Source organism: Solanum pennellii, chromosome 9 (genome assembly GCF_001406875.1).
Source record: "Solanum pennellii chromosome 9, SPENNV200".
Taxonomy (NCBI): Eukaryota; Viridiplantae; Streptophyta; class Magnoliopsida; order Solanales; family Solanaceae; genus Solanum; species Solanum pennellii.
Window position 1 is genome coordinate 79,919,614 of NC_028645.1, and position 69,266 is coordinate 79,988,879.

At 31.1% G+C, this 69,266-nt stretch overlaps 11 protein-coding genes and 1 non-coding gene across 12 annotated transcripts in view; 5 read left to right on the forward strand and 7 right to left on the reverse strand.

Annotated features, from left to right (window-relative positions):
• Nucleotides 1–1,342: 1,342 nt before the first annotated feature.
• LOC107030616 (heat stress transcription factor A-6b-like) lies at nt 1,343–3,846 on the forward strand. The gene is made up of 2 exons (XM_015231881.2): nt 1,343–1,978; nt 2,777–3,846. Exons 1-2 carry the CDS (start codon nt 1,691–1,693, stop codon nt 3,557–3,559), a joined length of 1,071 nt encoding a protein of 356 aa, XP_015087367.1. The 5' UTR covers nt 1,343–1,690; the 3' UTR covers nt 3,560–3,846.
• An 11,125-nt stretch (nt 3,847–14,971) lies between these two features.
• On the forward strand, nt 14,972–24,833 carry LOC107031238 (dymeclin). Its single transcript, XM_015232529.2, has 18 exons — nt 14,972–15,405; nt 17,989–18,228; nt 18,967–19,030; nt 19,112–19,241; nt 19,369–19,513; nt 19,850–20,089; nt 20,183–20,267; nt 21,080–21,182; nt 21,645–21,770; nt 21,841–21,954; nt 22,399–22,517; nt 22,606–22,693; nt 22,801–22,893; nt 22,984–23,073; nt 23,213–23,332; nt 23,414–23,505; nt 23,732–23,789; nt 24,461–24,833. The coding sequence occupies exons 1-18, from the start codon at nt 15,213–15,215 to the stop codon at nt 24,536–24,538; spliced, it is 2,178 nt and encodes a 725-aa protein (XP_015088015.1). The 5' UTR covers nt 14,972–15,212; the 3' UTR covers nt 24,539–24,833.
• Nucleotides 24,834–25,076: 243 nt separating this feature from the next.
• Nucleotides 25,077–26,122, reverse strand: LOC107031239 (early light-induced protein 1, chloroplastic-like). Its single transcript, XM_015232530.2, has 3 exons — nt 25,865–26,122; nt 25,663–25,737; nt 25,077–25,486 (listed from the first exon to the last, which is right to left on the reverse strand). The coding sequence occupies exons 1-3, from the start codon at nt 26,012–26,014 to the stop codon at nt 25,130–25,132; spliced, it is 582 nt and encodes a 193-aa protein (XP_015088016.1). The 5' UTR covers nt 26,015–26,122; the 3' UTR covers nt 25,077–25,129.
• Nucleotides 26,123–26,749: 627 nt separating this feature from the next.
• TRNAG-CCC lies at nt 26,750–26,820 on the reverse strand. Its single transcript has one exon. It is a non-coding gene; the product is annotated as a tRNA-Gly (tRNA).
• Nucleotides 26,821–27,149: 329 nt separating this feature from the next.
• On the reverse strand, nt 27,150–28,735 carry LOC107031240 (early light-induced protein, chloroplastic-like). Its single transcript, XM_015232531.2, has 2 exons — nt 28,511–28,735; nt 27,150–27,793 (listed from the first exon to the last, which is right to left on the reverse strand). Exons 1-2 carry the CDS (start codon nt 28,658–28,660, stop codon nt 27,428–27,430), a joined length of 516 nt encoding a protein of 171 aa, XP_015088017.1. The 5' UTR covers nt 28,661–28,735; the 3' UTR covers nt 27,150–27,427.
• A 2,775-nt stretch (nt 28,736–31,510) lies between these two features.
• LOC107029381 (probable histone H2AXb) lies at nt 31,511–32,424 on the reverse strand. The gene is made up of 2 exons (XM_015230780.2): nt 32,120–32,424; nt 31,511–31,889 (listed from the first exon to the last, which is right to left on the reverse strand). Exons 1-2 carry the CDS (start codon nt 32,324–32,326, stop codon nt 31,668–31,670), a joined length of 429 nt encoding a protein of 142 aa, XP_015086266.1. The 5' UTR covers nt 32,327–32,424; the 3' UTR covers nt 31,511–31,667.
• Nucleotides 32,425–33,437: 1,013 nt separating this feature from the next.
• LOC107029607 (perakine reductase-like) lies at nt 33,438–36,810 on the reverse strand. Its single transcript, XM_015231039.2, has 7 exons — nt 36,670–36,810; nt 35,409–35,579; nt 35,054–35,257; nt 34,789–34,961; nt 34,612–34,708; nt 34,003–34,156; nt 33,438–33,819 (listed from the first exon to the last, which is right to left on the reverse strand). The coding sequence occupies exons 1-7, from the start codon at nt 36,727–36,729 to the stop codon at nt 33,620–33,622; spliced, it is 1,059 nt and encodes a 352-aa protein (XP_015086525.1). The 5' UTR covers nt 36,730–36,810; the 3' UTR covers nt 33,438–33,619.
• An 884-nt stretch (nt 36,811–37,694) lies between these two features.
• On the reverse strand, nt 37,695–41,559 carry LOC107031655 (perakine reductase-like). The gene is made up of 7 exons (XM_015233097.2): nt 41,403–41,559; nt 39,931–40,101; nt 39,558–39,770; nt 39,293–39,465; nt 39,058–39,154; nt 38,409–38,562; nt 37,695–38,190 (listed from the first exon to the last, which is right to left on the reverse strand). Exons 1-7 carry the CDS (start codon nt 41,460–41,462, stop codon nt 38,018–38,020), a joined length of 1,041 nt encoding a protein of 346 aa, XP_015088583.1. The 5' UTR covers nt 41,463–41,559; the 3' UTR covers nt 37,695–38,017.
• A 4,949-nt stretch (nt 41,560–46,508) lies between these two features.
• LOC114078595 (mediator of RNA polymerase II transcription subunit 32-like) lies at nt 46,509–48,077 on the reverse strand. Its single transcript, XM_027919466.1, has 2 exons — nt 48,034–48,077; nt 46,509–46,964 (listed from the first exon to the last, which is right to left on the reverse strand). Exon 2 carries the CDS (start codon nt 46,955–46,957, stop codon nt 46,670–46,672), a length of 288 nt encoding a protein of 95 aa, XP_027775267.1. The 5' UTR covers nt 46,958–46,964; nt 48,034–48,077; the 3' UTR covers nt 46,509–46,669.
• A 5,185-nt stretch (nt 48,078–53,262) lies between these two features.
• LOC107031509 (cyprosin-like) lies at nt 53,263–57,711 on the forward strand. Its single transcript, XM_015232915.2, has 14 exons — nt 53,263–53,376; nt 53,879–54,234; nt 54,315–54,375; nt 54,481–54,575; nt 54,652–54,764; nt 54,846–55,014; nt 55,125–55,164; nt 55,239–55,303; nt 55,389–55,502; nt 55,580–55,638; nt 55,714–55,864; nt 55,961–56,077; nt 57,017–57,102; nt 57,292–57,711. The coding sequence occupies exons 2-14, from the start codon at nt 53,899–53,901 to the stop codon at nt 57,374–57,376; spliced, it is 1,491 nt and encodes a 496-aa protein (XP_015088401.1). The 5' UTR covers nt 53,263–53,376; nt 53,879–53,898; the 3' UTR covers nt 57,377–57,711.
• Nucleotides 57,712–59,803: 2,092 nt separating this feature from the next.
• On the forward strand, nt 59,804–64,636 carry LOC107029283 (transmembrane emp24 domain-containing protein p24beta3-like). Its single transcript, XM_015230666.2, has 4 exons — nt 59,804–60,200; nt 63,137–63,323; nt 63,639–63,746; nt 64,289–64,636. The coding sequence occupies exons 1-4, from the start codon at nt 59,973–59,975 to the stop codon at nt 64,420–64,422; spliced, it is 657 nt and encodes a 218-aa protein (XP_015086152.1). The 5' UTR covers nt 59,804–59,972; the 3' UTR covers nt 64,423–64,636.
• Nucleotides 64,637–68,053: 3,417 nt separating this feature from the next.
• LOC107031049 (stem-specific protein TSJT1-like) overlaps nt 68,054–69,266 on the forward strand; it is a 3,300-nt gene continuing 2,087 nt past the window's right edge. Inside the window, exon 1 of the mRNA XM_015232247.2 lies at nt 68,054–68,321. Within this exon, the coding sequence (XP_015087733.1) occupies nt 68,119–68,321 (203 nt within the window). The 5' untranslated portion in view covers nt 68,054–68,118. The remainder of the gene's footprint in view (nt 68,322–69,266) is intronic.

Genomic DNA, 69,266 nt, shown 5'->3' on the forward strand with positions numbered 1-69,266 from the left:
AAAAAACAAGGAAAAAGATATATGTAATAATATCAAAAGAGAACAAAATTTCCAGTTAAATGTTTTTTTTTCTGGGTCCAGATGAATAACTAGCTCCAGAAATCTCTGGAATTTTATACACTGTTTGGCAAAAAAAGAATTAAAAAATAGTGATAAAGTAATAAAGAAATGTTTTAATTGGGTGTATTTATAAAGGTTACATCAATGAATTTATATTATTATGTCCTCCAATATTGCCTTCTTATTTATTGAAAATATATATGTCAGAGTTTTTCCTATTAATTTATTTTGGATTAAAATGAAGTAAGTTACCTAAACTCAAAAACACGCTTGAATACCAATAAATATTACACCTCAAATTAAATAAGTTTGACGTTTTTTTATTTCTGTTTGACTGCTCGAAATATATATTTTTTTAAATAACATTGTTAATTAAAAATTAGAAAAATAATACTTTAAGTAAAAATATATCGAATTTTATAAATGACATTTCAATTTCACATCGTCTCTTCTCGATCACTCCCCCTTCCTCTCTCTGGACCACCCCTTGCAAAGGCGGATCCATATATATATATATATATATATATATATATATTGAGAAACTTGCATAAACTAAATATAATTAATAGTTGTAATGGTGTACTTTGTACCGTAGGTACATGTTAAGACATCCATCCACGCGACCAGGGTTCTATCCTAGCTAAAACTTCTTTTTTTAGCTTAATATTGGTGCACGATTTACATCTGTATTGACCATCCCATGCCACCTCACGCTATATTTATGCTATTTTTGAGATTATAATATAGATATTCATGAGACAAAAATATTTTATTTACTTATCAAAAATCGTAAATAAAATTTTAAAAATTACTATATTATTTTAAAGAAAATATTTTCGTCCGTGTCAAACACATAATAACCATATAATTTAGTGTAATGGTTAATTTTGTAAATAGTGAATTTTGTAAAGAAGCAAGGTTGATTTGGAAAAGTAATTTTATATGCAAAGTGCTTCACAAAGAAGAAACCATTATAAGTTACAATTTCCTCCTGTCAAGAATTATTAAATACTAGACTTTTAAGAAATTTTTGGATGTTGTGAGTATAATATAGTACAACTTTTGACCAAAAATAGAAAGATGCAAACTAATTATAAAGAAATTTAGATTAGTACAAATTTTTTATTTTTATCTACCATTTTAGGTTCAATGAACAAATAAAACTCTCCTCCTACCAAGACCTTCCCAAAAGGGTTACTCCATATTAAAATTAAAAAAAGCTAAAAGGGACTAAAAATATCTAAGGACCATACCATAAACTATTATTATTATTTTCAAAACCTATATTCATCAAACTATGACCTAACATCTCTCTCTTCTCTCTCACTCTTGACCTCCATTAATACAACATATTAATATTCCATCTCCTTCTCATCCAAATCTAAATCCAAATCTAATTTTACAAACTCTTTTTACCTCTCCTATATCCTCCATTTTCTTGGAAAATTATTTCTTTTTCTCATTTTCATCTAAATCTTGATTCTCCTCACTCCCAAACCCTAAAAATCCCAAAGATGTTGTAACTAGCTAGCAACACCCTCTTTGAACTTCAAAACATATTAATTAAACATATTTTCCTTTATTCAAGATTTAACTTTCTAGTATTACCCTTTGTTAGATCAAGATTTATATGGATCCTAATTTTGGTGTCCCAATAAAAGAAGAGTTCCCTAGATCTAATGAACCTACTATGTGGATTCCTCAACCAATGGAGGGGCTTCATGAGAATGGACCTCCACCATTTCTTACAAAGACTTATGAATTTGTGGATGATCAAAACACCAATAGTGTTGTTTCTTGGAGTATAGGTAATAATAGTTTCATTGTTTGGGATCCTCAAACTTTTGCCATGAATCTTCTTCCAAGGTACTTCAAGCATAGCAATTTCTCAAGCTTTGTCAGACAGCTCAATACTTATGTAAGCATTATTTTATCTTCTTATTATAACCAACTCAAAAATAGTATATATGAGCTAGCACACAAAATACTTATATATATAGAGAGAGGGAACAAGAAAGAGAAAGGCTTGATGTGTTCTACATAATGATATATACTATATAATTGTTGATATATATAGTGCTCTAGAATTTTCTCATGTTTGTGAAGCTTCTAGTGAATATTTTGAATTTTGAAATTGCAACTTGCACTAGATTCATTTTTTCCTTTATTGGCAAGTTGCACTAGATTTGTTTCTTTTGCTTAAAGAATATATACATTGTGGAGAAATAATAAATTAAATTTGAAAAATGGAAAGACATAGAAGTTTAGAGAACTTATACACATGTATCTACAACTCCATCACTAATCAAGGAAGTGAAATCTTCACTTGTAAAACAAAAAAAAAATGTACATTTTCTTATGTATAGTTAACATTACCAAAAAACTCATGAGCCAATTCCAATTACCTTCTGTCCAGTAACAACATTTCATTAGTGTATGTAGTTTCTCCTAACAATATTTCTTGTAGAATGTACAAAGACAATTTTATTATGAGTACAACTATTATATATATACCCCGACAATTTATGTAAAAGACATTTTATACTATCATGTCAAATAAAAGATAACGATAGTAACAAGTCAATTAATATAAAATTACCTCAACTATGATCAGTATATATAAGTTAAATCCTATTATGATTGCTCTTTATGATCCTTTTTTTTTGCTTTTTCTTCCAATAGATAAATATTTTTAGCAATGTGAATTATCATGTAGGGATTTAGGAAGGTTAATCCAGACCATTGGGAGTTTGCTCATGAAGGTTTCTTGAGAGGGCAAAGGCATCTCTTGAAAACAATTAGGAGGAGAAAAACAAGTAATTTCCATCCTGGACAAGGTTCAAATCAAGGTATAGACTCTTATATTGAATTGGGAAAGCTTGAGATAGATGGACAAATTGATCGATTAAGGCGCGAGAAGAAAGATTTGATGATGGAATTGGTGGAGCTTAAACAACATCAACAGACTACAAAATCACACATCAAATCAATGGAAGAAAAGCTTAAGAGGACAGAAGCAAAGCAACAACAAATGATGAATTTCTTGGCTAAAGCAATGCAAAATCCAAGGTTTTTGGAGCAAATGATGCAACAAAAGGAGAGAAGGAAGGAACTTGAAGAAGAAATTAGGAATAAGAGAAGGAGACAAATTGATCATCATCAAGGTCCTAGTAACATTGTTGGAGAATTAGACCATAGTTTTAATATTAGTGATGGAAATTTTAATATAAAGATGGAACCTCATGAATATTATTATGGTGAAATGAATGGATTTGATAATCTTGAATTGGAGACATCACTTGGTATGAGCATGCAAGGAGGACCAAGTGAGAACACAATCAATTTTGAAGATAAATCTATTGATCATGAAGGATTTTGGGAGGGTTTGTTGAATGAAAGTATTGAAGATGAGATCAATTTACTAGAAGGAGAAAATGAGGAAGATCATGTGGATGTTTTGGCTCATCAGCTTGGATTTTTGGGTTCTACACCAAAGTAAAAAAGATCACTTTACTATTAGTTTTCCATTCTTTTCCTTTGTATGATTTGGATTTTAGTTCTACTACGAGAAGAAAGTCTAGTGTGCAAAGTATCTTGCGTTCCACAATCTTTGGGATTTACCTAATATGGAAAGACAAGTTATTAGATGCTAATTACTTGGGAGGATGACAATTCTTTTGCAAAAGAAAGCAACATACTCCACAAGTTAATTTAGCTTTGATTTTATGATTCTCAAGTGTTTTATGTTCCTTTAACTCTTGGAAGGTCAACTTTCTTTCTTCATTATTGAATGTACTTTGTCCATTGTTATTTTGCTCCCTTATTTTTCTATTTAAACACTTATATATATATATATATATATATATATATAGTAACAAGTATTCCATAAAATTAATTGAGATGGTAAGCTAGCTAGTTTAAACATCACAATTAAAAAGAAAGGGACTAATTTGATAGCTCATGTCATGCATGGTGGTCAAGCCTAAATAGATTTTCTTTTTTTTTATTTTCCATTCGATGTCTGATATTCATATTGGAGCCCGACTAAATCCAGATCAATTCACGCGGGAAGTCCTAAAGGCGACTTTGTACTCAAATAAACTCGTACACAAGACCTTAAATTAAAAACGATGAAATACTTACCATTTCACATAATTTCTGAGTTACATGATATATGATATATTGATTTCTAATAAATTGAGAGATATTTATCAATGAAAAGGTAGAAAGGGGAGATTTTGTTTGTACCTAATGAAGCTCAAAAATTAAATCTTTGATTCTTTTGAATAATAATAATTTAGGGATTATAAAATTAGAGTAAAAGCATAGATTTTGTTTGATTGTTGGCAAGCATGTCTCAATTTTCATTGACAGATACCATATTTTTACTAATTTATTTTTGGTGTGTCCACAGAGGCGGACCGACCTTTCTTATTTCTTTTTCACACGACACATCAATAAAAATAACCTAATTCCTAACTCTTAAATCTTTTTTATGCACAAAATATATTTTTTTCTATTTTAAAATAAGTGTATTTTTAATTATTTTCTTAATTTTGTTTAAAAGAGAAGTGATATTTCATAATATAATCAAGAAGATATTAATAATATTATTCCAATTTTTACATAACTATCAAAGGATTACATTTTTTTTAAAGATATTTATTGAAGTGAAAAGAGTATTTTTGTCACATATTAGTTGTGTTATGCACCATTCAATCGTTACGGAATTAACAATATATAATCATTGCCTCGAGATTTAAAATTGCTTAAGAAGAAAAACAAAATGTCATATGGAAGAAGATAAATCGTGTAAATAGGTCTAGATCAAGTTGGTAGCAAACCTAAACAATTACAATTAAAAAAAAAAGTGATAATATAGTTACCCTAACTCCCTAAGTACACACAATTTTTCTTTTATTCAAATAGGAATACTATAAAAAGGAAAATCAAATTGTTATCGACTTTTACTATCGAATCTCGTATATGCTTCTTCAAATTAGTGTTTAAACTATGAATGCTAGAGATATTTTAATCAAATATTTCACCTAAATTAAGTAAATATTGAAGTATCGAAAACATATTTAAATTACTCGTAATTTTAAAATATTGGATGGAACATAATATAATTCGGCGCTTACATATGATTTTAATTGATCGAATATTAGGTACAGCTATAGTATAGTCTGTACAAATTGAAGGCCGAAATGCACTTCTGCGCCGACCTACCATATATATGTAAGTCTTAAAGAATGTGCCTTACGTTCACTATATTTTTGGAAAAAAAAAAATTCAGTTTTAAGTTCTTTTATTATCACTATCCTCGGTTAATTTTATGAATTTTTTTTAAAATTTTTTATTTTTATGCATTAGATTAATATATTAGCATATCAGATTAATGTATCTTTGCACATCAGATTAATGCATATTGTGCATTAGATTAGTGTATCATATATAAAATGTATATTAAATTAGTGTATTATGTAATATATTTACTTAAAGATTAATATATTTCAAAGTGTCAAATTAATGTATCAGCGCTTATATTATTGTACCAGTTTGATAGATTTCTGTAATTATAAATTTATTAAGTGACCAATAATAATTTTATCTTAAAAGTATGTGATTTTTGTCCTTTGACCTCGTTTTTACACTTTGTTACTTTCCTTTCACGAATTACTGTATTTATCTAAGTGCTTTAAAATAATAAAAAAAATCATAAAGTTGAAGATTCATCTATAAATGTAATATTTAATGATATATTTTTATTCATAATAATAAAAATTTAAATTTAACTATTATAAAATTTGAATACGCGATTATTAGTTAAAAATTCAAATACTCTATCAAGTCTACGATGCAATAGTATGTAAGTTTGAATAAATGAAAAAAATAAGATGTATTGAATGATTTCAGAAAAGAATTATATGCTTACATACACATAAAAGGTCCTTGTTTTCGGCTTTTCCTCGGCATTGTAAATATTACTTCCTCCGATATAATTTATATGAATTAATTTAATTTAATATATATATAAAAATAAAAGATACATTTTTAAAATTTGTGATTTAAAATAAGGTATGTATATTTATATAGTTAGAAATCATTTTATTAAGACTAAAATAAGTATATTTAAAATGGGATAAGGGTCTAAAATATCATTAAATAATGGAAATGATACAAAACTATCCTCGATCCACCTATTGCTTCATAATGCCTTTTTCATCCACCTTTAGATTTAAAAATGATCAGTTATTTAATAATTTTAAATTTAAACTATTTAGATTTTTTTTTTAAATACGGGGTGTTAAATTATTGATTAAAATTTGATTTTTAATATCATTTATAAACCAACCCACTACCCACCCATTACTAATTAAACGCGCCCAATTAATAAACCAATTCTAATATCAAAATCGTCCTAAACACTACTAAGACATGGCGAAATCGCAGATTCTTGAAAATAATGTCCAAATTATTCGAGTCCGAATTGAAGCCCCAGTGAGATTTAGGTTTAGCCTCTTATTTAGGAGGATAATTTCAAATAGGATTTTCTTTCGAACTTGATTCAAAATTTATGATCAAAGGTAAAGAAGTAGTAACCCCGAATTAATTCGTGCACTTTTTTAAATATAGTTTTATAAATATATATGATTTATTTTAAATATTAAAATTATAATATATTATTTTTTAAAAAAGTTATCTATTATGTAACATTACATAATGGAGATGAAGGAATAATTAAGATGAACGTAGTCAGATTTTTAAGTTTATCGGTAATTATTATTTATACACTTGAATTATAATATGTTTTGATTGACTACTTGAATGTATGATAACTTCTATAATCATTTTCGCCTCAAAATTTTTTGAACACTCATTGGCAGTAGATTTACTATTGTTGCATTAGTAAAGGGGCGGATTTATTAATTGGGCGGGTTTAATTAGTAATGAGTGGATAATAGATTGATTTATAAATTATATTAATAAGTTAAGTTATAAAAAATATTTGAGAGCCATGTATTTAAAAAAATATTTAAATTATTTAAATTTAAAACCGTTAAATAAGTGGTCATTTTTTAACACAAAGGTGGATGACAAGGGTATTTTGAATAATTTGGTGCGAAGGGTAGGGTGATTTTGTACCATTTCTAATACTTCAAAGTATTTTAGACTCTTTTTCCATTTTTAAATTAATGTGTTATTTAACGTAAAAATATATTATTTTTTAAACCGATGAGGAAAAAAGCATAGGAGTACTATAATTAATTAATGCAATTGAAAATAAAATGTGAAATGCCGATTGACGTTAGTTGGTTATGACCTATAATCGAGTAAAAACTGACAGGTTAAATTCCTTGTATAAATAGCAACTTTATGTGTTTTTATTTATTTTTCTAACGTGTGCTTTAAAACTGATCGATGTTGTAGATCTTCGAAAAAGTAAATTAAAAAGTATAAATATAACTAGAATTTTTTAAAAATATAATGGTGCAAAATTAACCAACAGATATTCATCGATTTTCTATTTCAAAATAATTATTACGGAAAAGGGCCTAAAATACCCTCGAAGTATTGAAAATGGTACACAATTACGCTCCATCCACCTATTGGCCCCCAAATACCCTTCATATCCACCTTTGGGTCCAAATTTACCCCTTCATTAACAGACCAAAATTAAAAATAATTAAATAATAATTTTTAATGACGTGGCACTCAATCATTGGTTGTAATTTAATTATTTAAAATAATTTTAAACCCACTCATTACCCACCCATTTTAACTAAACCCACCCATTACCCACCCAGATATTGATGAACAACCAGTCGTTCTAAAGAGGTCGGGGAGAGCTTCTATGTGTCCCATTGCACACAGGATTCTTCCTACACCTGCTCCACGCCGTAACTCTCTAATTCCCATACGCACTCTATCAGCTGTACCCAAGTTGCCTACTCCACTTTTTCCATTGAGATCAATTCAATCAGAGGAGATGGAAGATGCTGACCGAGTTGATTCAAAATGCTTACCTGAACCAACTCCACAGGATAGTCCTAAAGAGCTTAAGACAGCCAGTAAGAAGCTCAACAGTGTCTTGCGACGAAGTCTTCAGAAGAAAATGCAGTTCAAGCCAGTATAAACAGTAGTATATTGACTTAAAAGTAATGGGTGGGTTTAGTGGTAATGGGTGGGTTTAAAATTATTTTAAATAATTAAATTACAACCAATAGTTGAGTGTCACGTCATTAAAAATTAATATTTAATTATTTTTAATTTTGGTCTGTTAATGAAGGGGTAAATTTGGACCCAAAGGTGGATGTGAAGAGTATTTGGGGGCCAATAGGTGGATGGAGGGTAATTGTGTATCATTTTCAATACTTCAAGGGTATTTTAGGCCCTTTTCCGTAATAATTATTGTAGTTTCAAGGTATTCTATGCGAATAATAGGTTATATAATTTCTTCAATTATTTCAAATAAATAAAATATTAAATAAATAAATAATTCTTTAATTATTTTTTAAGAAAAAAAATTTACAAGCTGACGAAATCCCTAAATTTTATCCGTCAATTTAGTTCCTCAGTTTTTGCAGTTGATTTTTCGTGTTTTTAAGTAGTGTGAGCTGTCAAGATCACATACCTTCTCTGCGCACTTTAATTTATTTCGTTGTATTTTTCGAAAGTTAATTTAATCAATTTTTGAAGTTAAATTAATATATTAGTTTGACTTTAAACGAAAAGTTTAAATATTCAATAATTAATACGGAAAACACTAGTGTCCCGACTGGTGCATTTTAAAGAATTAAAAAAAATTACGAAAAGTACTATGAATTGCAATTTTTTTGCAAATCAATATAATAACAAAATATTTACTAAAAAGTTAGTTAAAGTTCTTATATAATTTGATTCTAAAAAAATAAAATCATGATAATTTAAAGTGAACGAACGTAGTATTATTGTTCAATTACCTTTCTTCATTTGGAAGTAGTTTATCCTTGCTAGTTTTATAACTCATGACAAGTGAGGCTTATGGGCTTTCATTAATTAGATCGATAGATGCATTTCAAAGGGAAAAAATGCATTCGATCCAATTTTAATATTTCCCATTTGATAGCATCATATAACAATATTTTTACATATACAATGGCTACTACAACTTTAAACGGTTCTTTCGGGATGAATATGGCAATTTATTTACTTATCAACATAGAAAATGAGTACTTAATTATTTAAGATAAACTATCATAAATAAGTTATACGTTTAGATCATAATTATCATTAGTAGCTATAGTTTATCTAATTATAATTCACCACAAAAGTTCGAGAGAGGAGAGAAGTAAGTGAGAGTTTGGAGAAGGGAGAGAGGAGAAATGCGATACATGATATATTTGTCAGATACAACTTGTATCAACGAATACAATTTGATACATATGTTGAATTCGATACATAAAGGTTATTATGGAGAGGAAAGAGGCGAACAAGATTAGGAGAAGGAGAAAAAAAAGGTGTACGTGATTTGGGATAGAGAGAGGAGAAATACTAGATACAAGTTGTCTTTTAAAAATATAAGTTGTATCAACATGTATCACTATGGAGGTCATATCTCAGATATGTATCAATATAGGTTGTATCAACACATACGAGGGTTGTATATCATATATGTATCAATACGAGTTATATTAATATGAAAACCGTATCAAATGAAGTCATAAATAAAAAATTTCATTATCTAAGCCATGATCCACCAAAATGCAAAGTTTTATACCATGAAGGTTTCACAAGTTAAAGTCCATTCGAAATATGGGTGTCGGTGTAAACAACCCAAGCCCACGTCAATAACTAATGGCTAATTGTCAAAGTTTAGCCATTAAAAAACTTCGTTCACTTATATTGTTTGTCACTTGTTTTTAAAATAAATTTTTATTTTATTTTGATGAATTTATAAAATAAAAATATTTATTATTGAGTAAATTTTATGTATAGCAAATATAATATTCTTAATTTTATACTGTAGCTAACTTTTTAAAGTTGCATTCTGTAGCAAATTTTAGTTTGCTACGGATGTGTTTTTCTGTATATTCGCGACCATTATATATTTTAATTGTTTAAAAAAAGGCGGTAATTTCGATTAAATAAATAAGGGGAAAAATTCCAGAATTCACGCTTACTCTGTTTCAGTAGAATTTCGTTCCTTCTTCGTCTCCTTCAATCGAAAGAACTTCATTATAGTCAATTCAAAAAATCGATCAAGCTATCGAAGGTACTAAATAACAAGCGAGATAAATTTAATTTTATCGATAGCAACAGGAGGCAATTTCATGACGAAAACAAACTCTGATTTTTATTTTTATTTTTGTCAAAAATGGTGTTCAAAATCAAATTTCCTTTTTAACTTTCATCAATTTCATTGGAATGTATATTGACATGTGTATATTTTGTTCCTAATAGATTTGGATAGTTAATTTGAAATCTAGAAAAAATTGTGATAAATTTGTTGATAATTTTGAACTTGTGATCTGAAATTCGTTGATTTCACAGTAATTTTTGTGTTTGGAATTATGTATGTAATATGAGATTCTCTGATTTCATATATGAAACTATTATGTTTTCATTTTATATCGTAAATCTTCATCCTGTTTTTGAATATTCATAATGTGTATAAGTATATGAAATTGTTGACTATTTATACGAATTTGTAAGTTATATAAATATACCTATTTAGTGTTTTTGGTGAATTGTATAAGTATATGAAACTGTTGAATGCTTATTGAAATTTGTAAGTCATATTCATATACTTAGTATTTGGTGAATTGTATAAGTATATGAAACCGTTGAATGTTTACAGAATTGTGTAAGTTATATACATATACCTATTTTTTTTTTTTTGGTGAATTGTATAAGTATATGAAACTGTTGAGTGTTTGTATGAATTTGTACATTTATACAGTGCAGATTATCCTGTGTATTTATTTTAATTTGAAAACGATGAGAACGTGCTAGAGAAGTTTGAAATTTGAAATTGAATTTGAGGAGAATATTAGGGAGAAATTGAAGGAAAGGAGAAGAGATTGTATAATATGAAGGGAAAAGAGAAAACTTCCGGTTTTTTTTAATAATTTATACAATTCAGTGTGGTCCTATAATAGCAAAGTAATCGAGTTTTTGCTTATTAAAGAAAATAACTGAAAGAAAAGTTACTGCATTTAATTAGATTTATTTCCCTTTATTTTTTTCATGTTTTACCTCTAGCATTAAATATTCATATCAACTTTGAAGACTCAATATTAAACATTAATTAATAGAAATAGTGTGATAAGATACAAATATTGAAATTATTTTTTAATGAGGTATCAAATCAAATAATGACAAATAAAAATAAATGAAGGATGTACAAATTAAAAATAGCTATTACCTAATATTTCAAGAGAAAATTAAGTTTGAATAAACTATTTTTACTTAAAACACCAAAAAATTCCAAACAGATGATGTTGAAATTTGAAGTTGTAAAACTTTAAATCTCTATCAATGCCAACTCCAAAAATAATTTAATTTTTTTCACAATTTAAATAAAGAATTTGTCAAAAGTTTCAAACATTATAAACGAATATTCTTAAAGGTCAAACACAACAACTAGTCATAGAGTTCAAATTGATAATGCTCAAACTAAAAAAGAAAAGAAGGGTTTTCTAAAGTTTTTTTTCCGTATTTTAACTAGGATATTTTTATTTTATATTTTTTACAGATTAAGAAATAATAAATATTTATTAATTCACTTCTTAAATTTTTTTCTAAAATTATACAAATAAATAGAAATATTTTTAAAAAAATTAATTAAAAAATAATATACAAAAATTTTAGTTAATATTATTTTTAATTTAGTAAAATATATAATATATCAAGATAATTATTTTTAGTAAGATGATCGATCAATATTAGACGATGAAACTAAAAACATCGTATAAATGGATAACTACAGAGTAATTTGCCTTTGGAGTTTGGGTATCGTTTTCTCACCGACAACGCTCTCTTTTTCAATTGGATGCTAAGGAAATAATAAAGAAAAATTATTCATTTCACTAGACTAGTCTCATTTGAATTGACTAATAATTACATTAGTTGTATTTTAATATAATTAACTCTTTTTTTAATTATTAAATTAACAATATTATATGAAACAATTATTTTCTTTCCCTTCCATACGGATTTTTAAATTACATGATGGTCCATTCAGATGGAGACTTGTTCAATAGATGGTTTCAAAATTTCAAAAAATGTCATTATTCACTTGTGTTAATTTGATGTCAAATAATTAACTTTATTGGTAGCAAAGAACAAGTGCATTACGATTAATTAGATGCGCCAATACTTGTTTTTATAATGTTAGCTTTCGGAAAACTTAATTAGGATGACGAGTTAATCTTTAAAGAGAAATAAAATATCTTATACGAATCATAAATATTTTGAGATTTAGTATGAAAAATGAATACTATGAAAATCTGCGATCGTTATTCTTTGGATGCACATTAAGTAATTTATTCTTGTATAATAGCTTGTGAACCATATAAGAGATTGAAATTATACTCTCTCTGTTCCTATTTAGTTGTTCACTTTAGAAAAGACACACATATTAAGATAACAATAATTAACATAATGAAGTTATAATTTTACCCTTATTAAATATGGTTTCAAAAATGATGAATTAAAACTTAGAAATTTTCAAGAAGTTTAAATAAGAGTATAATAGAAAAAAAATATCCTTTCTTGATTTGTCAAAATGGACAAGTAAATAATATAGACAATAAATAGGGTCAGAGGGAATACTAGATAAGTTTGGTATGACAAGTTTGATTAAAGGAGACCTCAGTCGTTATGATACACTTTTGAATACTGTGCTTTTAATCTTAATATTGTTACTTTAAATTATCATAAAAGCAAAAAAGTGATGAACGTGGATTTTTTATCCCAATCACTATAATAAAAATGATTATTAACGGCATTTAATTTATAGTTGTTGCTAAATATATATTTTTAGCAGCAATTGTCACTCTTTGTATATGTCCCTAAAACCTTTAGCAATATTGATTTTAATGATATTTAACTAATATCGTTAAAAATTTTAGCACTCTTTCTTAGTGTCAATATTTAATGCCGTTAAAAGTTATTTTTGTTATAGTAAATCCAGCTATTCTTGTGCCTTATTGATCTATACTAATAATGTAAAAAATTAGAAATGAAATCAACTTTATAAGTAAAAAGTTTTATCCTTTTCTGCTGGTTTAGAAATCCATAGAAACTAATTCAATTTGGCCCATGGTTGAAAAGATAAAGCTTGAGTATCATTTAAGGGTGTGTTTGGTAGGAGTAAAAATGTTTTTTCCCTATAAAATATCTTAGTTTTTAAGTTACTTTTATTTGGTAAATAAGTAAAATATTCATATATCATTTGGCAAAATATTATGGAGGTGAGAAGTGGATTTGGAGGTGTGTCTATAATTTCAGAAGAATAAGTGTAATATTACTAAAAATGACATCTAAAATAGAAATTTAATTAATTTGAAGTTTAGACTCTTATAAGCGAAAAATACAAATTTATTTGAACTTATTAATAAAAAAAACATGATTTGTGTATTCTATATATTTTGATTGATCTTTTTGCTGATGGTTTTAACAAATAAATGTCCCCTATTTAAACTATTTACTTAGGCACTAATATATTTATAAATAGCTGACATCTACAATATTCTAAAAGTAGAATGATTTAAGATTTTTTATGTAAATTCATGAAATTCTAAGGTCTTCAATGGCATTTTTCATATATCTGCAGATATTTTACGAAGAATTATTCTTTTTTTAATATAAGTCTTCCATATAAATAATTTTACGTTACGTGATAACTATTATGATAAAAGGGTGATAATGAGATGATAATAATTATGATAATTATAGGAGGAACATATTCCTTAACAATTTTTTTTTTTAAAAATAATATTTGAATAAAATGGGAATTTATTACTTTAAGTGTACAATTGTTCATTACTTTAAGTAAATTTTAGGAAAAATACACAAATACCTTTTCAATCTATTTTTTTTTCAAGTTAATGCTACGTAGGTCGAAAAGGGGTAGCAAATTATTAATAAAATAAGTTTAGAGGATAATAGGACCTTAGTATAGTATAAGAGTGCCTCTGAGATTTCGGACATAGGTTAAGAGGGTACTTATGCATTATTCCTAAATTTTAACTTGATGGCATGGGTTAGAGTTATAAAAATAATTTTTGAATTTTATCTTGAACTAGGCATGAAATGATGTTGACAGGGAATTTGTATAGAATAATTCAATTTGAGTTTGAAATTAAGGTGTAGTAATAATTCAAAAGGTGTATCTTAAACACTAAAATTAATTTTTTTCATTAATTAATGATAATTAATAAATGAAAGTTGGCTAAAACCTAGATGAGAACCCATGTAGTCAATATGATTAAATTTTATTTATATCAATATTAAAACTTATAATCTCATGCTAAATGACTTATTGCAAGTATTTGCAATCAGATATTTAATGTCAATTATCGTTTTTTATTTTTTATATTAGAATTTTGTATAAGAATCACTAAATTTCATATAATTTTAAAAATGTATTTTAACTCAGATCAAAAAATAAATTACAATTATATTTTAAAAATAGAAAATTTACAACTTATTTATAATCCATCATGAAAATAATTTAAAATTCGTGATATAAAGATTTATAGACTTTTTTACATGAATCATTTCATTATTTAACTAGTTCAATTAATATAGACAAAAAATATTTTCAATTCATTAAATTAAAAAAACATCCAAATTAAATAAACTCCAAGGGGTAATTTTGTAAATCACTTAAAATTTCTAAGTTTTTTCTTTATCTCATTTACGATTCCTAAACGAGAAGATTGCTATGAAAAGTCCTCTGTTTCTCTCTCTTCGTTCATAAGCCACTCTCCTTTCTCTCAGATCCACAGCTCCAACAATTTTTTCATCGCAAAATGCCAGTGAAACCTCTCTACGATCTCGTGAATTCGCACTTCTGAAGGTACTACAACATTCCAGAAGAGTCGGTATACATATATTTGCACCGTTTAGTTTTCTGTGTCGGCCGGACGGACGGAGTAGTGTGAATGGGGGGAGTACCGTCAACGCCGAGGTTTAACGGTGGTTCGAGGCCTCATGAAACGGCGGAGTATCTAATTGGAGCATTTATTGGCGAGAAATCGTTTCCTCTTGCTTCTGATTACTGGCAGAAGCTTCTAGAGCTTCCTCTAAATCTTCATTGGTCTTCGGATCGTGTTCAGCAAGCTTGCCTACACTTTGGTACCTAACTATCTGTAATTTTTTAAGTTGTTTATTTCCTTGATTATTTATTATTGAGTTTTGTTGGTGAATAGAAAAGAAAAAGTTTAGTAGTTTAATTGTGAAGTTAGCTCGCATATATTAGGTTCTGTTAGTTGGCGGCAACGAATATCTGTAATGTCGTGTAGAAACTTCTATTGATGAATGGAGGTTGCTAGAACATTCACATGTTAGGTTTAGTTACTGTGCAGCTTTCCGTGGTAATTTGATAGTTAAATAATAAGCATTTTATGTAAATTGGTAAAATTGAGTGAGTGAATTTTGACCGTCACTGTTTTGAGGTAATTTATCAGGTGTTGGATGCTCCAAACGTAGTGCATTGTTAGATAATCTGACATGGGTGAGGCAACATTTTTGGAGAGTCCGATCAGCATAGGTTGGAAGTGCCTAAACCAATAGAAATGGAAAAGGAAAAAAAAATCATAATGTGCATGTGATTCTTACCACTGTATTTTGAATTCGCCGAACTCTATAGTTGGCTCTTTTTGAGTATTTGTCAAATGCTTAGTGTCTATACTAGTTGTTAGGCAGTTAGGGCTGAAGCCAGCCATCAAATTTGCCACTTGTGGAGCTCTACTCGGAGTATTTTGTGCTCCTGCATACTCTATTTAATGTGGTAAGTAGCCTAGTTGACTCCCAAATCCTAAAACTGGAACTGGTCACAACGTCAGATGTCAACATAAAAATGCTCTATACCATTGATCCCCTCAGATGATGTTTTAGAACTTTTTAAATGCAATAGTCTTTTGATTCTGAAAATTTGGTGCATTTGCGCTTCCCAAGAGCCGGAGAAAGAAAACTCTGATGAAGATCTCTAAATGGATTATGCGTCAGTTTGAAATGGAAGAAATTGAATTGTAGTTTCCATGTCTAAATTTATTTTTTTTTTGACAAGGAATGTCTAAATTTCCTTCAAAAAGGGGATCATAATCTCCAATTAAAGAGCAAAATCTTCCAATCGACCTTTGTAAAATTTAAACGAACTGAAAGTTTAGGAGAGAGAGAATAATTTTTAGTTTGGTTTATAATTGTTCGAGTTTGGAGGAACACTGTGCCGTATAATTTGAATTTTGAGTATAATATGGCTTCTTACATATCCATCTACATATACTGTTAAATCTTGAAATGATAAAGGTTTTCCATAAGCTACTAGTTGATCAACATAAAATTTTGAAGGGGACAACTATTTTATTGGATGAATCGGATGTTCTTTTGATGTTTACTCTGAACTATTTTCAAAAAGTAACAAAGATGACCGAAGAAAGTGTTTACTCTCTGGTGACAGACAAACTTTAGTGTGTGTTATGGATCTGTTTGGAATACAATGACTACTAGTATGGAGTAAATAGGAGGAGATTTGGGAAGTAGCATCCCTAGGTTGGGTGCTTTTTGTAGAGAACCATATCTTTTTGAAAGGTTCTCTATTTAGTCTGCATCTTGTTGTGGAGTTTCCCCCGTGTTCTTAGTTACATATTTTAGATTACCCATTTTAAAATAAAATTTCACCTTTATTAGGAAAATAAAGCAAAAAAAGGTCTTGCATCAAGCTTGTGTGGTGCCTCAGATGAGCTAGAGCACGGAATACCTAGAAATACATTTGATTTCTGTTGCATTGAATGTGATAGTATATCTGGATCTCTATTTGAAAAAGTATATCTGGAATTTTTGTGTAATAATCTATAGAACAAGGGAGGTAAAAAAATGAGAATTGTTATTGGATAGGAGTACAAAGTGGGAGAAGTTCTCCCAAAAAGTAGAAACAAAATTGAAGATCAGTTATCCTAGGTGAAGTTACCCTGGAGCACATAAATTTTTTCCCTGAAGTTATTTATTGAAACAAGAAGAACTTCTAACTCCGGAAATTTTGAACAGATTCATGCAAATTGCTTAATTATTTAAGTTGATAAATCTATTTCTTATTGAAGACTAGTGCAAAAATTAGGTAATTCTACTTGGACCTCATGTTATGGAGAGTGTTAACTTCCTTCCAATGTTGTGCAAGTAAAAATTGTACTCTCTTCTCTGCATTCATGTGCTCCCTTAACATGCGGACGACTACTTTCAGGAATAATGAACTTAGTAGTTGGTATTAATTTCCATATTGCATTATTTAAAGCTTAGAATTTTATTTATTTTTGATAAAATGATGTAAGCATGAAAGAATTGGGTGAAGCATACTGTGAAACATGGTACTCGTTCTACTTTTCATGTTTTACGTCTCATGCTACGCATATTGGGTTGTAGGTATTTTCTTGCTTATATATAGTTATAAGTTGTAAGATGTCGCTCTTTCATCTTTTATGACTTATCAGCAGGCTATTAGCACTAACCATATTAATTCTTTATCTGATCTTCTTATTGTGTATTTTCTTTCTATAACTTCCCTGTTTAATTTTTCCACAGCCGATTCTTGCTCATGAGTGGCAACAAATTATTTCGATGTTTATTCCACCTTTTTTTTTCTTTTGTTGTGGGGATGGATGGGGAGTGGGGCATGACGAGCTCATGCTATGATCTTCTAATACCATCTGCTGTTTCTTGCAGCTCAGAACAATTGCTACACAAGGCATCTTGCCAAAATTTTAATTCACCTATCTTGGTGCTTGGAAGAGTGTGTTTCTACAGCCGATGCTTCTTCATCAGCTTATGTGAAAGCTCTCAATGCAGTCTATGTCTCATCTGTTTTTCTGAAGCACCTCATTGAGAATGCTAAAACTGACAACTTCGAAGATCTATACATGTCCCTGAATGAAAGTGAGGAAATTCCAAGTAATGTCCCTAAAGGTAATGCATTCACAAGATGATTCATTCATTTTTGGTTAGTGGGACTTCTCTGATGTTCTTATCTATATTCCTCTTTCCTTGTTCTCTCTCGGAATATATCTTCTTTTTCTTTGGAGGGCAATGGGGTATGTAGCAACTTAAGTGATCACTACAGTATTTCAACCTCTATGACTTAAACAAAGTGAATGTGTATGCTAATTGTTCTAAAATCTAAAATCGTGGATTCCTTTTTTATTTTATAAGGTATATATATAATATAGTCTCTTCTAAACATCATATTCACTGTTCAAAACAGTGTTACTATGTAGTCTAATTTATGAAAAACTCGAATGATTGTCTCCAATTATAGTTCAATTTTTTTTGGACTCATATTAGGGTAAATTAAGAAATTTTCTGTTGCTTCATTATGGATGAAATTGAGCAATACCTTTGTGATGACCAAATGATTCTTTAAGGTTCTAACTCATATCTCTTGTACCGCTGATTTCAGTAGTTGAAGTTGAGCCATACCTTAGTAGTGACCGGTAAATTCTTCCAGATTCCAACTTGTGTCTCTTATAGAGCTTATTTCAGCGGGGGTAGCTTTCATAAACTGTTCTTTGCTGATTTTGATCTGGTTGAGTCTCCTACGTTTGGGGATCACTTAATATTTTAATCTTTATGCTCAGAGATGTCCGGGAATCCATGTCCTTTACTTCCTTATTCTTACCACCATTCCTCTTTCATTTTCTTTTACAGAACAGAGTAGTGAGCATCTTGTTGTGAATAGTGTGCTTAATTTTCTTGGCAGGGTAGATGTAAGGTATGTTGAGCTTTGTGCAACAAATATCTTCTCTGATAGCTTGTGAGTTGTTTTCCTAATATTGTGTGGTTCTTGTGACAGCTCTGATACATATCTTCTACATTACGAGTTGCTTAATTTCATGCTTGTTGCGTTATCAACTCAGCTTCTTTCTGGGCCGTCACTTGGAGCTGATGATATTCATCCTTTCTTTGATGCAGCAATGTCTCAGGTCATCATTAGTTTCTCTCAGTAGATATCTCTAAAAATATTGAAATCTTATCTATTTGTTCTAGTATTTGCTGCAAATTCCTTGGCAAGCATGAGCCACTTCTGAATGTAATTTTTTTTTTCTTCAGCCAACTTCTTTGGTCAATCTGGCTATACGTAAGCTGCTTGTTAACTACATCACGCGGCCGCGTTTCCCTCTGAAGGCTTCATCGTATTATATATTTTCTGAAGGATATCGTCCTGGAGTTTTACAGAGAGTTGGCTCTGTTGCAGGTAGGATCAAGTGATTAATCCCCCCCCCCCCTCCTCCTCCAGTGTGTAGCTCATCTCCTTTCTCCCTTTTAACCACATCCATTCATATCTGCATTCTGTATGATCTTTATATTTATTTGCTTAGCACAAGTTTGGTTCCTATTTGGCTATTTATAGCCTCATTCCCAAAATACCCATTCTATAAAATTATTCTTATTCTTTTATTCATGTATGCAGCATTACATAGTCATTGTTGAATCCTTCCATCCCCAATTCACTCAGTTATTAGGCCTTTTGTTTAGTCACTGTGCCGTCCTATCATTCTCATTGAAGCTTGCCTTTTCCATTGACTTGCAGCAAATCTCGTGCTGCTGCCGTTGAATTTCTTTGCAAGTTCAAGCAATGAAGCTTCCAGAAGCCCATTGGCAGACAACAGTCTTAATATTTTACTCATCCTTGTTCATTACCGCAAGAGTCTTGGCATGGACCATTTCAAAGATAAAATTGACTACAGCAGTCCAGATTCACTACCAAAGGAAGAATCCTTCTTTGAGAATCCTTACTGCAAGGCCCTTGAGAATGCTCGGGATATTGAATGTTAGAACGATTCATTTTCCGTTCTGGTTTCCCTTTTGCTACTTCATGAATTTTATTCATGATTCTAAGCTTTTTTTATGTTCTCTCAAGCAGTTGATCGTGTCGATGTTGAGGGGAATGCACCTGGTGGTCCGGTTGTGAGATTACCCTTTGCTTCTCTTTTTGATAGCCTTGGCATGTAAGTGTTAATCTATCTCACTTGTTGATCAAAGGTGACAACTAAAAGTTGCTTACACTGTACAATAGTAGCTCCTATTTTAATATGAAAATTGGCTATGCACAAGGAGTTTATTTATGACCTTCTATATCCCCGTGGCGGAGAAGATGTTCTATTATTATAATAATAATACTACTTCATATTATAATCTTCTTTTTCCTGATAAGTAAGGTGAAATTTTATAGACTTATCAGCATAAATAGTATGCTGGTATGAAAAATTGAGTAGCATAAAAATAGTTCTCACAGATCATGTAGAGAACTAATCAGTTGATCATGACTCTACATTGTGACAATCTTATAAATCTGCCATGCTGGTCCAAAAGCTAAAATTAAGAAATACAATTGAACATAAGAATACATTGTCCTCTGTCTTAAAAAATTTGTGAAAAATTGCTCTCTTCTCATATGATCCACCAAATCTTTGCTGGTATTGCATTCTAAACTCTTGAATGTGTGCCCTTCAGACTCTTCTTTGCCAGCCTTTTAGAAGCTCCAATGTGGCTCTTGGCGTAGTCTTCTTTAAACCCAAAATGTCAAAAACTGTGTCCCAAAGCTGTGCGGTAATCTTGCAATGCAAAAAGAAGATTTCTGTCTTCTGGATTCTCTTCACAGAAAGTAGGATCTACTAAAATGATCAGCTTCGTTGCAAATTTGTGTTTGTTATGATCTGATGGCATAAAATATGTTTATTTGTATATTTTGATGATATAATTGTTCACATACATCATTTGGCTGTGGTTTGAGCGAGTGGGCTTGCAACTATGTTTTCAGGTGCTTGGCTGATGAGACTTCTGGACTTCTGCTTTATTCACTCGTTCATGGGAATTCAGATTTTCTTGAGTATGTGTTGGTGCGGACTGATCTGGATACACTGGTAAAATATGATGGCTTATGTTATATTTTTATTTCTTACTGATTAATGACAGTTGCTTGTGGATATCACTCCCACCAATCACTTTGTAAGGAAATCAAGATTTTAGAGTGTACATGATGGATAAGGAGAGTATCAACAATAAAAGTGTAGCTAGGCGTAGTTTGATCTCTTGCAACTACTTGCGAAGCAAGTTGCTGTATTTATGGAATTGAGGTCTTGATAATAATGTGGACTGTGATCCTTGTTTATCTATTAACAGATAGTTTTTTGCGTTTTGATGAAGAGCAGATACATGGTTATCCATTAGCAGATACTGAATTTTTTCCACATATTTTTCTTATCCAGTTTCCAACTTCCTTTTTGAGAACCTCACTTTCCAACTGTTCTCGCGTTGCTAAATATAATTTTCTGCCCCTATAGTTAGAATTTAGAATCTTACTGTCTGTTTGAATAAATCAACAGTTGATGCCTTTGCTCGAAACACTGTATAATGCACCTAGGAGGACATCCAATCAGATATATATGGTGCTGATTATCCTTCTTATACTTAGCCAAGATTCCTCATTCAATGCCAGCATTCATAAACTGGTAAATAAAGAATCTCTCCACCTTTTTTACATGTAAGCCTGGACTATCTTGATTCTACATCTTTCTGCAGGTGCTGCCCAGTGTTCCATGGTACCAAGAGCGTGTTCTTCATCAGACCTCTCTTGGTTCTCTTATGGTCATAGTTTTGACGAGGACAGTGAAATACAACCTATCTAAGTTGCGGGTATGATATGAATCGTCTGTTGGTTTATTATTTGCACCTTCTTTTCATATTCTATCTCTCTACTGTTTGTTATCTCTTTTATCTCTTCTTGGGTGGGAAGATAAATTGTTTCTTGATATTTCTGGCAGTTCTACCAAACATTTATTTTACACTCTTTAACTGTTACACCTATCCTCATCATGATGTACTGTCATGAGGCAGTATTTTTAGTCATCTACTGATACATCTACTTGAATTGCTCTAATAAGCAATTTGGGTAGAGCAATACAACTTCATGGAATTGGATCCTTGACTTCTTTTTGAGCACGGGGTGCATAATTAAAGTCCATCCTCTTTACCAATTTTGTGTCTCTTTTACTGGTAATTTGTTGGTGTGTTTCATGATGAAGTTGATCAAACCATGAAAGCCAATTTCAAGCATGTGTATTCTGATGCATTTAACAGGATGTTTACCTTCATACAAATTGCCTTGCAACTTTAGCTAATATGGCACCTCATGTACATCGCCTAAGTGGTTATGCATCACAACGTTTAGTGAGCCTATTTGACATGCTTGCACGCAAGTAAGTTTCTTGTTCCTTGTGTTTACTAGTGAATTTAAAAAAAAATTTGGTTGATTGATTGTTATTATGATCTTGTTCTATAATGTAGGTACAACAAATTGGCAGAGATGAAAAATGATAAGATGCATGTGCTCAATGGTGAATCAAAGGAAGAAAATAGTCTCCAAGAAGACACGGTGCTTCACACTTGGCCTTTAGCATCATTTATACTTTCTTTATTAATTGCTATCATCTAGCATAATTGGTACTTGATGGCATTAAAGTTCTTCAAATATTTTTGCAGGCAGCTGAGCTGCATATTTATACCGACTTCTTAAGAATTGTTCTTGAGATATTAAATGCTATTCTGACCTATTCCTTGCCGCGGAATCCTGAGGTATCAGTACTTTTGATCATCAATAGTTGTTTGTTCATGAGGATAAGTTGCTTGTTGCAGCTTTTATTAATTGCATTCCAAAACTGGCAGGTTGTTTATGCAATAATGCACAGGCAGGAAGTTTTTCAGCCATTCAGAAGCCATCCACGGTTCAATGAACTGCTTGACAACATATTTATGGTATGCTTATTCTTTTGTGTTTGCAGTTCCTATATTTTTGAAAAGGGGTTCCTTGAAAGTGGGACTTACTTTCTACTAACTGAAAATAGTTCAGTAGTGTAGTGTGGAAGGCATTATGATTTTGTGATGTTATTTCAAGGTTTTGGACTTCTTCAACAGTCGCATGGATGCCCAAAAGATGGATGGGGAATGGTCTGTAGAGAAAGTACTGCAAGTGATTATTGTTAATTGCCGATCTTGGAGGGTTGACGGACTAAAGGTAGAATGCTAATTCATTTAATAGTTATGCCAACTTATGATGACTTGATTGTATCTGATTATCATATTTGTTGGACACCAGATGTTTACCCAATTGCGTTTCACATATGAACAAGAGAGTCGTCCTGAGGAGTTCTTCATTCCATATGTGTGGCAGCTGGTGTTGTCTCGGAGGTTGGTTTTTATAGTAAACACATTCTTTTTGTTATAGTATCCTTTAATTCCATGTGCTTTTCCAAGTTTTATTTTTTTGTTTTTCTCAATGTTTTGTTTTGAAACATGTTATTGATTGAATCATATACAGCACAAGTGGATTTATCCTCCTATGCCTATTTCATTTATGGTTGCAGATGTAGATTTTCCCAATTTGTAACTCATTTGTTTTCTTTCTTTTCTGCAGTGGTCTCAACTTTTCTCCTAGCAGGATACATCTTTTCCCGGCTGACCTTCCTCTCCAAGTAAGTATGCTTGCTTATGTACTTGATTCGACCCATCTTATGTTTTGTCTATGGTTGTGCTGGGGGATTTTGATGGATGTCAGGATATTTTCTTGACCATGTTAGAAGGTTTTCCTTAGTACGGTTTACTTTTTTGACTGAATTAATATGGTTTGTTGAGCCTGGATTTATGTTCACCGGGTTTCTCTGTTTATTGCCTTCTCTTTTGTATTTACAAAGTGTCTCTCTGTCTTTCTGTTTGTGTTTTGTTTTTATTATTTAGATGTCCAAAGCCATCTTTTGTATGATTTCCTGCTCTTATAAAATGTCAGAGTATGGTTATAATCCTGTCCACAAAAGATGACACAAGCTCGTCTTTGTGGAATATTACATATATGGCCCCCTTAAATTTAAAATTGTATGTTCATTTACTTAATCAAAAAAATAAATTAAAATTTATGTTTCTTCAGGATCCTTCTATGTCATCTTGGGAGTTTGTTCGGCATTGCATTTCAAAATAATTTGTTTCGTCCCTCTTCAGTTTCATTATAAATTTACTTGACACTAATGTCGAGCATGATGTGTGTTTTGGAAGGGTAGAAGTGTTATTAATGTTTTTACTGGTATGTAGTTTTCTGATTATCATGGTTTTTGAGTATATCATTCACTGAATCGTTCCGTGTCTGAAACAGGATAATGGCAAGGAGGTTGAAAAGCCTCAGAAAGGTGACATGAAAGGAAATGAGTTAAAGATAGAGGTACCAGTTTGACGGGTTGTCGTCTCAGAAGGCTACACGCTGTGTAAATACATACATGTATCTATAGATATGTATTCTTGTCATTCTTTTCTGTTCATAACTTAAAAGAGTAGAAGATTTCTCTTACAGCTGAGTGAATTGAAATACCACCAGTATAATAAATAAGAAGTATTGGTCAAGGTTAGGATTATAATATAGTTCTACAAGGCAAAACAATTTCCATTATATAAGTTTTGAAGAAGGAAGCTATGCTATCTGATTACCATTTTGTGCTAAGTGTTCAACATGAAGCTACTGTTGAAGTGAATATATCCTCCAGACTATACAAGTTGGTGGTTGTCAATAGTACACTGTAGGGCAAATTTTTACCTTTTGCATTTGTCGAACATTTTGGATGATAAGTTACACGATGGTACAAAGATTATTACATCAGTTGGTTTAGCATTTGAAATTGTTATTGATATTTAGTGACCAGTATATGTTTGTATCTGTGTTAATTAGGTAACAAAGATGTGATATAGCTACTAAACTCAAATAACAGACCAACTAATAAGTACTTAAAAGTGAAAATGAAAAACTTTATATATTTTATTATATAAATACTTAGACTTGGAAAAGCCCAGCTCCCTTAACATATTCAGTAAAAGCTAAAGCAACTAATCCCAACATAGCAAATCTTCCATTCCAGATCTCAGCATCAGCAGTCATAATCCCATCCGATTTAGACTCAACAGTAACTCCTTGGAACAATGGGATTAGTGAAGCCAAAGTCAGCAATGCACTTGACCCCAAGAACCATGACAATCCACCATTTGATAACTGTGCAGATAAATCTGCACCGTTAGCAAGCTCCATACCAATGGCTGCTACAAATCCAATCATGGCTAGCCTACCGTTAATCCTCTCAGGTGCCGGCCCACTGAATGAGAATATATCGATGAAATTGGTGCTTGGTTTTGGCTGTTACACAAGAACACGTGTAAAAAAAATTAATAAAATGTCTTGAATAAATGCACTTGCCATCGATGTTATGGTTGAAAATAGACTCAGGCGTTTGAATTCAATTTCACCTATAATTAATTTGTCAAAAATGAATTCAAAAGCTATGTGAACCTTTTAAGAAAAAAGATACCAACCTTAGCAGGTGTTGGCTTGGGAACTGCGGCAGAGAAATCAGTTGAAGGGGTTGATGACTGCCCTTTCTCACCCTCCTGCAATTTTTCAAATTTACATAATTTGAATCTCGATAAATAAAAAATATATCGTAATCTGAAAGTACTGTTTCTTTTTATAAAAAAAAATGAAAATAAAAAAGAGTTTTAAGATCTATACACCGACCTCAGCCATACACTTAACACTAACACGCGAAGTCCTGTGAAGGCGTGGCAAGTAACAGCTAGGAACAAACTGATTCAACCCATTTTTACTTTGTGACAACTTAACTGGACTTCCCAAAATTATAGATTGCATGGCAAATGAAGTTGTCATATTTTTTCTTCTACTAAAGAGAAAATACTTTACTTTTCAAAGGTTGAACAAGTATTAGTATTACTAGTGAACAAACCCTATTAATTTACTTTGATATACTATTTCTGCAAAAGTTGGTGGGCATTTATAATGTGCTAAGAAAAGGAGAAGACAAAAGGCGTGGATATTTTAGGAGCCACGTAATTCAATTTTGGGCCTCTAAAGATACATAAGTCACGTGGACTCATTGAGCTTTTACAAAAAGTAACGAGGTGATGTGGCTTGCTAATTCACCCCATATATGTCAAGAACCTCCTAGAAGTTACTAGGACTTATTTATTGCATGATTGGAGTAATTTAATGAAGGGGTAACTTTCTAGAACTTTTTTAAGTTAGAGCTCCGATTAAATTTGTATCGCGCTCTAGGCCCATTTGGGAGGCGATGCTCCTAACAAAATTTTTTCCGTATGCAGGGCTCCAATCTGAGACTTTGATTAAGTGTGAAATACTCTCATCAGTGTACCATAACCCATATTGATACTTCATAGAAGTTAATTACTATGACATGTGTTTTGCAATGATTTGGACTATTATAAATGAAGGGGGTAGGCTAATTTTATCACAATTCTTATATTAATTGATTATATATAATCTAAGATTATTGTAAAATAATTGAGAATGAAAATATAAAAAAATTGTTTTTGAAATAATGAACGAGCAGAAGTGCAAGTAGAAAACAAAACATGATATTGTAAATGCGCATCCGGGGAATCGAACCCCGGTCAGTACCGTGGGAGGGTACTATGATACCACTACACCAGATGCGCTTCGTGTTTTGCAATTCCTTGTTGACTCTATATAATTTCATCCTTTTAATTGTATGCAATTAAAGTCGATCCAGGCACAAGCAATATCTCACCATGCAAAGTGTTGGAGAAACAAAAGGAGAAAATGTTATAAAATCAAGCTCATGGAAATATAAATATAAAAGATGAAGACAAGAGAAGTAAGATGGAAGATAAGACTTTCTTCTTATTCAAGTGTGTACTTCAAATGGTGAGTAATATCTCTATTTATAGTGTTGAGATATCACTCCCAAAGGTCACCAAATTAATAGATACATGTTTATCCATAGTGGATCATATCACCTTGGAAATTTACATGAATACAAGTAATTCATGAATATTCAATGGACAATTCACTTAATTAGTTCAATGGATTTGTAACAGAAAACACAATATAAGAATATTTGGTCACATTTTTTTTTAATCCAAGATTCTTTAACTCCATACTCTTTCATAATCCATACATCTGCGTAACTCATCCCCACATAGTCATAGTTACAAAACATAGACGGATCACTTTCCAGATCTATTAAACTCAAATATAAGTACTTAAAAGTAACAATGTAAAGTAAACTACTATATATTCATTTTATATACTTAAGACTTGGAAAAGCCCAGCTCCTTTAACATATTCAGTTAAAGCTAAAGCAACTAATCCCAACATAGCAAATCTTCCATTCCAAATCTCAGCATCAGCAGTCATAATCCCATCAGATTTAGACTCAACAGTAACTCCTTGGAACAATGGGATTAGTGAAGCCAAAGTTAGCAATGCACTTGACCCCAAGAACCATAACAATCCACCGTTTGATAACTGTGCAGATAAATCTGCACCGTTGGCTAACTCCACACCAATGGCTGCTACAAATCCAATCATGGCTAGCCTACCGTTGATCCTCTCAGGTGCCGGACCACTGAATGAGAATATATCGATGAAATTGGTGCTTGGTTTTGGCTGTTACAGTTTAAAAAAATAATAATAAAATGTCTTGAATAAAATGCACTTGCTATCAATGTTATGGTTGAAAATGTTGGGTTTTATTTACACTGATTTCTTACCATAAATATATTTTCCTTTTAAGAAAAGGTTTTGGATTGACTAATCATTTTTCTGGTAGGAAAATGTTTAGGACTCTATAAATAGAGAAATGTTCCTTCTAACTTAATCAATATTCATAATGTGATCTTAAAGGCTTTGAGAGTTTTGGTTAGGGGGGAAATTTATGGGTCACAAGCTTGATACGTTATCACTTGTGTGAACCTCCCATGTATCACGAGTGAATTGGTTGAGGTTGTTTCTCTCTGTATTTTGTACTCTCATATTTATTGTGGAATATTCATTTCTTTTGTGGACGTAGGTCGATTGACCGAACCACGTTAAATCTTTCTCGTTGTCTTCTTGCTTGTGATCTTTCGAGGTTTGCTTTGCTAGCTTCCGCATTTACACCTACTTATTTCCGGTTCTAACAGAAAAATGCCTCTATAGACTGAGGCGTTTGTATTCAATTTCACATATAGCCTAAATCATATTATTTAATTAGTCATAAATGAAAAATATGCTTAATGTTAACTTTTCAAAAAAAAAAAAGATACCAACCTTAGCAGGTGTTGGTTCGATAAATGAGAAATACCACATAAATTAAAAAAGAGTTTATAAGATCTATGCACGAACCTCAGCCATACACTTTACACGAACGCGCGAAGTCCTACGAAGGCGTGGCAAGTAACAGCTAGGAACAAACTGATTCAACCCATTTTTACTTTGTGACAATTTAACTGGACTTCCCAAAATTATAGATTGCATGGCAAATGAAGTAGTCATATTTTTCTTTTACTTTTCAAAGGTTGAACAAGTATTACTATAGTGTACAAACTTATTACAATTCAATTTGATTATATGTTAGTGCAAAAGTTGGTGGCATTTATAGTGTGCTAAGAAAGGGAGAAGACAAATGGGGTGGATATTTTAGGAGCCACGTAATTCAATTTTGGGCCTCTAAAGGATACATAAGTCACGTGGACTCATTGAACTTTTAGGGTCCGTTTAGTCATGGGATATGATATCATAATATGAAATTAAAGTTTTGGATATGCAATATAAAACTTTTATATTGTATATTTTCTCATGAACATAAAAATTTTATAAGTTCTAAAATTATTAAAATAGTCCCAATTGTTTATTCAATATTATCACATAAATGAAAAATCATAAAATCGTATAATAAATTATTACAAAGTTATTTGTTCTCCACTTAAGTAATTGTTTCATCAATATATTTGAGTAAAAAATGAAATGCCTCTCACGGGCTCTTCAAGATTTTATTACTCAACAATCGTGAAGTGTGATTGAAAGTGACTATATACTGGTGAGAATAATAAAATTTATGTCGGTCAGAATAATAAATTTTAAAAAGTAATAATATGATTATAAATTTTATGTACATGTGAAATAAATGGTTACTAGATAAATGTGAAATCATGAGATGAAATAAATTTTTGGAGAATATGATATAACATCTCATGATATGAAATCATGAAAAAAAATCATCATAAAATTACATGTTCAAACGCTGATTCCATCTTATGATACCATATCCTTATATGGTACCACATGGCCAAACGCCTACTTAGCAACAACTAACAAGGTCATGTGGCTTGCCAGTTTACCCCATATATGTCAAGAACTTCCTAGAAGTTACTACATGTGTTTTGCATGCTTTGGGTAATTAGATGAAGGGCGTAGACTAACTTTATCACGGTACTTATATTAATTGATTATTTATTATTTAAGATTATTGTAAAATAATTGAGGTAAAAAATAATTATATTTTTTTGACATATCTATATCAAGAAGAAATAAAAATTAATTTTTGAAATGCAAAAATGCAAGTAAACACAAATCGCACAACAAGCATAATAGTTGAACGCGCATCCTAGGCCCCGGTCAGGACCGTGGGAGGGTACTATGATAACACTACACCGGATGCGCCTAAACAAAAGTATTGAAAATAGTCATTAATTTGACGAAAATTATTAGTTTCGTTCTCGATCTACAAATAATTTTAAAATCACTCTCTAACTAAGTGAACTTAAGAAACTCCTAATCTTGCCACATGAGTGAAATACACCCTTAAATTTTCGTCAACTTTAATAGTGTTTTCAATATTTTTTTTAGCTTTTAATAAAAAGTCTCGCGCTTCAATAGTTAATTATATCATAGGCAGATCTCAAGTATATTTGAGTTCAGCTAGCCAAACAGAAAAATATTATAGAAACCACTAATAATTTAGAAACAAATCAGTAATTCACATCAAGTTGACAGTATTCTCAATATATCTATCTAAGCCGATTGATATATTGGACAAAAATATATACCATCAAGTATCCTGATAATGTGTATGCTCCTTTTATTTCTCAAACACTTTACATGTAGAACAAAGATGAAATGTTGCTTGTGTCTGGATCGACTTTAATGGCACAAAACACAGATGATGAACCTATCAAATATCCAAATGTTACCCCATGTGGTCACTGTGTTGGGATAACTTCTACATTGAAAACCTAATTTGTCCCCTTTTACTGAATGAACAAAGCACAGAACAAAAATGAAGGCTGCAACAACTCAGATGAATAACTACACTCTCACTCTCTCCCCTCTCTTCCCTTGCCTCTCTCCTTCCTCTTCCAATCTCGCTCGCCTCTCTCATTCCTATCTTATTCTCGCTTACATATGTACAATATACAATTATCTAATCGATATACATATACTATTCACTTTTCTCCCACTTTTTGCCCTCTCTTGTCTCTCTCCTCTCAGTCTCGCTTGCCTCTCTCCTCTTAGACTATTTTTGAGGTTTTATATGTGAAATTTCCTCAAAAATAAATACTACAAAAAGAATAGAGTAAACAAGAGCCTAAAGAAATACACGAGTAGAAGGATTCTTGTTGAGACTTTCACAAATTAGTAGTCTCCTCTCTTTTGTGAAACTCCCAAAGTTTTGTTTCCCTTCAGCTTCAACTCACAAAACAGAGTAAATCCCACAAATTATTTTGCTAAATTTTTTCATCAAATTCAATTCTGACAATGTCTACATTGCCAACAGACCTCATTTTTGATATCCTCTCGAGACTTTCTGTTAAAACCCTTTTGAAATTCAAGTGTGTTTCGAAATCATGGTGTAGTTTAATGAATTTGTCAAAATCCATCTTAGTGTATCTGCTAAAAACAAAGAATACACACATCACAGGCTTATATGGACAGAGACTATGAATTTGTTCACTTGTAGTGATATCAAACAAGACCTTCTTAAGGAATGTTCTGTTAGCAAATTACATAATGATTCTGTGATTGAGTCATTAGACTTGAATTATCCCTTGAAAAACCCCGAACTAAGGATTTGCATTGTGGGTTCGGTTAATGGATTGATTTGTCTTGACATTGAGGATAATAATTTGATTTTATGGAATCCACAGGAAATTGCCTGATTCTAGACTTAGATTATGTGGTGGTTCCCGTCTCGATAGAATTAATAGTGTCATGTATGGTTTTGGATACGATGAGTTAAGTGATGACTAAAAGGTTGTAGGTGTGCACACACATTATCCTCTGATGTTAAGAACAACTAATTCCACAGATTGAAATGATACAGAGGCATAGAAAAAGTACAAGACGTCTATAACCAAAACTGCAGGTGGCTGGCTATTGCCCTTTTTTCTTCATTTCATACCATTAAATAACAGAATAACAAAAGGGTATTTTTTTTTATATTACATAACAAGTTCTACTCCTTTCTCCTAATACTTCCCAAAACATAACACCCCATTTACATCTAAAACTCCTGAGATGCAGAGCCAATATCACCCTTCCCAGAGCCAGCCTTCTTAGGCAACAAATTCTGGTGAATGTTGGGCAAAACACCTCCATTGGCAATGGTAACTTGACCCAAAAGCTTGCTCAACTCCTCATCATTCCTCACAGCCAACTGAATGTGCCTAGGCACAATTCGATTCTTCTTGTTGTCTCTAGCAGCATTTCCAGCCAACTCCAACACCTATATCAACACAAACTTAGAATTTCATCTACGTTTCACAACTATCTATACAAAAATTCAAAAAAAACGTGTAGTTAATTTCAGCTCTTTTTGGAGAAATTGAACAGTTTAATTAAGAAATCTATCAATCAACAGTTGAAATCTCGCTAATAAACTAAAATAAACACGATTGATCTAACATGCAGAAAGCTTTGAGCATAAATAAATCAAAAAATAGCAAAGTAAATTACCTCAGCAGCGAGATACTCAAGGACGGCGGAGAGATACACAGGAGCACCAGCACCGACACGTTCAGCGTACTTTCCTGCCTTAAGGAAACGAGCGATCCTACCGACAGGAAACTGAAGACCAGCTTTTGAAGATCGGGAAACCGATTTCGATGCTTTCGGCTTGCCTCTTCCGGCGCCGCCTTTACCTGCTCCAGCACCTGAAGACATTTTTTTTCTCTGACCAAAAAAACCCTAACCCTAACCCTAGATTCGGAGTTGCAGAGACAGAGAGAAGGAAGAAGGTGAAATGTGATACGGAGGATTAGAGGAAGTAGAGTTATGTATATATAGTAATGTATGGTGTGATCTGATTGGTTGAAAAAAAGGTACCAGGATTGCCATCGTGGAAATGGCGGTACTTTTTAATTTTTGGAATACCCTCTAATATTTCCCTCCGTCTTTTATTATAAAAATATTCACAAAACTTCAAATGAAAGTACTTCCTTTTTAAATTTTTTTTACAGTCATGAATAATTATATGAAAAGTGAATTACAAAAATTGTCAAAAAAAATGGAATAGATATTAAGCAAAACAAAAAAAATATTTTCTTCTCTATTTTTCATGAATTTTTTACTAATTAAACCTCACTATAGTGATTTCGAAAGTTTCATGACCTTCTTTATAAATAAGATGTTATCGTATATGTATATATAATTGTTATAAATAAAAATATGTTGAATTAGAGAGTATATGAGTATAAATGAAGCAAATATTAATCGTCTTTTCTAGTGAAGTAATGATCATAACTTACGGACATTATTTTAAATAATTGAATACATTTTTCTTTTTCCTTTTAGATATTTTACTTGAAATTTACTATGTACATGATTTTAATTTTAATGATAGTTATTAAAAATATTTAATCTTTTTAATTTATACGTGACATATGAAATATTATTACCTGATATTTGAGTATAACTATTATCTAGAAAAGTAAGTATAAAAGATTGATTCTGAACTATTCGTGAGAGACGAGTGGATGCTCTTGTTGAACTCTATATTTACCTTTCTTTTTGTTTCCGTTTTGTATCGGTACCACAATGATTCCTCTCTGATATACAAGGCAATTATTGAGAAACTGTTTCTAATAAATCCTCTACCGATGAAAAAAAAGGTTTTACAAAACAGGTTTGAAGAAAGACAAAAGAGAGTTAAAGAAGCATATATGAAAATATCAAAGAAAAGAAAGATATTTAACCACAAATAGTAAAATTACCCAATGTAAGAGTAAGAAATAAAGTAAATGTAAAATAATAATAGTACTATTCATAGTACTGGTAGGAGAACAACAACAATACTATTTTAAATTGATTAAAGAAAAATGTTTTATAGCATAAAACTTGCTTGTGGGAGCCTAACTTAGGAATGTCCATATCCTGGCAATTAAATTGACAAGGGTTACACAATCAAAGGATGAGTTCACTTATTGAAACACATAATGGTGATTTAGTTCATTTACACTAGTAATCACGGACGTGATTATACTGCTTTAATGGTGTATTAGCAAACCGATAATCGTACTTTGAGATCACTGCATCATCTCTTTCTCCACACACTTCACTAATAGGAATTGAGTCAGTAATTTCCTTCAAATCGTCCGGTGTAAGTTTCACTCCTAGAGATTGGACATTGTCATTGAGGTTCTTGATCTTTGTTGTCCCTGCAATACAGCAGCAGCGTATTTCAACTCATATAAAAGGTTAAACAAGACACCACTAAATTATTTCGTCACATGGTGGATGGAAGGGGAGGACAACTAGTCTTGAATACGCGTACATTTAGACACATGAAAGTATTGCAGTAGAAAATGTAATTTGATGTGTATAAACATTTGGTAATGTACCAGGTATTGGAACCACATCGTCTCCCTGATGCATAAGCCACGCTAAAGCTAGTTGAGGTGGTCTGCAACCATGCTTTGCTGCTAAGTTAGCGAATTGTGAGTATAGAACTTTGTTCTTCTCCAAATTCTGTTCATTAAACCTTGGGTGTGAGCCCTGAAGTAAAAAAGAGACTCAAATAAGAAACCTAACTCCACGCCTTCGCATTCATCTTTATCGAACTCCCTAGCATGTAATCAATTGTTTTTAGAACCATGTATCCCTATTTTACACTATGTTGCTATATTACAAAAGCGACATAAAAGTGGCTGGCTGTACCATTCCCTCTGTCAGTTCCCTCTATTAATATGGTTGTACCAAACAATAAAAGGTGAATGATGAACACTTTATAACTAGATGACAGTATCCATGATATATGACATGCAATAACTACCTCACTGATACCCTATGTTGGTCGGACTCTTCAAAAATGTCACTTGGATGCATGTCCAAGAGTAGTGCATCTTTAGAGGATCCGACATGGCTGCAGCTGCATTTTTGGAGAGTCCGAACAACATAGCTGATACCAGTATTGACCATGATCTTCATAAGCTTTTCAAGCATTTACTTACCATTATACTTCCCGTAGGCAAGCTTTCTGTGACTGCCTTCCCTGCAAAGAAACCGTGTCCGAGAGGGCTATACGCAACAATCCCAATGCCTAGTTCCCTGTATTAAGGAGGCAAGGAAAATATTAAGGATATGGCTTAATTTTTGAGAGGAAGGAAAGTTATTAATTTCGAACATACCTACAAAGCGGAATTACATCCTCTTCTATATCACGGGTCCAAAGAGAATACTCCAATTGTACAGCAGTAATGGGATGAACAGCATGTGCCCTCTTAATTGTGTCCACACTGGCTTCCGATAAGCCAATGTACCTAATCTTTCCCTCCTCGACTAATTTCTTGAGTTCCCCCATCTTCAATCATTAAGTTGGTTCAAGTAAATCAAGTTCCCCTTGTACTACATACATCACAATTGGTAAGAAGAGTGGATAAAGATCGAACTTACAGTTTCCTCTATTGGCACAGTTCTGTCTATTCTGTGAGGATAATATAGATCGATGTAGTCTACATCAAGCCGCTTCAGACTTTCTTCGCAGCATTTCCGTACATATTCCGGAGTGCCTTTGACATGAAACTGGAAGCCCTCAGAAACTAACAACCCAAATTTGGTTGCCAGTTGGACTTGCTCACGAGGAAGTTGCTTTAGTGCCTGGTTATCGCGAAATGACAATTAACAAAAAGAAAATGTGATAGTGTAAAGAAAGAAAAACATGTCTCAGAAATACTAGAGTGATTTTATTGGTCAAAAATCTTCAAACAGAACATTTTATCCATTCTTTCCATCATCAAACCGAACATACCTTTCCAATCATTATTTCGTTGTCGCCTTCATGCCCATATAAATCGGATGTGTCAAAGAAGGTGATGCCTTTATTGAATGTTCCCTTTAAGATTGAGCATCCAGCTTCATGTGACAGAGGAGTATTTAATATTCCAGAAAGTCCTAAACAACCAAAGCCTAGTTTCGAGACCTAGCAACAATAAAAGATTGAGCTAATTGTTTAAATTTCTGTTATACATCATAGAAGCTAAGTACTCTGTTGGCTTTCTTTTAGCAAGAATTTTATCATCACTCGCAAAAATTTCATAATTTCTAGATTGAACAACCTTTTTCTTCCAATAGACAAAAATGCATTAATTTCTCAGTTCAGTGAATGGCTCGAATAACTATAAGATACTCAAGGAGAATGAAAAGAGGGATTAACTATAAGGTTTTTGACTCAGTTTTGTTGAAGGCAAAAAGCTAAAAAGAAAAAGAAATATCAAGTTTTGGGATAGGTATAAACACAAGCAACAACAACAACAACATACTATAAGATCGTGATTGGATCCACATATGTTTAGTAAAGAGAATAATCTTTATCCTTTGAGAATAATAAAGAACGAACAGTGTTCAATTGGAACATCCAGTATAGTTCCACAAGTGAGGTTACGAGTGAGTATGGTTACGTAGACCGTACCCTACCTTTGTGGGGCACAGATACACAAAAGTAAAGATAAATTCATATGGATGTCCCCTGGGTATAGGGTAAGGGGATTTATAAGTTGGAGAATTGAATCCTCACCGATAAAGTTAAAGTTCAGATAACCAATCAACTAAGCAACAAAGATTTCTACTTCCATTCATATTGATGCTCATTTGAAGTTTAGCTACAACCTTGGTATCATAATCTTCTTCTCTTACTTTTTTCAAATTAAAATAGTCAAACTCTTAAACCATCAAAATTTCTCTAACTTTTTTTTAATTAAAAAAATGGCTAATACAAAATTTCAAGAATATAACTTTAACTTGGGAAAAAGGTGGGAAAAGATAATATGTTTACAGTGAAGCTGTTTACATGGTAACCCAGAAAGCTAAAATGGACTCCGAACACAGCTTCAACTTCCAAAAATCACAATTTCAAGTTTCAAATTCAAAATCTATGCTCAAATGGGGGCTAATTGATTGTCACAATTTTTTCTACAGTTCCAGTTCCAGTTAAAAGAATGCAAAACTTAAAAACAAACAAACAAACAAACAAACAAACAGAAATTGAAATCATAGCTGAAAAATTGTATTACCTCAAGCCCTTGTGTACCCAATTTTACTTTAGGAATTTGGATTTGGGAGTTGTGCTCCATTTTCAAACACCAAATGCTTGATTAGCTGCTATAGCAGTGGCCAAATTAAATGGGAAAAAATGATTAACTTTTTCTTTTACCTGTTGTTTTTATAATTAACTTTTTCTTTAATAATTTTTTCAACTATCTCTAATTTTACTTTCTTATTTTATTTTAAAATACATGAAAATTTTAATTTGGCCACATTTTTAATGAAAATTTTAATTTGGCCACATTTTTAAAGAAACCGACCATTCTTAAAAAATGAAGTGTTTTTTTTTCAATTAACCTACAAGGTAAAAAACATCACCAATTTTAACACAAGAAAAAAAGTATTTTCTTTGTTTCAAAAAGAATAATTGTATTTCCTTATTAGTCTGTTTAAAAAATAATGATCTTTTTCTTTTTTAGCAACACTTTAAATTTAACTTTTCACGTGATATGTTTAATACCACATGATTAAATGACATTTTGGTATATTTGACAAGATTAAAAAGTCTTTTTTTTAAAACTACGTTTCAAGTTAAACTAGATTATTCTTTTTGAAACGAAGGAAATATAATCTACGTAGTATAAACGGAGGGAGTAAAGGAGTTTGGGGAAAAAAAGCAAAACAATAATATTGCAAACTATATTCTATAATAAATGTCATTTACTGACTTTCATAAGGGAAAACTAATTTAAACCATTGAAAATCACTTAAAAATTAGATGATAATAAAAAATAAACTATGCACATTAATTTACATATTGTATTTTATTAAAAGTTAACACTGACACATAGAACAATTTATCATTTGAAACAATCAGATATGAAAGTATTTTAGTAGACCTTAGCTTTATATACAAATGATATAAATATAATTTATTAATTCACATTTGGATTATAAGGTAACCCGTTAAGAAAAAATCTCAAATTATTAAGAAATGATAGCCTGAAATTTTAAAAAATAAAATTATTATTGAAACCGCTAAGCCAATAACACATCATCAATAACATAATAACTTTATTCGATTAGAATTGTTAATTTCGGTTCTATTTTGAATCGAACATGCACCAATTGATTCTATAAACTAAGGCAGCTACTTCTGCCCAGTTACTAGTACCAGTGCCAAGTTATTACATAAACAAGCACTAGTTTTCCTTCATGCAACATAGTCACAGATTCACCTCCTCAGGTTCCTTATTTACAAGTTCTATATAGATTTACTTTAAGGAATTTATTTTCCGGTTTTTCAAATTATTTTGACCGAACCAAACATGAGAAAAAACATAAATCCTCCATATCAAACACAGCCCATACGATTTCTCACCAACGCGTATCAGCTAACCGATACTCATACTTAGACATCACTCCAGACTCTCTTGCTCCACAGACTTCACTAACGGGGATGGCATCCGTGATTTCCTTCACGTCTTCTGGTGTAAGCTTCACTGCTACAGATTGAATATTGGAATTTAGGTTCTTAATCTTTGTTGTTCCTACAACACATTGGAAGTATGATCAGAAATGCCTCAACTTTTTTAAAACAGGTCCAAGGTTAAATGATATATTGCAGTTAACAAACGAACACCACGATGATCAAGAATTTAACAAGTTGTATCACAACAACATCTCGAGGAGGGGAATTCAATTAACTAATAGAAATAGTAATTTGATTTGCATAAATGTATGTGAATGGAGAAGGCATATTACATACCAGGTATCGGAACCACGTCATCTCCCTGATGTAGAAGCCAAGCTAAAGCTAGTTGAGGAGGTGTACAACCATGCTTTGCTGCTAAGTTTGCAAATCTTGTGTAAAGAGCTTTGTTCTTCTCCAAGTTCTCTCCGGAAAATCTTGGATGAGAACCCTAACAAAACAGAGAGATTGAGATACCTAGACGTAATTTTCCCAAAGAATGACATGATAGACGAATATTTACACACACAACTATGATAGATGGTAGAACGAAGAAGTTCTAGGGAAGTACTATGCAGTAGAAAAGATGCATAATAGACGAAAACAAGTTACATAAAAACGTTATGAGACCAATAATGTTATGTAAGCGTCAATGCTAAGTGTTAAGTTGGCAACATGGTGCCGTTCAAATGTAGGTGTTAAGATAGACGTGGAAGAAAGTTATCATGTTTGACTATGTTAGCTAGGACGAAGAAGGTGTGACATAAGAGTAGTAAGCTTGCACTCTCTTCCCGTCAACTCTTCAAACTCTTGTGGATGTATTACACACTACTTTAGTTATACCAAACAATGAAAAGAGAATGTCGATTACTTCATTCATACGAAATAAATCTGAGAGGACCGGTCTGATACCTGACATATACTAGGAACTACTGCAATTACTTACCATCAGACTTCCCTCAGGCAAGCTTTCCGTGATTGCCTTCCCACCAAAGAACCCGTGGCCAAGGGGGCTGTATGCAACAATCCCGATGCCTAATTCTCTGTATTAAGGAGGCAGAAAAATCTATTACACAATTCTTGAAGTTCTTTCTGATATCTACAGATAGCTTAATGAGTAACCAGTCATTAAAGTGATCTTAATCTTTGAGTGACAACATTCATCAGATACGAGCATATACCTACAAAGTGGAATAACATCCTCTTCTATCTCACGAGTCCAAAGAGAATACTCCATTTGTACACAAGTGATGGGATGAACAGCATGTGCCCTCTTAATTGTGTCAACGCTGGCTTCAGATAAGCCAATGTACCTAATTTTTCCCTCATCCACAAGCTTCTTCAGTTCTCCCATCTTTTGTATCGTGAAATTGATTCAAGAAAATCAAATTTCTGTACAACATATTATCACCATAGGCAAGAACATGGATAAAAGTAGATACTTACAGTTTCCTCTATAGGCACAGATGTGTCTGTCCGGTGCTGATAATATAAATCAATGTAGTCCACGTCTAGACGCTTGAGACTTTCTTCACAGCATTGCCTTACATATTGTGGAGTGCCTTTGACTTGACATTGGAGGCCATCTAAGTCCTCGGAAAATATACACCCAAATTTGGTTGCCAGTTGGACTTGCTCACGAGGAATCTGCTTCAATACCTGGTTATCTCAAAAAGACAATTTAGAAACAAAAACATTACTTACATGATAGTTTTAAAAAAGGAACAGGTCTCAACAACATCGAGTGATTATATGACTCTAAATCTTCAAACACGCAACACAAAAAATTGAACAGTATACTGATCAATTAAGCATATACCTTTCCCACCATTATCTCATTGTGACCGTCATGCCCGTATACGTTAGCAGTGTCAAAGAAGGTGATGCCTTTGCTGAATGCTTCCTTTAAGATTGCACACCCAGCTTCATGTGACAGAGGATCATTTAAAAAGCCAGAAAGTCCTCCACAACCAAAGCCGAGTTTCGAGACCTGGAAAGACGATTAACTAATGATTTAAAAGTTTCTAGCATAGAAGTAAAACTTTGCCTTTTCTTTTAGCATAAATGTTTTTCAGATGTCCCATATCTCAGACCATCGCGAACCTAAAGCCCTTTTTTTCAAGAGCAGAACTAAGGGTGTCAAAAAGGTTGGAGTCTCTCAATTAAGTGAAATTTTGGAGGCTGATAACGAATAAGTAACGAAAATGTTAGTGAGATAAATGGACATACACAAAATAACTATAATCATAGGCGAAAAGGCGGAGCCACATGCAAAGAAGGGATGCAATTTATCAGAAAGTTATACAGCATAAACAGGCTAAAGATGAATCTTTTTGAGCATATACATAAAATTTTGAATCCCTTGACATAAGAGAAATACATGTTCAAATCCCAGGTAAGTCATTTTTGATTTTTTAATCTCTTTCACAGAAATCCTGGTTCCGCTACTGCATAGGCGGTATAGTACTCAAGGGACTAATCATTATTACAGAAATGAAATGAAGAAGGACAATAAACACTGCCTCAATAAAAACATCAAATCTTAATATGTGAAGGATAAACCTCAGAATTTGACAATATAATCAATTTTAGCAAAAATATTTGTAGTATAATCTTTTCGTCCTCATAAGGGAACCTTGAGCCCATGACGGACCAGAATTTTGACTAAGGGGTCTCAAAATATAAAGAAATAAAATCGCATCGAAGCTTAAAAGTGTCTATGTAACATATATATACATACAAAAAATATTGTTATCTCGATACACAGTATAATTTTCTGAAGAAGGGGTGTATGTGGCTCGACCATTGCCTTGAGCAACGGTCAAGTTGTCTCTACGTGATCTATAGATCACGGATTCAAGTCACGAGAGCAACCATATTAAAGTAGATTGTCTACATCACACCCCTCGTACAACCTTTACCTAGACCATACTAACTCGGGATGCTTTGTGCATATTTAAAACATTTTCCTCCTCTAAAACAATAGTCCTAAACATCTATTGCTATTACGCAAAGATTATGCTAAAATTTCAAGACTCCAATTATAAATTCAAAATAGGTAGAATGAAAAAAAAAATATCTACAATTAAATTGATTGAGCTTTTAAGTTGTATCCAGCAAACCTAAAACTGATACTGCTGCAAACAAATTTAACACAAATCAATTGACTGTCACAAAGTACTACTAATTCTTTTTCTCTTTTCCATAAATTACCAAAATACAAGTTAAAAAATAAAATAAATCAAAACCTAAATGAAAATTGAAATCAAGGTTAAAATAATTGTAAGTTACCTCAAGACCCTGGCTACCCAATTTGACTCTTGGAATTTGAATTTGTGTGTTGTGCTCCATTTTTTTTTTTGTGCAGACTGCTAAATTACAGTACCAAATGCTTAAAAAGAGTTGCTTAGAAAAAGAAGGGAAAAAGAAGTTGAAAAAGCTACTAATTTGTCAATATTTGGACATGAATATATGCTTTATTATTAAGAAGAATATAAGTGGGGACAAAAATTCCATTTAGAGTTTAGTCATTGTCTTACTAGTGAAGTGGTGATAGATTCTATTTGACTATTCCTCTTACCATTCACACTTGGTTAGAAAGTGAATTATTAATATATTAAAATTAGCAAAATTAATATTTCTTCATTGCATGGATCATTTTATTTTGGGTTATTTAGGTAGTTAGATTTTGAAATTTTATGTAACATAGCTACTATTTTTCTAAATGTTTCAAATTTTAATATATAATATTATATATTTGGTATATAATAATATATACTAAATTATAAGAAATGTTTGTACACCATATATAATACTAGGAGATATTATATACTATTATACAAAAAAAAATGAATTCTTCTACTTCTTTGAATTCAAGGGGCAAATCCATCCAAGACATGAAAATTATGTGTCGCCAATTCATGTTCTTTTAGTAGCATCCATATGCATCATCTTTAAAGAGAAATGAGCTTCATATATATATATATATATATATATATATATAAAAGATGAGACTAGTTTTACACATAAATCGCGTTATGCCTAACATAGTGATGAAATAAACTTGTAAAGATATGACACTAGACCTAACTCAATCCCAAAAGTTAGCTCAACAGAGGAAGATTATCCAAGTCCATGTAAGGAGACCATCAGTCCATTCCCCACCAATGTGGGACTTTTATCCGCTCTAACAAAACTGATACAACAAATTACCTACAAACAGTGAATTCATCACTTTACATAAGGATAAAACAACAACAATAACATAACAGTTTTATCTCGATGATAAGATGTACGCCGATCTTATTCCTATATTTGACTTTTGTGTAGAAAAACTGTTTTCGATAGACCCTTGAATCTCAGTAGCATAATTTCTTTCCTCCTCTTAAACAACTGTTCTTGACTCATAAACATCTATTGCTATACACAAAGATCACAATAATTTGAGCATTTCAGTTTTAACCTTAATAAAATGATTTATAATCATACAAATATTTAAATTATGGTATATCTCAAGTTTCAATTTTTTTTAAAAAATATCATGTCAAGTTAAATATTATTGGAGGTCCTATTTAAAGACATTGAAAATTATGCTTTTTGAATTGAACAAACTCTATTCGTTAAATTTGTAAGGATTTTATCTAAAGACATACTGAAAATCATATTTTCCGAATCGAACTTATTCCATTTAGAGTTGAGGAGTCGTTTTCTTGCTAGAAAAGTGGTGATTGATTCCATTTAGATCATATTTGATAGTAATATTATTGCTAGGCATAAAATTCAACATATCGTGATTTTCTTATCGATTTTAATCCATAAATTTTATATATGTATAAATAATTAATATAATTAATTATCTTATGTAAAATATAAGAATGAATAACTAAATCCGCACAATTAAATTTTATATAATTATACTAAAAATTCCTGCATAACCTTAATCTAACAAGTAGAGATGAGTTTTGTTTGTGCTATTCATTTGTCTGAATTTGTACATAGAAAATAATTTCTTGAGATATTGGCATTTCTTTTCCAATAAGTTTTTACAATTGATTTTAAAACTAAGGGGTTTTAGCATTTCTTGCAACAAAATGAAAAATGATCTGTTTCTACAAATTATAAACGCTCACAATCTTTCAAAAGAGCCAAAAATAAAAAAATTTGCAACCACTTTTTTGTATTAAAAAAATTTCAAAAACAAAATTTGGAGATATATCATTCCTATTGGTTGGAAGTGGAATCTTATGTCAATTAGATCATTGATTTTTTGAAATCATTGAATCAAATTTTTTTCTCCGTTTTAACTTAAATTCCAAAAAAATTGATCTATTCAATCAAAAAAGTAATTGAGCTTTTGTAATAATTGAATCGATTCTAACTAGTTAGAATTAAGGCGGGTTAGTTGTTGTAGTAGTAATAATATTAGTTGGGTAAAATCTATTCACACCGGATGTTTACATAAAATTAATACATGCATGTCATGTGTTGTTGAAACTTATTATTCATTAACTTCATTAAATCATATATTAATAAAAATCATATTGATTTAGTGTAAATATTAAGTGCAAATAAGCTTTTTCATATTAATTTAAGTCTCCAAACGTGAAAAAGTTACCACTAATCCTATTTGGCAACAATAGCAACGGACCATAACTATATCATTTCTTCATTTTTTTTTAGAAGTTAGAAATCTCTTCAATAAGTTACGGTTAAAAGATAAATTTAACGACTGATATTTCTACCATTTGATTAAAAAAGAAGATTGCATTATGTTAGTAAACAAATGTTGTTAAAATAAAACAATAGTTAATAAACTATATTTAATCAAATATTCAATAACATTATCGACTTAATTCTATTATCTCAAAAACAACAAAAGTAATGTGAAATTGTGAATTGTTCAATAAACTAAAAAGTTACTTTGCTCTAAGCCTCTAACATAATGACCCTAAAAGGTCCATTATGATCTAGCTAGTCTAATGACGCTTCATAACAACTTGTTTGGAATATTTCAACGATCTTCTAAGCTCTGTCTTCGATGTTTTCTCATCATCGGTCTTAATAGGAATAGAATCACTATCAATCACCAGTTGTGGAAATTTTTCACATCCTACATTATGCTTCAAAGTCTCAACAAACCCTTGTGCTTCATCACAATAAGCTTGGAAGGATAACAAACTCTTTTTGAAACTTTCAAGAGATGGATCTACACCTTCTGGCTTTTCTCCACCATTAGTCTCTAGCACAATGGCTAGTGCTGTTAAAAGTTCATCATATTTCTTGTCCAATGTGTCCACACCGGCATCCATTATCTCTCTGCAAAAAATATGAACTGCGAATAAAAATATTTTATCTATAAACTCAAAAACTCTTGCAAGTTTTCTCTATTTCTTTATTGATGTTATCTATAATAGTAAGAAGTAGATAAAACTAGGATTAGAATTAACTTATTCCTATATGAACTAAGACAAACAAATTCTAATTAGACATAATTAAATAAATACCAAAAATAACAAATTCTAAATAACTTAGGATTCCTACTCTAACTTTAAAATATTATCCCAACAAAAAGAGTGTGGAATATTAAGCAAAAATGGTAGTTTAGTATATAAAGAATATCATATTTATTATGGTTGATATGAGAAATAACCCTACTTCATGCCTCCTTTTTCTTAGAAAAAAATGAATTAGCTATGAATTTTGTCGCTAGATAAATTGTTATTAATACATTGTTTAAATAAATTGAGGTATATAAAAAGATGATTGGCTCAAAATTTCAACCCTAATATTAAAACCTAGATCAAGATTATCTATAACACACATCTTCGTTAGGAAAGATTGACTATTGATATATCGAATTCATGGATACGTTTCATAAATTAAATAAAAAAGGGAAAAAAGATATTTTCCCCAAAACTTTTATTCAGTTTCCAAGTTTAAATTAAACATGATATATACACCGATATTACGCAAGTTAAAAACCCTAAATATACATTCATCAATGAAGAATTCCAAGAATAAAAAATCAACAAAAAGAATCAAGTTTTACAAACAAAATCCCCTCTCTTTAATGAATGAACTGAAATTTCTAATCAAAATTATACAAATAATTAAAATGTTTGTTGATAAAAAAGAAGAGGAAAAAAAAAACTTACGGGTCAAACGATTATACTGGAGGCTCCACAAGAAAAAGGTTAATAGTTTTTATTTTATTTGTTAAGAAATAAACGGATATAATTCTATCTATAGTGAATATTTATTAACAAATAAATAATAGACTGTGAAAATACAAATCTAATCAGTAAATGCATTTAACTAAAGTAATTTCCTTTTTTAATTTGTCATATATTACAAGAGCGAATGTTTAATTTGTCAATTGATGATTTGTTTATTTCCTCAAATTTTCTCTATTTTATATTTCGTATTTCTTCATTTATTTTCCTTCTCCTTTTTTTTTTTTTTGCATATTATGTATTTAAAAATATAATATAAATTACGATATTTAATATTTCTTTGTTTATTTTCCTTTTTAGTCTATTATATATTTTTAAAAATATGAAAAATAGTATCAGAAATTACAATAGTGAATAACTTAAAATATTTATTAATAATAATTATACATAAAAAAAAAACTAATCAACTCTTGAAATTTCATACGTTCCACATAAAAAGAAAGTGAATGAAAGAGTAAAAATTGATCAAACTCTTAAAATTTCAATTATTGAGATGTTATACATTCCAAACAAATGTATAGCAACGATGTTCTTGAAGTATGTACTGATCACACGGTCTAGTGGTAATGTACGAAAGTTACAAAATAGGAATAAATGTTTGAAGAAATGGAGAGTAAGCATACTATTATCAACGAGAGAGAATTACTCAGATAGTAAGCATGCTCACTTTTAATCCTACAATTGCGAGTTTAAAAGGGAAAAGTAAGCATAACATTGTCATCTACGTCAGAATCAACCGTACTCTACTTTTTACTATGTTTGCACATTCAAAACTTAAAAACACTTTACCACCACCATCCATTTTGCTACTTTTGTATAAATAATGTAAACATAAATTGTGTAAACGCCCACAAGAAGTGCTATGTATGTATAAACAACATTTTCCATTTTTTTCCCACAAAATTATAAACACTTACAAATCTTTCAAAAAAGGGGGGAAAAAATACACAACCACTTTTTTGTATTAAAAATTTTCAAAAACAAAATTTGGAAAAATCTCAACCCTAGTTGGAATCTTATTCAAACACTAATAATCCTATTTAGCAACAAAAATGTTGAGTTACAATATTCTAGCAATGGATCTATAACTAATTCTATTTAACATTTGATCATAAAATGAAAAAAAGAAAAAAAGAGAAGAGCATTATGTTAATAGACAAAATGCTGCTAAAATAAAATCATAGATAATAAACTAATCTTTAGTCAAATATCTCAAAAACAAACAAGTGTGAAACTACAAATTGTTCGCACTCTCAAAAGGTCCATTATGATTTAGCTAGCCTAATGACGCTTCATAACAACTTGTCTGGAATATTATTCACGTACTTATATCTCTGTCTTGGACGATTTCTCATTATCGATCATAGTAGGAAGAGAATCACTATCAAACACCTGTTCTTGAAACTGTTCACATCCTAAACTCTGCTTCAAACTCTCAACAAACTCTTGTGCTTCCTCACAAGAAGCTTGGAAGGATAAAAAACTCTTTTGGAAACTTTCAAGATGTGAATCTACACCTTCTGATTTTTCATCACCATTAGTCTCTAGCACAATGGCTAGTGATGTTAAAAGCTCATTATATTTCTTCTCCAATGTGTCCACAACGACATCCATTATATCTCTGCAAAAAGCATGAACGATGAATAAAAATATTTTTTTTATAAACTTCTAAAACCTTATGCAAGTTTTATAGATGTTATCAATATTAATAGTAACAAGTAAATAAAACTAGGACTAGAAATTTATCCCTATGTGAACTAAGACAAAAAAATACTAACTAGACGTAATTAAATAAATAGAAATTATAACAAAATTCGTTCTCCAACTTTGAATTATTGTTCTAACTAAAGAATTAAGCAAACATATTATAAAAAGGCTAAAATATAAATAACAATATAATAGCATGTCACCAATCTATGTTCCTAGCTATACCAAAACAAGTATCTTTAAAGAGGAATTACGAGCTATAATTCTTTTTAATAATCGAGAAATCTTTAAGGAGATAATATATATTTCGGAAATTAATGAATAAATGAGTCATTTCTCTAGGTATGAATTATGATATTTCTATGGTCAATTTTTTCTACGTTTAACAATATCAAAGAACTTATTATATAACATAACATGAAAGATCAGTTTAACAGAATTGTATATCAATTTATGTTCAAAATTCATGACTATTCTAATTTATCGAGCATACAAGAATAAACAAAGCTATTTTGGATCTAGCTTCCTATTTATAATAAAATCTAGGTCTATAAAAAGATTATTGAATCAAAATTACAAGTTGGTTCAACCCTAATATAATAACCTAGGTCAAGATTATCTATAACACATTTCTTCACTAGGAAAGATTGACTAGAAAATTGATATATCGAATTCATGGACATGGACATGTTTCATAAATTCAATAAAAAGGAAAAAGTTATATTTTCAACAAAACTTTAATTCAATTTCAAAATTAAATTGAACATGATTTATACATTGAAACCAATTTCAGATCACGCAAATTAAAAACCCTAAATATACATTCATCAATGAAGAATTCCAAGAACAAAAAATCAATAAAAAGAATCAAGTTTTGCAAACAAAACCCCTTCTCTTTAATGAATGAACTGAAATTTCTAATCAAAATTATACAAATAAATAAGTATTTGTTGATAAAAAAAGAAGAGGAAAAAAAAACTTACGGGTCAAACGATGATACTGGAGGCTCCCCCAAAAAAAAGGTTGATAGTTTTATTTTATTTAGTGAAAAAAAACTGATATAATTCTATTTATAGTGAATATTTGTTATCAAATACATATTAGACTGTGTCAATACAAATTTAGTCTGTAAATGCATTTAATTAAATAAATTTCCTTTTTTAATTTATCAGTCAAATGTTCTCTATTTTACATTTAGTATTTCTTCATTTATTTTCCTTTTTTGTATATTATGAATTTAAAAATTAACAAAACATTGGTATGTACTATAAATTACAATATTTAATATTTCTTCATTTATTTTCCTTTTGAGTACATTATGTATTTGAAAATATATAGTATTTAAATTAAAATAGTCAATAACTTCAAATATTTAAAATAATTATAAAAAATAATAATTAAGTCTCGAAATTTTACTTATGCCATTTACTTAGAAGCTTAGAGTTAGTTGGTCAATTGATCAATTTGTCTTTTTCCTTCAATTTTCTCTATCAATATTTAATATTTTTTTCATATTAATTTATTTGTCTGGATTTCCTTATTAGTACTCATATACTGCATAGATTAAAAACATGATTGTTTTCACTTTTACAGCTTTTACTATATTTTATTAGCTATTACTTTTATAATATTCACAACAATATTTTTTTTTGTATGGAGTAAAAATCGAACTTGAGATTTGGGTGAATCCGCACGGGTAATTAATTAGTTTTATTCTTCAAAGATAATACTTAATGCCATCTTCTGAATGTAATTCGGAATACAGTAAAACATCTATAAATTAATATAGATGGACTATAAAATATTATTATTTTATATATATATTATTTAATCGATAAATTAATATTTATTAATTTTAAAAAGTAAATTAATATAGATGGACTATGAAATATTATTATTTTATACACGTATTATTGAATCGATAAATTAATATTTATTAATTTAAAAAGTTTTTGTGTAAACATTATTTATAACTTGAGGTCATGATTAATGGTCTTACCACAAAAAGTTGAGTCAATAACACTTTAAATAATCCGGATGAAAGTGTTACATGTTCAGTAGTCCATTACTTAGGAGAAATTATGGATACCATAAGAAAAAACAATGTTGATGATGAAGTTAAAGACGATACAATACCGTTGCGACTAGTTACTCTTAAGAAAACACTTGGGCATCTAGAAATTTTTATAATTTTATGGTGCAAAAAAGACAACACTAGAACTTTTTGATGCAGTAAGAAAAAGTTATGTTAAATATAAGTTTCAACTAGATTCAAATTTTAACAAAAAAACACAATAGAATCATATGTCACTTGTCTTAGTTATATTTGTACTTTTAAAGCATTAGTAATTTATAATATTGATGGGACCATATATTTATATAGGGGTTTTCTAAAAATATATTACTATCTTATTATTTTATCGAAATTGGTGATTTTTTTCACTGGCCCAATTCAAGATTATTAATTTTATGAGGAACTTTTGCAAATAGCTACTAGAAAACTTAACATAGCTATATTTTGTATATTTACGAGCTGTAGCCACAGTTTAAGCTGTTTGGTTTGCATAATTTACGGTTTTGTATAATTCGCATGTTTGTATAATTCGTAGATACATTTCTATAATTCAACTATTTTTGTATAAACTTGAATAATGAATTTATTCAATTACAAACATCATAATTATAAACAATTAAACACTAAACCATTTTCCGAAAAACTGTGATTCTCATATTCAGTTGTTGCTCAACAACCCTAATGAGATCGTGAAAGTACTTAAAACAAGCTTGTCCGACGATATTACCAATTATTGGCACCAAATCTCAAGTTGTTTCCATTTCTTTACTGTTTGATTTCAACTTAATTTCATACTCATTGTTAATCTTCTTTACATTAATTAAAACAAGATATATATACCATCTAATAGCATATTATTAATTAGTCACCTCAAATTCACGTGTCCTTTGAACCATGCACGTCTACAAGTGTAATTATACCTTTGTTATGATTAAATACTCTTATTGGAGATATGACCAGATAGGAGGATATAAAGATTGAGAATTAAGGTAAAAGATTAGTCGATAGTCAAGTGATATCTCAACCTATTAAGATAAGGATAAGATCATGTACAAATCATACATCCAAATATATTTATATGATTGCACAGTGTGTCTGTTGTTGTAATTGTATTCACATACTGTAAAACCTCTATAAATTAATATAGGTGGGACCATGAAATTTTATTATTTTATAGAGATATTATTTAATCGATAAATTAATATTTATTAATTTAAAGAATGATTTGACATTTGATGAAGATTATATCCAAATCATTTTATCTAACTAATTTATGTATCATATTTATTGACTTTCACATAAAAAAGTTATTACACATAAAGTACAACGAATAGATCAAAATTCTTATATCTTACTAATTTCAACCTTGTGATGCTATGTTAATAATAGCTTCCAAGATGTATTATCGAACAAATTTTATCATAGGGTATTAGAAGGCTATGAAGTGGACAAACTGGTCCAGCAAAGATCAATATTGTGGGTGCTATTAACTTTGCAAACTCTGTTTGGATAACAAATGTTTAGCAGGAGACAATAACAAATTATTTTCGAAACTGTAAAATTCATTCGGGGACACAATCTCATAGAATTTAAACGAACTTACTTATGAAAACGTCATTTATGAACTTGAGGTTATGATTAATGATCTTGGTTACCCAAATAAAATGGATGTCAATAACCCGTTGGATTATCCGGGTGAAAGTGATACATGTTTAGAGGTCCGAAGCTTAGAAGAAATTGGGAATACCATCGGAAAAAGAAATGTTGATGATGAAGTTGAAGATGGTACTATACCTTTGGAACCATTTACACATAAGGAAACACTTATCGCATCTAGGACTCTTTACGATTTTATGATGCAGTTTAAACGGACAACACGGTGCTCTTGGATGTAATAAGAAAAGTTATAGATGAGCTTCAACTAGATTTAAATTTTAAGAAAAACCAGAACACAATAGAATCATATTTCACTAAATTTGTCTTAGATATATTTGTACTTTTAAAGAATTATTAATTTATGATATTAATGGGACCATATATTTATATAGGGGTCTTCTGAAAATATATTATTTTATTCTCTTGTCGAAATTGGTGATTTTTTTCATTGGCCCAAGTCAGAATCAGAGAAAAATATTATTTTAGAGAGGTTATTAATTTATAGAAGTGTTACTGTATATATTATCTTATTCTTTAGTTTTTTTTATTGCTTGTTGTTTTTATTACCTTTTGCTTCATTTATATATCATATTATTTGTTATTTTTAATGTAATTTATTCTTTCGTTATTCTCAACTTGACATGATTTCTTTATTATTGTATTTTTTTTTTCATATTATAATTTATATGCTTTAATTACTTGAGTTGACGGTCCATCCGAAATAACTTTACTACCTTCACAAAGTAGGGGTAACATTGTGTTGGGAAAATGCGGACGAGCACAAAAATATATATGGTAAAAGTAATGGAAATAAAATGGGAAAATAACGACACCAAGAATTTTATGTGGAAACCCTTCTGAATAAGGGAAAAACCACGGGCCAAGAGGAGCAATTGATATTACTATAGTAAGGAATTTTACAATGTGTAGTCACGCATACAATACTCAAAGTGACTACTACACACTCAAAAGGAACAACACTCTTTTGGTTTCCGTCTTATTGAAATATCGCTCACACTCTATTTTTCTTCACAGACTATTTTCTTGTATAGTCTATGGAATACTTCACTTTGCTCTCAAAATGGTTTTTCTCTCTAACTTGGTGTGTTCTACAAATGAGCAAGAATGCTCTATTTATAGAAGGATAAAACCATGCCTATGTCACTAATGACATATGTAAATATAGCAAAGTCAAGAATGGTTGCAAATCTTATCAATTTGCCAATCATCAAATCTTTTATTTTCAACTTCAATTACTATTCCTTTTTAACAATTGCTTGTACCAATTGAATAGCTAAAGTTAACTAAAAATGAGATGGATTCAACAAATTGCGTATACACTATTTTAATTTTGGACAGTGATGGAGCAAAATCTTCACTAAGATAGTTCAAATTAGAATATCAAAGGCAAACATATGAAGAAGTCGCATGGATTTAATATCTTCTATAAATACTAAAAAAATTATAACCATATATAAATAATATAATTTTTAGAAAGGGTTCGTATTAACTTAGCTGGCTCCGGTTTTACTTGTGGATTTGCACAGAGTACACTGTTGTTGTTGCACCACAATCTCTTCATTTTCTTACAAAATTCCTAATTCTTAAAAATTATTTAAGAGGGTAAATTAGGAAAAATAAAATTAAGAAAAACAAAAAAAAAATATGATATATAATTACTCTTATAATCCTATTATATGTTTGTTCCAACACACTGAAAACTAATTACCAAATAATTTAAAAAAAGTATATAAGTAAGATTAAATTTGTTACATCATAACTATTTTATATTATAAAAAATAACTTAAATAAGGGTGTTAATAAAAACCATTGTTTTGAAATTATTCCCCCAAAAAAAATATTACTGATGAGCTTGAGTGTGAATTACGAAATTTCTTCTCCCAAATCCAAAAATTAGGAAAACACGTATGTTGGCCCAATAATGTTGTTTCCTTTAGGGGATAATAAACAACGAAAAATTTCATATTATTGTACTATAGTCATTAAACTAACAAAAAAAATCTTTCAATTTTACTCTAAATATAACAAGAAAGCCCAGAAAGTATCTTTTGTACTCAATAAATAAATATTGTTTCACGATATATTATATTATTTTAATAAAAAATATTTGGATAGATTGTATCGCTCTTTGTCCTTGTATAATATTATAAATCAATAATTTGAGTGATAAACATATAAGAATAATAAGATATAGGGTAGACCTAAAATGAAAATGTAGGATAAAAATAAAAATAAAATTATTTAATAAACAAAGTATTATTATAACTCGAAAATTATCTAATAATAAATTTAAACGAACAATATTGCAATGCAATATAAATGGAAAAAGGGTGAGAAGAATAAGTATATATAATAACGTTTGCTAAATCCCTATGCAATAGTGCAATAGAATTTGTACTTTTTTGTTGTGCTTATATCATGAAGTTCATTAGAAACTGCAAGGTGGTTTCCTCAAAATTTTGTACTCATTTGTTGCCTATAATGACTTCTGTTACACTTGTGAGTTCTTGAGCTTCATATATAAATATTAAATTTGTGAATTTTGGAATGGGCATCTGTCTTTGCCTTCAGTCAGGTACTATAGTTGGTAAATTTGCTGTTGTGATGTTAGATTACTTGGTTTTGTATATGCAGTTTTTATTAGAAGTTAAAAGTTGATAATATTTAATTTTAGTTGTTGTGTTACACTTGCCTCGAGTCGGAAGGTCTTTCAGAAACAACCTCTCAACCTTCACTAGGTAATGGTAAGGTCTGTGTACACTTGCCCTCCCAAGACCTTACTTGAGCGATTTAACTGGGTATGTTGTTGTTGTTGTTGTGTTACACTTACATCCGGTATTTTTCGAAAATTGACCTGAATAGAGTAGAATGGATAAAAAGGAATCATATAGTCGACCCCAACTAATTCGAGATTGATGTCTATTTGGTAGACGGATAGTATTAGAAGTTAGCTTTTATTATACTTGAGACCTTTGACATGCATTTTGATTGAAATGAACCAGATGGACTTATTGGTTGAAGAATAAATTATTAAAGATTTTTATCTTCTTTCTAATTGTTTTGCTATGTGAAACCAGAGAGCTAGGTTGTGAACAGAATGGGGATCAAAGTTCTTCTTGCAGCAATTCTGATATGGGAAATAACACGCGGTTTAGGCTTCAACGTATACGCTGACAATGTGGTTAGGATTGAGCTAAAAAGGCAATCTTTGGACCTTAATAACATAAGGGGTGCAAGAATCTATGTTAAAGGTTTGAGGGGTTCCAATAGAAACTCGGTTTCTTCTGATGAGCAGATAGTTTACATAAAAAATTATCGGGATGTTCAGTACTTCGCGGAGATTGGTATTGGTTCACCACCTCAACACTTCACTGTTGTGTTTGATACTGGAAGTTCCAATCTTTGGGTTCCATCCTCGAGATGCTTCTTCTCGGTTAGTCTTGTGAAGTAGTTGTGGATTTACACATTTCATAACATGAAACACCTTTTTCGAATGATCAATTTTCTATGCAGATTGCATGTTATCTTCGTTCCACGTACAAATCAAGACTATCAAATACGTATACGAAGAATGGTAGCTACTCAATGGACCTCAAAATTTTCATTTTGGTTAAATGCCTCATTGATTTAATAGCTCAAAGGAAATGCTGAACGCGTTTACGTGTGCTTTTTGTGACAGGGAATTCTTGCAAAATCCCTTTTGGCACTGGATCAGTTCATGGATTCTTCAGCCAAGACGATACAAAAATTGGAAGTGCTGTCATAAAGCAGCAGGTCCCATCTTGTTTCTTTGTAGCTGAAGTTCTAGATATGTTTTCAACTTACACATTGAATAAAATCTTTCAAACAGGTCTTCACTGAGGTAACTAAGGAGGGATATTTCACATTCTTGAGAGCACGATTCGATGGAGTACTAGGACTTGGATTCCAGGGCGCGGATTCAAGGAATGTCACACCAGTATGGTAAGTTATATCTGTTCATATGATAGTTTTTGGGCATAGTAGCTTATACTTTCCGACAGTAACTTAGCACGACAATTTCAGGAATAACATGGTGCTTCAGAAAATAGTTTCAAAGTCAATCTTCTCGTTCTGGCTAAATCGAGATCCCACGTCTAGGATGGCTGGTGAAATTCTCTTTGGAGGCATGGATTGGACTCATTTCAGGGGTCTACATACATATGTCCCAGTTTCTAAAAATGGTTATTGGGAGGTAATTAACCTCAGTCCAGTTATTACTGTTCGTGTTTTACAGAACTTCATTTGTATCGTGATATCGTCTACTCTGTATCTGAACAAACTGACCTTTTCCGAATGTTCCAGATTGAGATAGGGGATCTTTTTATAGGAAACAATTCAACAGGTAATGTCACTTACAGTTTACATATAATGCATCTTATACATCTCTAGTGTAAATTTTCTTCTTTTCGCTGGCAGGCTTTTGTAAGGATGGCTGTTCAGCTATTGTGGATACTGGAACAGCTTTTATTGCTGGTCCAACAGTATGTATTTAGACCACTCTTGATTATAGTTCTTGTTTTCAAGAATCTGTTTCTGCTCAACCGTCGTCATGTAACCTCATTTCAGACCATTTTAACTCAAATAAATCATGCTATTGGAGCGGAAGGAGTTGTTAGTTCGCATTGCAAAACTATTGTCCATGATTATGGCAGAACGCTTTGGGAACGATTGCTTTCAGGGGTAAGTTCTTTCATCAATTTGTAATATGGTATATTAGGTGTCTCTTCTTTTGATCTCATCCGTCTTCTCTATTGCAGTTACATCCTGATAAAGTTTGCCATGGTATCTGTTCGAATAATGAGACGTTAGGTGTAAGGTTAGAATTTTCAGATTCATTTCTTTCATTTCGACTGATGTCTGATCTAAAACGTTAAATCAAATTCTGTTTCAGTCATGAACCCCGAATGAGAATGCAAAATTCAAAGTCCCAGAGGCTAGAAAAGGATATTTTATGCAATGTTTGTGAGATGGTAGCATTTTGGATACAAGTAGAGATTAGAAAAGAGAGATCAAAAGAGTTGGCATTTCAATATGTTAATCAGGTAAGGTTTTTCTTTAGCAGTGTGACAGTTTCTGTTATTTTCGAGTTCTTCTTAGTTAGCTGATGTTTTCACTAATACATCTAATTTGTGATGAAGCTATGTGAGAAGCTACCAAATCCTGGTGGGAGATCATATATCAATTGTGATGTCTTTTCCCTGCCACATATAACATTTACCATTGGGAACAAGTCTTTCCCCCTTTCTCCCGATCAGGTTTTTTTCGTTATCTGTATCTGTTCCTTCCTCTTCGAGATTCTTTTAGCAACGTAAGGCAGCTAAATGCATACTCGTGTTCTAGTTCACTTTATTGTATGATGTTGTGTTAGTTTTAGGATGTATGAGAAGTTGTGAAGATGGCATAATTAGGTGATAGTAGACAACTAGACATATAAAGATGATACTTAGCTTAATCTACTTGTCACCAAAAAGAGAAAAAAGATATCTGAGGTGCATGAAGCATCTCGTGTTCATGCAGGGTCAGGGGAAGGGCCATAGCCCAAAGTAGTGTGCCTGACGCAAACATAAGTGGCTGAATCTATGACTTGAACCCCGTGACTTATAGGCCACGTGGAGACAATTTTATCGTTGCTCTAAGGCTCCTGTTCTGATTGATTCTGCAGATGTTAAAAGAACAAAAACAATACCAAGTTCAACTGCAGTAACAAGTTTCTAACTTAACATTCTTCTTCTTTTTATCTTCCTGTCGACGGATAATAGTTGATAAATGATGTCCCTTTTAAAGGATTCAAGAATGAGATTTTGGAGAAAGCTGGAAGTAGTTATCAATTGCTCCTAAGGTCCAAATTTGTCATACTGTTTCAAGTGCTTCTCTTCGCGTTAAAACTTGATTCAACAACTTGAACTAATTAGTATCAGATTTTTAGCCATATGTTAACATATAGTGGTTTACTTCTTCATAGACTATTATGAGTTCAGTCTGCTACGATAAAATTGTTACACTAAACGGATTCTTTTATATATATTGATCTAATCGCAACTTTGAATATGGAATTATTTCTCTGTTATCTGAGTGAGATATGACACACCAACAAGGGATTGATGCTAAAACACAATAAAGCCAACCAAATGACTAACTTGATACTCACTTTTTTCATTTCACTTACTATTTTCTTCTGTGAATTTCTATAACAGTATGTTATCAGAGTTGATGATCACCAAGGTGTTCATTGTCTCAGTGGATTTACAGCTTTGAATGTGCATCCGCAACGTCCCCTCTGGTAAGATTATTGTTAGTTTTTCACAAGTTAGTATCTGCTTTCCTTAATCCGAGGGTCTATTGGAAACAACTTATCTACCTCCCAAGGTAGGGGAGTAAGGTCTGCGTACACTCTGTCTTCTCGAGACCTCACTCGTGGATTGTCATATCGCTTGACAAATAACATCAATATGTATGACTACTTCTGCAGGGTTCTTGGAGATGCATTCTTGAGAGCATATCACACAGTTTTCGATTTTGACAATTTACAAATTGGATTTGCAGAAAGTGCTTAGATTGGTTTCAAGAGATGTGAGAAAATAACTCAGAATTTGTTTGGTTTTGCAAATTGTTTTTTTTTCTTTGCTTTTGAGGGCAGATGAAAATCTAGTGTTGTGAATAAAACTGCTACTCTATATTTTTACCCTTTCCCTTTTCTAACCCCGCATATAGCGGGAGCTTAGTGCACTGGGTTGTCGTTATTCTTCAGTCATTTGTCTAATTTTCTTTCTAATTCATGTCCTTCATGGCGATGAACACAGGACAATGAAAATTTGTTTTGACAATATGTAATTCAGATGTCACCATTTAGATTTTTTTTTTTTGGAAGTGGTCGAAATTTTTCTTCCTTTGTTTAGTGCATCAAGCTGACTTTTATTTACTATTTGGCATGACCAAGACACTAGCTCGTAAAAATGTCCTGATTGTTAATGTTCTCTGTTCTTTTTTAGTTGTCATGTTATTCTTTTCAAAATTTAATTGACTAACTGTTAAAGGTAAATTAAATTATTATTTTAAAATTTTAAAATAAAATACAGATAATTTAGAATATTAATCAAACTTTATATTGTTTGATTTTTTATTTTTTATTTTAAAAAAAGAATTATCACAAGTTAAAAGGGACGGAAGGAGTATATGCCCTCAAAACTTTGTAATAAGTCACATCTCACACGATAAATATCAAACACAAGATTTTCTTCAATTTTACCTATATTTTAAAAAAATGACTAGGGAGGGCATGATAGGATAGATATCAAATATAATTTTTTTTAATATCTTATTTTTGGTAATATACTATATTTGGTGTCGTATCTGATATAGATTTTAAGTTCTCTCATATTTGATATGGTATTTGTTTTCTATAAATAAAATATTAAATATCATTCTAAGGTATATATTTACATATATAATTTATATATATTATTATAGTATTAACAAATATATGCATTACTAGTATTAGTACAAAACTAATTGCTTAGTCATTGCAACTTTAACTAATATGTTGATTGAATGTCTTTTTGCTTAATTGATTAGCAAACGGAGTTGCTTATACTTTTTTTTAATATATGTTTTCACATGTGTAAAAGCTTAATATAATATAATTGAGATGAATTTTTTAAAACTGAAATTATAAATTTCTATTATAAAAATATATGTAAGTCGAGTCAAATAAACTATAATTATTATATTGCACCGTATAATATCGTTAAAGTTAAAATTACTAAACCTTAACTTAATACGGTAAAGGAATAATATTTTTATAAATTGAAAAATCACTATTTAGTGAATGAAGTTTCAGATACACCATATCATACCATTGCAAACCCACCTTGGCCTACAATGGCGAATCCACCTTGGCCAAAGAGTATCAAGCGAGACTCCTTCACCGGAAAGTTACATTATATATAAATATTAAATTTTGTTTTAATAAATATATATATAGAGATGTGTATTAACACTACTGAGCTCATATTAATTTTTTTTCTTATCATAATCATTAACACTCCTTTATGAAAATTCTGGATCGCCATTGATTATCCACGCCGAAAACGTGTTCATAATAATAAATTGAGATTAAAAACGAACTATGTAATTAGACAAACATATCTACTAAATCTCATTATACTTTGAAATAATTACACAACATTTCACTCATTCTCCCCCGCTTAACGCTTTCTTTCACTCTCTCTCTCTCCCTTTTTTCTCTCCTCTCTCCCACTTTCTCTTTTTCAGCTCACTCGTGATGACATGTACAGGTAATACATGTATTAAAGTATATCTCAATGTATATTTTAATATCAAATACATATAATTGTGAAGTTTAGATACATTATAAAATACAAAAACTTTATGAAACTTAAAAACAAAAGAGGTGTTGGCGGACAAGAGAGAGAGGGAGAAGCGAACGAGAGAGGACGTTAGATATATTCATTTAATATATAAAAAATAACTCAATTAAACAAGATATATAATTATCAAAACTATCAATACGTCGATTAATTCGTATTTATATTGGTGTGCTTTACGGAAGTTGCTCAAATACAAATAAGGATAATTTAATTAATTACCACTAAATAGTACTCCCTCCGTTCATCATTATTTGTCATAATTTCTATTTTTAGAGTTAAACTATAATAACTTTGACTAACATTTTAAGACGTATTTTTTCATCATATTGATATATAAAAAAATGCAATTTATAGTACTTTTCATATAGTTTTTGAATATCTAATTTTTCTGTTTATAGTATCAAATTAATGTAATCTAATTTAATATTAAAAATTAATCAAGTAAACTTTTAAAAAATAAAACATGATAAATAAAAATGGACGGAGAGAGTAATACAATAATATTTTTTGCAAGGAATGTTGCACAAGACATACGATCCAATATCGGGACTAGAGGTAACAACAAATCCAGCAAAAACGACGTCGCTCTACATGGTAGAGATTAGAGAAAAACTAGGCACAACGCGTCACCTATCCCATCCCACTCCACTCCCACCCACCCTATCGGCTCTCTCTTACAAAATCTGCCCCAAAATCTCCGAAAACGAATTTTTACAATTTCTCACTGAAGTAAAGAAGCTGAAACTCATCATCGGCGTCGGAGATGGGAACGAGAACCGGAGACGGAATCAGTCGGTCAAAGGTCTTTGCCTTGGTAGCGATTTTGCTATTCAGTTTCGTGAACGACATATCGGCGTTATCGGTAACAGTGAACGACGAGGAATGCGTATACGAATACGTTCTCTATGAAAACGACACGATTTCTGGGAACTTTGTCGTCGTCGATCATGACATCTTCTGGAGCTCAGATCACCCAGGCATCGATTTCACTGTATGCAAAGTTTTTCTTCTATGCTTGATTATGCAATTTTTCAGTATCGATTTACGCATTACCTGTGAGCAATTTCGTCGATCCAATTTTTGAATTTGCTTTAGATGTGCGTTTTTTTTCTTGTCTCTCTTTATGATTTTGCTCTGTGGAATTTTGTATAGATATGATGGATAACAATGATAAGCACTATTGAATGGATAATTCTTCACGGAAAACGTTTATACTTTATACTGTACCTCTTGATATTGTTTGTCTAAAATGAATTGCTCTTAAAATTCAGACAGAGTGTAAAGGTTTCCTCCTCATGTAAATTAAGGTAAAAAAATTATTAATTGAACATCCGAATTCAGCGTTCAGGTGTTTACTTTTCTTGAATTCTCAAATCATATAGGAGGGATTAGGATTTACTCTAAAGGAAGTAAAATAGCGTATTTCCGCCTTCTTAGAGTTCGTTTGGATTGACTTTTGGCTTATTTTCATTATTTTGGCTTAAACTTAGGTGCTTAAAAGCACTTTTTTAGTTTACCCAAACACTACGTAAGTGCTTAAAAGATATTTTATCTTAAATGCATTTAAGTAAGCCAATCTAAATAGGCTCTAGTTTGATGCTATAAAATCCTTGAGATGCCCTGAATTGTGTGCTTCAATGACTGGATCTTTCGCTATGTATTGCCATCACTTGTTTTTTTAGAAATTAACCACTCTTCTGCTGCTCATTATTTACACTTGCTAATCATCCCACAGTACAAGAAAATGCCTTTCAACTATTTCAACCTAAGTTGCGCGGACTCTTCACTTTCGATGCTGCAACCATGTCGGATACTCCAAAAAAATAGTACTTTTGGAGAATAACTTTTGAAGAATCCAAGCAACATAGATTTTAACTTAGACGATATAGTGAAAATTCAATCAATTAACCATGCCTCAATTCCAATTCCACAGAGGATTGGCTATATGATCTTGTATATGTTTTCACTTGGTTGATGTTGCTCCAATTCTAAATGAGTTTCCTCCTTAAGACAAATAGTGAAAAATACTGAGGAAATTGTTTTCCCTCATTAAAGTTTCATGGTTTCCAAATTTCTCAGCTCATAGCTATGTTTTTAACTTCGACTAGCTTGATTGCACTTTTGGCTGACCAATGCGATGCCTGATTACGAGTCCTACATTTCTTAACTCCGACTAGCTTGATTGCACTTTTGGCTGACCATGAGATGCCTGATTATGAGTCCTAATTTTATCATAGAGCTATCTTGTTTGGTACCAGAAGTAATACAAAAATAAGCTTCAGAGAATTAGCCAAGTGCTTGAATTGGCTCTTTCAATCTGTCTATAATCTTTTCTGAATGAACCAGCCATTGCCTTCTGACTCTATCAAGTAACAGAATTGACTCTCCTGCCATAGTTGGTGTTGACATAACCCTTTGTATTTCTCATCTTACATGTATCATATATACATTGGAGCTACCATTGCTGACCCTTTATTGAGCCATTTTACTCCACGGACTTGGTTTTGCTCAACTCGGGGTTTGAGTTGTCCATGTAGTTTCCTTGTTTAATTTCACCAACAGCTTGCTACAGAGCACCATGCTCCTCTGTCATCTTCAATGGCTGAACCTCATTGGACTTGGAGACTTCTTATTCTCTATCATAAGAGTTAACTTCTTTTGATTAGGTGCTTCCTGATTATTGTCATAATAAGTAACCGCATTCATAAACATAAAATCTCTGTTTCACATACCACAGCTCGGCATTCATAACTTCTGAAACTATCCTCCAATTATACAACCCTTGGATCTGTCATCTTCAATGTATGAACCTCATTGGACTTGGAGACTTCTTATTCTCTATCATAAGAGTTAACTTCTTTTGATCCGGTAAGTAACCGCATTCATAAACATAAAATCTCTGTTTCACATACCACAGATCGGCATTCATAACTTCTGAAATTATCCTCCAATTATACAACCCTTGGATCATTCTACATGACCTTTGTTTCATAATGAGAAATTTTATTCATAAACCTCACATCTCTGTTTCAAAAACCACAGGCCGCCACTCATAACTTCTGAAACTATCATTCAATTATACAATCCTTGAATCCTTCTACCTGACCTTTATTTCATAATGAGAAATTTTATTCAATAAACCTAAAATCTCTGTTTCATAAAGCACAGGCTGCCATCATATGTTCTGAAACTATCCTCCAATTATACAGCCCTTGCATTCTTCTACCTGACTTTTCCCCCCTCTTTTCTCTTTCATCCATTTTAACATGCTTTAATAACCATTAGCTCCTCTCTTTGCAAACTCACGTCTAGTCCCCCATTCCACTCGATCAGCCCCATCACTGAAACAGTATTGTCAAAGGCTTGCTTAAGGCACACTTAAGCTTGAAGCAAGGTGCAACATACACTATGTGCCTCATCTCTCTTAGATGGTGCATCAGTGCCAGTTTCAAGCCACTAAGCTGTGCGCCTTATCCTGATGGAGTAAATCTGGAAGAGTGTGTCAGTAAACAATAAATGTTTCATTTATGATTTTTTTTCATTTTTATGTAATTACTGTCTGGGTTTTAAGTTATATTTTTGAGCTACATATTTAATTTTTATATTTTCCTTCATTTCCGTCCCTGGGTAAAGTATAAGATAGATACTCCATCACCAGAAATTTTGGTCTCTGTTTGGTTCTGATGATGATGAGTCACAGGAATGCAGCACATCTTAATGTCAAAAACTGTTTATTGTACAATAAACAGACTGCTTCCACCTATTTGCCATGTCCGCTATTGACATGACTACTAATGGGAGTTTATTGAGTAAAGAAGACGTAACTCATTGTTAGTGTGTTCTTATTTGCTTATTTCTGTCTCTGCAACCTCTTAATGAAAAATAAATGTTGAATCTTTCTTATCAAGTCTTCTTACTCCCATGCAGGTGACAGCACCTGGAGAAAATGTTGTACACACAATGAAGGGAACATCTGGGAATAAATTTGAGTTCAAGGCCCCTCGTAGTGGGATGTACAAGTTCTGTTTTAAGAATCCTTATTCAACACCAGAAACCGTCTCTTTCTACATACATATTGGACACATTCCCAATGAGCATGACCTTGCCAAAGATGGTTAGTCTTATTTGCTGTATTATTGTTTCATCAATTAATATTTTAGAAATATAAATTTTTGCTTTTTACATAATTTTGGTTCCATGATTAAGATGACATATATTCCGTATATATACTTGTAGCTGCGGAGGCTGGTATGCATTATGTTAGTTGTCTGATATGTTCGTATATGTATTGGTAAGATAGTGGGATATTATGCATCATGTTTCTTGACTGATAGGTTCTTTATTTATTGCTAGGATTAGCTGCGGATTATTATGTTTCCTGCTCATCCCTTCTCTTTTTTTCATTTAACATTTTCTAACCTTTGCGCAGAACATTTGGACCCCATTAATGTCAAAATTGCTGAACTAAGAGAGGCATTGGAATCCGTTACTTCAGAGCAGAAGTACCTAAGAGCACGTGATGCCCGTCATCGTCATAGTAAGACTCCATTCTTGTCCCTTAATAAGAATCATATGTTCTCTTTTTAGAAATGGATATTACTGAAATGGTTTTCTTTTCGCCTACTATGCTGAACATAGTAAGACTCCATTCTTGTCCCTTAATAAGAATCATATGTTCTCTTTTTAGAAATGGATATTACTGAAATGGTTTTCCTTTCGCCTACTATGCTGAACATCATTTATGCGGTTAACTCTGGCATTGAGACCAACTAGCTTATAAAACCTGGATTGGTGGATTTACTTTTAAATGATTTACTGTCAGTAGTAGACAACCCTGTATTTACATTTGAACCAACAACATTAATTTTGAAGATGGTTGCTGCTTCCATTGATGGGTACTCAATGTATCTGCTTTCTTCTGAACCTTACAAATGTTTTCGGGGCTATATTCACTTCCCCGTTACAATCTCTCTGTTTACATTTTAGTCATTGTCCGTGAGGTACCGAATCTTGAAAAAATAGAGTTGTTCACTCCTCATGCCATCTACTGCTTATGTGATGTGTGTTTATCTGGTGCAGCTAACGAGAGCACGCGGAATCGTGTTATATTTTACACAATTGGAGAGTATATGCTGCTTATATTGGCTAGCGGACTTCAGGTTGTGTATATTAGACGTCTGTTCAGCAAGTCAGTTGGCTATAACCGGGTTTGACAAATTCAGGAACCAGCTACTGTTTTTTTTTTTTTTTTTTGGAACTTAGAGTTATTTTGATTAGCAGTTAAAATTTAGAAAAAAAACATATACTTCTGTAGCATGTGATTCTAAATTATTTGAAAAGGATTTTCTCCATTCTCAAAAGTTGGTTTTAATTTTCAGAGATTGATGCATGAAATTTATTATTTGACGAATGGATTGTTTTCTGTTACGTGCTCCATTTTTTTATTTTTGACATAAATCCTATTTATAAATAATGAAATACTATTTGAGAAATCAATTTCAAAGTATTTATCACTCTATCACATAAGCTAATGAATTATTAAATGGATATGGGTTGATTGTGTTTTTTTTTTTTGGGCAACTTTCGCATATAACAAACATAAAATTTATATTTGTATACTATAGCAAAGTTGCATAATTGCACTGCGTAGCAAAATATATATGTATAATTTGCTATACATATATAATTGAAGCGAATTATATAAAATGAAGTGTATAAAACGAAAAAGAGAAAGAGACATGGCAGAAAATTGTATAAAATGAAGCATATAAAATGAATTGTATAATTATATGTGTATTGGATGATTATATACAATTTGAATTTGTATAAAACGAGAAAGGGAGAAAGGCAAAAGAGACTTGAGCAGGGAATATACAATCCAATCGAATTGTATAAAACGAGAAAGAGAGAAATTATATACAATTCGAATTTGTATAAAACGAGAAAGAGATAGAGACAAAAGAGACTTGAGCAGGGAAATACTTTAATTGTATAATTATAAGTGTATAAGACAGAGATATATGTATTTGCATGTGTATATACAATTTTCTCTCGCTTTATACAATTCGAAACACAATTTATATATTTCATTTCTGTTTGTATAAACGAGAGAGAGGCGAGGGTGGCGAGCGAGATTAGGGGGAATGCCGAGCGAGATCTAGAAGAGGGAAGAGAGGAGAATGAAAATTCTATTGTATAAAGCGAGAGAGGCGAGCAAAGGAAGCAAACGAGAGAGGGAGAGTGACGAGCGAGAATATGAGGAAGAGAGGGACTGACAAACAATTTGTTATAGAACACAAATAAATCAAACGATAACTATTATATTTATTTCATATTATTAATTTGTCATTCTATACTATTATCTCATTTGGTTTTTTCCTTTGCTAGTTTGTATACATGAAAAGTCAAAATTCTTATTTTGTATAGGTGAGAAGTGATTGATTGTTGTTGAAAACGTCTCTACAATCTCAAAAAGTTTTTAATACACGTTGTGCTTGATTTTCCGTGCATGTTACAACTCTTTTGAGGATTACTTTGACTTTCATTTAATATAGTAGAAAATAAAAAATAGTGAAATCACATTCAACCCAATTTACCTTCCCATTGTTATTTTATATTCTTAGTATATAGTAGTATTATTATATCATAAATTTCACAAGTTATATCATAATTTTAATTAACATTATCATGTTTGTATAAATATTTGACACCCTCTTACAACCCAATAACCCTTTTTAGAATGGTCCACTTCTACCTTTTGGATTAGATAAGTGGGGTCACCCACTAATTGTAGCTCTTTTTCAATAATTTGGACCTCCACTTAGGTAAAGGCATTTCCCTACCTTTTTTCTGTTTTTTCATTTTTCGCGAGGAATAAGCATCTAACAGTTCGGTCATCTAGTCGATAATAATGAAAAATATTCTAAAAATTTTTATAAAGTTCTTAATAAGAAGTCGTGTAAGAGTTGGTTTGGAGATGGATTATATATGTATTAACTTTTTGTATAAATCATATTATATTTCATGATTTGTTAGGAGATAAACTATTTAAACACAAAATTGAAAAACATCAAATGTAATACACGAAACATCTATAATAACTCTAATCAATCACCAAATGATTTATTTTTCACATGTCATAAATAATTATTAGTCTTAAAAAATTATTCCATATATAATCTAGATCAGAATTATGTAAGACGAGTGTGAATATATCGAAGATCTAGATTATAAAAACAAAAAATAAACATGAAGAGTACATAATCAAGCTGAATGATAGCTATAGATCTTGTTTTCTCTACTTCAACTAAAATGGTCATTTCATTTATTAAAACAAATCAAAACTTTTAATCAAATAAACCTAAAAAAGATAAAACCTTTTTTTAAATAAATAAAATATAAAATTCTCCACACACCTCTCAAGAAAAAATGGCTCCACATATTAGTTGCCACGTCACACATACATTGGTTACTGTTAATTATCCTTTAAAAAAGAATAATTACTATAATCCAAAATTAACATAAATAGTATAATAATACTAAGATATTAATATTTTCTCAGTAATTGTCTCATGTCCACGTAATATTTGGATAAGCTCCTCCATCATTATAAACATGAAGTTACGAATATACCCCTATTATATTTTTTTGGATATTTAATGTTTACTAGTCATAGTCACATTTTCAACTTCTTAGGTGCTCATGAGTAGGACATTTTTTTTTAAAATAAAATAAAATTATTCCAACTTTGGGGATTAACTATTATTATTATAATGTTTTAAGGATCTCCACTAAGTAAAAATAAATTATCACCGACACTAACTTTGCTGGATCTTCAACATGCTCAAAATAATAATAATATTCAGATTTTCTTTAAAAGAAAAACGTTCATAGCATTCATAGTCATCAATAATTATAATTATTGATCCCTTCGAGACATTTTATAAAAACATAATAATTATTGTATTTTGGTACATTAATAAATATCTAATTATTTAAAAATTAAGTGAACTAAAATTATTTAATTGATTAGATTTGTATTATCCGTTAAAACCAATTCAAATTAACTTGATTTTGTTTGTAGTAAATTTTAATTCATTATATGGTTTTATATTTTAGAAAAACAAAAAGGATAACCGTTAATTAAGTTGACCATATGTATCTACTAGTGACATTGAAGCAAAAACATCTAGTATAGTGGTTCAAAATATGAAGGGTAAGCATCGGTAGAAGTCAAAAAAGATATAACATCTATTATATAATAAAAAATGATTTTAGTCATATAAAATTATGTGTGTTGTTCTTTTCTTATTGTATTCTTCTTCTTTTATTTAGGTTAATGTATTGAGTCGAGAGTCTTTTAAAAACAGGTCTCATCTTTATAAGGTAGTGTGATAAGATTTGTATATATAGTATATTTTATCCTCTACAGACCTTTCACTTAGTGTCATTGTATGTTATTGTATAAATTGTATACTCGATCTTAACTGGCTCCATCTTTATAAACCACTAAAAAATATAATGCAACAGACAATACAGCTCCTCCCTTACCAAAGTCTCAAGTTTGAGTTATTCTAGAATGAATATGTAATATTTTTATCAAATTAATCGAGCTTAAACGCAGTACTAAACGGGGATAGACAACCCAAAAAAAAAAAAAAGTTGACCATATGATTTCCCTTTTTTTTTTCTTGTCAAATTTTTTTTAAAAAAAGAGGATTCTCCTTCAAATTTACAAATATCTATATTATTTCTTTTGTCATTTTATGAGGAAAGGGCATTTATGTCATTTTGAAAAGCAAAGAAGAAAAAACCATCTCCCCTGCAAACTATTTCAACCCCATTTTGATCACCATTTTTCCCATTTCTCACATACCATAAAATCTCTGTAACTTTTCCATCATCCAAAAATGCTTGCAGTTTTTGACAAATCTGTGGCTAAAAGCCCAGAAGCCCTTCAAAGTCCTAACAATGATGGTGCAGTTTCAGCACTCAAAGATGGTTTTTTGGCACAGCATTTCTCCTCTGCCCATTCTGGTTCAGTTACCATCAACCTTGGTTCTTCTGGATTCTTGGCTTATTCATCTGAACGCCAAAACCCTCTACTTCCCAGGTTCTAATTTTCTCAAATCTAAGTTACCCCCATTTTTTCTTTGATCTGAAATTTTTGTGGATTTTGGAATGACTGGATCTTCATTTTGGCATTAAAGTTTTCAGTTGATTGATTCAGAATGTTGACTTTGTTCTTTTGGGAAAACCATGATCCGTTTTTGTTAAATGGTCAACAGTTGATTTTGTGTTCTTTTGTTGCTCTGATATCTGCTAGTTTGTGATGTGTGTTTTTTTTTTTGTAAGTTTTGGTTTGGATCTAACAATGGTGGTGTTTTCTGGGGTTTAGTTTTTAGGAGAAACAAGACTTGTTTGTATGACAGGACAAAAAAATTCTGGTGTTTAATCCTTTTTCATTTTTTATTTCATCATCACTGTCATAATCATTATTCAAACTGTTTGGAAATGCTTTATTTAAGAGAGTGTCTATCGGAAACAACCTCTCTATGTTTACGAGGTAGTGCCTCCCAAACTCCACAGATTACACTGAATATGTTGTTGTGTTGATGACGTTGTTACAATCGTCATTGAGTTGATGGTGTAGTATGATTAGTAATTTGTGTAAAATATCTTCGGATTATGTCACTTTAGAGGAATCGAGTATTTCATTTGTAGATTCTAGCCAAATCAAATAGATCAAAGTCCTTAGATTTTTTATTCTAGCCAAAACACGTTTGCTATATACATCTTCTGCCTTAGAATAATGTCATTCTAGTTGACCATCAAACTTGTAATGTTATCCAACCAATCTGTACATAAACTTCACTAGTGCGATTTTGAAATTCGTTAAGTGGTGAAGTTGGAGTTGGGGTTGTTGTTTCTAGAAGCAGAGGCGTATCCAAGATTTTGAGATGATGGGTGCACTATTATGAAAAAGGTGGATCTAAGATATAAATTTGATCCTTTATATTGGTTTAACATTTAGAATCTTATCACTAAAAACCATTAA

What these genes read in the sequence shown, in the direction of transcription:
- LOC107031655 (XM_015233097.2), bottom strand. Translation starts at nt 41,462, where the DNA reads ATGGAGCACAACACACAAATTCAAATTCCAAGAGTCAAATTGGGTAGC. An exon ending in TGGGTAGCCAGGGTCTTGAG is followed by an intron (nt 40,102 to 41,402) that starts GTAACTTACAAT and finishes TCGTCTTTCCAG; the next exon opens with GTCTCGAAACTCGGCTTTGG. An exon ending in ATGAGATAATGGTGGGAAAG is followed by an intron (nt 39,771 to 39,930) that starts GTATATGCTTAA and finishes TGAGATAACCAG; the next exon opens with GTATTGAAGCAGATTCCTCG.
- LOC107031509 (XM_015232915.2), top strand. Translation starts at nt 53,899, where the DNA reads ATGGGGATCAAAGTTCTTCTTGCAGCAATTCTGATATGGGAAATAACA. An exon ending in CTAAAAATGGTTATTGGGAG is followed by an intron (nt 55,015 to 55,124) that starts GTAATTAACCTC and finishes CGAATGTTCCAG; the next exon opens with ATTGAGATAGGGGATCTTTT. An exon ending in CATTTCAATATGTTAATCAG is followed by an intron (nt 55,865 to 55,960) that starts GTAAGGTTTTTC and finishes TTTGTGATGAAG; the next exon opens with CTATGTGAGAAGCTACCAAA.
- LOC114078595 (XM_027919466.1), bottom strand. Translation starts at nt 46,957, where the DNA reads ATGGATGTCGTTGTGGACACATTGGAGAAGAAATATAATGAGCTTTTA.
- LOC107029381 (XM_015230780.2), bottom strand. Translation starts at nt 32,326, where the DNA reads ATGTCTTCAGGTGCTGGAGCAGGTAAAGGCGGCGCCGGAAGAGGCAAG. An exon ending in TTGAGTATCTCGCTGCTGAG is followed by an intron (nt 31,890 to 32,119) that starts GTAATTTACTTT and finishes GTGTTGATATAG; the next exon opens with GTGTTGGAGTTGGCTGGAAA.
- LOC107029607 (XM_015231039.2), bottom strand. Translation starts at nt 36,729, where the DNA reads ATGGAGCACAACTCCCAAATCCAAATTCCTAAAGTAAAATTGGGTACA. An exon ending in CTGTGCCAATAGAGGAAACT is followed by an intron (nt 34,962 to 35,053) that starts GTAAGTTCGATC and finishes TAATGATTGAAG; the next exon opens with ATGGGGGAACTCAAGAAATT. An exon ending in TGCCTACGGGAAGTATAATG is followed by an intron (nt 34,157 to 34,611) that starts GTAAGTAAATGC and finishes TTTTTACTTCAG; the next exon opens with GGCTCACACCCAAGGTTTAA.
- LOC107031240 (XM_015232531.2), bottom strand. Translation starts at nt 28,660, where the DNA reads ATGACTACTTCATTTGCCATGCAATCTATAATTTTGGGAAGTCCAGTT. An exon ending in GTGTAAAGTGTATGGCTGAG is followed by an intron (nt 27,794 to 28,510) that starts GTTCGTGCATAG and finishes AAACTGTAACAG; the next exon opens with CCAAAACCAAGCACCAATTT.
- LOC107031239 (XM_015232530.2), bottom strand. Translation starts at nt 26,014, where the DNA reads ATGACAACTTCATTTGCCATGCAATCTATAATTTTGGGAAGTCCAGTT. An exon ending in GTGTTAAGTGTATGGCTGAG is followed by an intron (nt 25,738 to 25,864) that starts GTCGGTGTATAG and finishes GAAAAATTGCAG; the next exon opens with GAGGGTGAGAAAGGGCAGTC. An exon ending in CCAAGCCAACACCTGCTAAG is followed by an intron (nt 25,487 to 25,662) that starts GTTGGTATCTTT and finishes CTTGTGTAACAG; the next exon opens with CCAAAACCAAGCACCAATTT.
- LOC107029283 (XM_015230666.2), top strand. Translation starts at nt 59,973, where the DNA reads ATGGGAACGAGAACCGGAGACGGAATCAGTCGGTCAAAGGTCTTTGCC. An exon ending in ACCCAGGCATCGATTTCACT is followed by an intron (nt 60,201 to 63,136) that starts GTATGCAAAGTT and finishes ACTCCCATGCAG; the next exon opens with GTGACAGCACCTGGAGAAAA. An exon ending in GCATGACCTTGCCAAAGATG is followed by an intron (nt 63,324 to 63,638) that starts GTTAGTCTTATT and finishes ACCTTTGCGCAG; the next exon opens with AACATTTGGACCCCATTAAT.
- LOC107031238 (XM_015232529.2), top strand. Translation starts at nt 15,213, where the DNA reads ATGGGGGGAGTACCGTCAACGCCGAGGTTTAACGGTGGTTCGAGGCCT. An exon ending in GAGAGTTGGCTCTGTTGCAG is followed by an intron (nt 19,514 to 19,849) that starts GTAGGATCAAGT and finishes ATTGACTTGCAG; the next exon opens with CAAATCTCGTGCTGCTGCCG. An exon ending in CGGCTGACCTTCCTCTCCAA is followed by an intron (nt 23,790 to 24,460) that starts GTAAGTATGCTT and finishes TGTCTGAAACAG; the next exon opens with GATAATGGCAAGGAGGTTGA.
- LOC107030616 (XM_015231881.2), top strand. Translation starts at nt 1,691, where the DNA reads ATGGATCCTAATTTTGGTGTCCCAATAAAAGAAGAGTTCCCTAGATCT. An exon ending in TCAGACAGCTCAATACTTAT is followed by an intron (nt 1,979 to 2,776) that starts GTAAGCATTATT and finishes ATTATCATGTAG; the next exon opens with GGATTTAGGAAGGTTAATCC.